General features: G+C 34.7%; 8 protein-coding genes, 1 long non-coding RNA gene and 2 other non-coding genes across 15 annotated transcripts; 6 read left to right on the top strand and 5 right to left on the bottom strand.

Moving 5' to 3' along the window:
• Window positions 1-7,083: 7,083 nt before the first annotated feature.
• TRNAG-CCC (transfer RNA glycine (anticodon CCC)) lies at window positions 7,084-7,154 on the bottom strand. Its single transcript has one exon. It is a non-coding gene; the product is annotated as a tRNA-Gly (tRNA).
• Window positions 7,155-17,525: 10,371 nt separating this feature from the next.
• On the top strand, window positions 17,526-24,966 carry LOC145586792 (beta-amylase 7-like). Of its 3 annotated transcripts, none has more exons than XM_081643716.1 (11): window positions 17,526-17,749; window positions 18,861-19,301; window positions 20,110-20,394; window positions 20,726-20,803; window positions 21,020-21,223; window positions 21,491-21,685; window positions 22,023-22,187; window positions 22,433-22,693; window positions 23,812-24,030; window positions 24,135-24,354; window positions 24,706-24,966. In XM_081643716.1, the coding sequence occupies exons 2-11, from the start codon at window positions 18,861-18,863 to the stop codon at window positions 24,732-24,734; spliced, it is 2,097 nt and encodes a 698-aa protein (XP_081499842.1). In that variant the 5' UTR covers window positions 17,526-17,749; the 3' UTR covers window positions 24,735-24,966. The 3 variants fall into 3 exon arrangements, with proteins under 3 accessions (XP_081499842.1, XP_081499841.1, XP_081499840.1); XM_081643715.1 differs by having other exon boundaries at window positions 18,843-19,301; XM_081643714.1 differs by having other exon boundaries at window positions 18,707-19,301.
• Window positions 24,967-25,248: 282 nt separating this feature from the next.
• On the bottom strand, window positions 25,249-31,015 carry LOC145585716 (uncharacterized). 2 transcript variants are annotated; one of them, XM_081642427.1, is made up of 6 exons: window positions 30,793-31,015; window positions 29,726-30,600; window positions 29,576-29,634; window positions 28,448-28,576; window positions 26,214-26,349; window positions 25,249-25,718 (listed from the first exon to the last, which is right to left on the bottom strand). In XM_081642427.1, the coding sequence occupies exons 2-6, from the start codon at window positions 30,428-30,430 to the stop codon at window positions 25,407-25,409; spliced, it is 1,341 nt and encodes a 446-aa protein (XP_081498553.1). In that variant the 5' UTR covers window positions 30,431-30,600; window positions 30,793-31,015; the 3' UTR covers window positions 25,249-25,406. The 2 variants fall into 2 exon arrangements, with proteins under 2 accessions (XP_081498553.1, XP_081498552.1); XM_081642426.1 differs by having other exon boundaries at window positions 29,726-31,015.
• Window positions 31,016-33,105: 2,090 nt separating this feature from the next.
• On the top strand, window positions 33,106-42,748 carry LOC145585715 (acyl-CoA hydrolase 2-like). The gene is made up of 17 exons (XM_081642425.1): window positions 33,106-33,320; window positions 33,441-33,533; window positions 34,019-34,086; window positions 34,185-34,260; window positions 34,595-34,641; window positions 34,829-34,954; window positions 35,899-35,976; window positions 36,881-36,968; window positions 37,427-37,539; window positions 38,604-38,666; window positions 38,747-38,802; window positions 39,492-39,596; window positions 39,700-39,756; window positions 41,362-41,463; window positions 42,138-42,186; window positions 42,264-42,332; window positions 42,423-42,748. Exons 1-17 carry the CDS (start codon window positions 33,305-33,307, stop codon window positions 42,498-42,500), a joined length of 1,284 nt encoding a protein of 427 aa, XP_081498551.1. The 5' UTR covers window positions 33,106-33,304; the 3' UTR covers window positions 42,501-42,748.
• A 477-nt stretch (window positions 42,749-43,225) lies between these two features.
• On the top strand, window positions 43,226-45,700 carry LOC145585713 (F-box/kelch-repeat protein SKIP4-like). 2 transcript variants are annotated; one of them, XM_081642423.1, is made up of 3 exons: window positions 43,226-43,378; window positions 43,890-44,400; window positions 44,991-45,700. In XM_081642423.1, exons 1-3 carry the CDS (start codon window positions 43,288-43,290, stop codon window positions 45,586-45,588), a joined length of 1,200 nt encoding a protein of 399 aa, XP_081498549.1. In that variant the 5' UTR covers window positions 43,226-43,287; the 3' UTR covers window positions 45,589-45,700. The 2 variants fall into 2 exon arrangements, with proteins under 2 accessions (XP_081498549.1, XP_081498550.1); XM_081642424.1 differs by having other exon boundaries at window positions 43,351-43,378; window positions 43,893-44,400.
• A 521-nt stretch (window positions 45,701-46,221) lies between these two features.
• On the bottom strand, window positions 46,222-49,228 carry LOC145585712 (uncharacterized). The gene is made up of 3 exons (XM_081642422.1): window positions 48,887-49,228; window positions 46,573-47,195; window positions 46,222-46,452 (listed from the first exon to the last, which is right to left on the bottom strand). The coding sequence occupies exons 1-2, from the start codon at window positions 49,143-49,145 to the stop codon at window positions 46,978-46,980; spliced, it is 477 nt and encodes a 158-aa protein (XP_081498548.1). The 5' UTR covers window positions 49,146-49,228; the 3' UTR covers window positions 46,222-46,452; window positions 46,573-46,977.
• Window positions 49,229-49,360: 132 nt separating this feature from the next.
• TRNAV-CAC (transfer RNA valine (anticodon CAC)) lies at window positions 49,361-49,434 on the top strand. Its single transcript has one exon. It is a non-coding gene; the product is annotated as a tRNA-Val (tRNA).
• A 577-nt stretch (window positions 49,435-50,011) lies between these two features.
• Window positions 50,012-52,535, top strand: LOC145586790 (riboflavin biosynthesis protein PYRD, chloroplastic-like). The gene is made up of 3 exons (XM_081643712.1): window positions 50,012-50,512; window positions 50,881-51,179; window positions 51,713-52,535. The coding sequence occupies exons 1-3, from the start codon at window positions 50,087-50,089 to the stop codon at window positions 52,314-52,316; spliced, it is 1,329 nt and encodes a 442-aa protein (XP_081499838.1). The 5' UTR covers window positions 50,012-50,086; the 3' UTR covers window positions 52,317-52,535.
• Window positions 52,536-54,986, bottom strand: LOC145586791 (voltage-dependent chloride channel 1, chloroplastic-like). The gene is made up of 4 exons (XM_081643713.1): window positions 54,123-54,986; window positions 53,622-53,789; window positions 53,228-53,434; window positions 52,536-53,101 (listed from the first exon to the last, which is right to left on the bottom strand). Exons 1-4 carry the CDS (start codon window positions 54,819-54,821, stop codon window positions 52,910-52,912), a joined length of 1,266 nt encoding a protein of 421 aa, XP_081499839.1. The 5' UTR covers window positions 54,822-54,986; the 3' UTR covers window positions 52,536-52,909.
• A 921-nt stretch (window positions 54,987-55,907) lies between these two features.
• LOC145585711 (uncharacterized) lies at window positions 55,908-58,412 on the bottom strand. The gene is made up of 2 exons (XR_014100711.1): window positions 58,082-58,412; window positions 55,908-56,216 (listed from the first exon to the last, which is right to left on the bottom strand). It is a non-coding gene; the product is annotated as an uncharacterized LOC145585711 (long non-coding RNA).
• A 1,729-nt stretch (window positions 58,413-60,141) lies between these two features.
• Window positions 60,142-63,770, top strand: LOC145585710 (uncharacterized). Its single transcript, XM_081642421.1, has 3 exons — window positions 60,142-60,625; window positions 62,523-62,577; window positions 63,074-63,770. The coding sequence occupies exons 1-3, from the start codon at window positions 60,362-60,364 to the stop codon at window positions 63,391-63,393; spliced, it is 639 nt and encodes a 212-aa protein (XP_081498547.1). The 5' UTR covers window positions 60,142-60,361; the 3' UTR covers window positions 63,394-63,770.
• Window positions 63,771-64,926: the final 1,156 nt, after the last annotated feature.

The raw sequence follows: 64,926 nt of genomic DNA, 5'->3' as shown, positions 1-64,926 counted from the left end.
TGAATAAAAAAGTATTTTTAACTAGGATAAAAACTACTCTGCAAGATAGATTTTGTAGGATAATAAAAAAGTTAATTAAAATTTTATTTTCAATAAAATTTTGATAGATTTATAGGATAAAATTGTTGGTTTAGAGTTTTATTTTCGATAAAATACCTATTTTTGGAGCGAAGGATGTGATTCAAAACGTATAATTTTATTTATAATATATCCTAATTGATTGAAATTAAAATACTTTACAAATTATAATGATTTTATTACTTTAGGTAGAATTGTCAATCAGGTCGAGTCACGGGTTATTTCAAATTGAGTCACTTCATGTCACAGGTTAAAAAATCAATAACTTAATACTAAAACAGTCACCGGGAGTGACACGTGTCACATCCTAGTGCTATTTTTTCCCTCCAAAACTTTCCTTTTCTTTTTAGCCTTTATTTTTGTATTTTTTTTTTTTTTTTTTTTTTGTAAATATTTGATACAAGTATAATAATATCATTCCAAATTTTTTATACTTCCTCCGTTATTTTATTATTGCACCACTTGCCTTTTTAAGAAGTTTCACAAATATTGCACCATTTTCTCTTTAGGAAAAAAATTATTTGTCTTCACACTACAAATACCCAACATACCCTTGCTTTTCACACTTACTTTTTAGTTTATTAATATGTTACATGGGCAATTTTATATTTTTACCTTTTTCTCTCTTACTTTTTTCCACTACCAAAATATTTGTACCCAACCCTTATGGTGTAATAATAAAAAAACGGAGGAATTATAATATACTTTCTCCGTTTTTATTTACTTGACCCATAGCCTTTGGCACAATATTTAAGGAGAGGAGAGAGAAATAGTATTTGGTGTACATGGTTCACCTTATTACCCTCAAAAGTTGTCCCCCACATTCACTTTATGAGGGTATTTAGATAATTTGTTTACCAAAAGCTTACCAATTATAGTATGGGTCAAGTAATATGATATTTCCATGTTAGGAATGTTAGTCATGTAAATAGAAACGGAAAAAGTACTTCGTATATGACAAATTTATTCGTTTTTCGTGTTCATAATTCTTCCATATACATTTACCTAAAATATTATTCCGACTCTTTTTTAATTATCTGATAAACGGAGTAGTATTAGATTTTGCTATAAAAAATAGTAATAATAAAATTAATTCATATTATTGATATTGAAGAATTACTTTAAAGATATTTTACAAAAAAAAAAAAAAAAAAAAAAAAAAAAAAATTAGACTTACCGTGCATGACATGGGACCTAAGTTAGTGTTCACACTAGACCAAAGTTTTGGGTTCAAGTCAACTCAACGGGATAATCACAATTTTTTTGTTTACTGTATTTTTTGCTAATTTTTAGAAATTTCTAATATTTCAAACTTAGTTTTTTTTTTTTTTTTTAATAATTTTTTAAATCAAACATTTTCACCAATGTTATTATTAGTCATTTATGCCTATTATGTAATTTAAATCGTCACAAAATAACTAATTTTATATCAATGATATAATTTAAAACTTGGTACATAGATAAAAAATTTATCTTAAAATTTAATAAATAACCCGGATATCGCACGGGGTACCAAACAGTGAGAACTATAAAAAGTAGCGGAGGGAGTACTACACTAGTTGATTTTACCCCAAGTTGTATATCACAATTTTTTGTATTGATCATAAACTATGTAGTAGACATTATACGACTTGATGACGAGCCAAATACATACTATATTAGATGAAGCCCGTGCGATGCACGATTTGTTTGAATTTTTTAAAATATTGTTTTTTTTGTATTTATGCGCTAAAATTTGTTACATATTTAGATAAAATTCCTAATATCAAAATATAATATTTTATATTTAATTAATTTAAACTTAAAAATATAATTCGCCAATTTTGCTTGCGTGACATTTGAATTAATTAATTCTAAAAGAAATTAATAATCTCTCATTTAATTGGCTACAATTAAAATTTATAATCTTACATGGCGCGCTAAGAAAATTAAATCCTACGTGGCACTCTAAAACCTCGGGGAAAAAACTCCACTTTATATATATATACTAGATGAAAGTCCGTGTGATGCACGATTTTTCATATATAAATCTCGAAAGATATTTTTGTATTTGATTTTACTATTTAATAATATCAGACAAAAAAAAAAAAAAAAAAAAGTGTTATTGCCTATCAAAAAAGTAATTTTTTTAATGTAATTTATAATGCGACTTTATTTATTTTTGTTTTGTATTTTATTTGTGGTTGTTAGTTATATGACAATTGAATTTAAAAATATGAATAAATTTTAAATATGATAACTTTCAAATAAACATTGTAAATATGATAATTTATAGGTTAATATTTTTTTATTTTTTACATATTTAAATCCTAAATCAATCGTTGGTTTTAAAAAAAATAGAAATAATGAAAACTGGTATACTATTTATCTTCTATTTCTTCGTAGCAAAAATAAAATTTAAATAAAATTAATCTTTATATTCTATGAATTGATCTAAAAATTGTAATTGTATAAAATCAAATCTACGCATTTTATTGGAATTTCAAAGTACGAGGAGATATTATATCTGTAACTCAAAACCAACCTATTTCAAGCATTAAACATTTAAACTGAGAGACATCCAGGATTTCATTTAATTAATTGGGATTATAATTTGTCCCATAGAAAGGATTCAAGCTAAAAAAAAAAAAAGTATTATGTCTGTGACAAATCACTATACATGTTTGGCACTTCAACAAGTCGTATAATGTTTACTACGTAATTTATGTTCTATTCACAAAATGGAGATATGCAACTTTCTACATAGTAGCCACTTAGACACCTTCAAGTTAAATTTGAAGGGGCAATTAAGATTTGGACTGATTCACCTGTAAAAATATTTGAAACATTACATAAACCAAGATTATATCTCTGGAAATCCCCACATGACGCCCCTCCTTTGTTCCCTTCAATCTAATCCTACATTTTCTTGCAAATTCATTTTCTTTATGTCATTATATAATTACCTTCATCAATCATTAAATGTCTACAAATGTTGTTATATTAGTATCAGTACACATGGGCCAAAAATACGGTACCAGACCAAAATATAAATCTTGAAAAATCAAGAAACATGAGCATATCCATGTTAAAGCACGGAATATATTAATTATTAGTTATTGTTATTAATTTTCTTTTTCAAATTTGACAAGAGGAGATTATTGTATATTTAAGGGAACATATTGTGTTGATGTAGGAAGTTATGATTATAGTTTTTTTTTTCTTTTTTTTTTTAAGAAAATTAAAAACATGGATGTGAATACTCCGTAGGATTTAAGGATTAAGGGTTTGGAGGCTTGTCATCAAAAGTTGTAAAATTGATTGTGCAATTATATAATTGACTAGAGTGTTTCTTATTCTTGCTAACGCATGGAATATATATGTATATCAGTATATGTGAAGCATGTAAATTATTTAAAAAAAAAAAAAATTTGGAAGTTATTATTTGTTCAAGAAAAGAAAAAGAAAAAAAAAAGCTATCATTTGTTAAAAAAAAAAAAGTTATGTAAAAAAAAATTATATAGAATTGTCTCATTTTCAAGGATTGAAATGTTGTGGGGAGAAGTTGGAAAACGACTCTTAAATTACATAAAAGACTCTAATGTGAATATCTTTGAAAAATATTATGTAATATCTAGAAAATTGTAGGATTATGTCTGATGTATATAGGTATAAATCACTTAAGAAAAATCTATCAAAGATTAATCTATAACAACTAACAACTAACAAGCATTACCAAATCAATAACAACTAACAAGTCATTTCATATTTCTCAAAATCATTCCTCTTTATACATACTCTCCAAATATCAAGTAACCCACTGCTACTTCCGCCTAAATAATTTCCAATAGCACCTCATTTACAAGCCCATATATCATATACTCCATCCATAGCGAATTTCTCCACATTATATTATCAAATCGACTATTAAATCCAAATGGGAAGAATACTTGTTTTGATCTTTTTATGAACATTTGCAAAAGACTAAGCGCACAATTTACCAATAATTTCATAAAACTTCAAACAACAACCCAATTGCAATCAAAACCAATATTTGAACTACTTGATTTCATTCTCATCCAAACAGTTCTAACAGAGTAAATACAAATCAAACGCAAAACAATAAATATCATCAAACCATTCATTACCCAATTAGTACCTCCTTTTTGGATTCAATTGTCGTATTACATTATCAAAATTAACAAATTACATCAATATTATTACGAAAACATGTAGTATTAAAGTCAAGAAATTACCTCATGATTAGAAAAATAAATTGTTCTTTATCATGATCAATAACATCAGCAAGAATATCTACAATAAACCCACAATTACTCTCGAATAATTCTCCTCTACCTTCAAGCTTTCTACCTTAACCCATGTCCCAGTTGATGACCCAAAACCCGTTCCAATTCGAATTGACCCATTTTGACCCGAAATTGAACCTTATTCAATAGAAGTTTTACCCCATTGATTCCATACTACAATTACATTAGCCAAGTACGTAATTTGTAAAGTAATGTAATTAAAACTGGAAAAAAATGTAATATAGAGTCAATGATATTCGAGTACATGGATGGGTTTTGTCGGGTTGATTACTATTGTAATTATAGTTTATATGCGAGATTTTGTTTTAATTTGGAATTATGCTTCAATTGTAACATTTATAGAAGACAATAATATTGGATCATCCTTCCATTTCAATTTGATAGTTTCATATGGAATCAATTACATAAAATAAGAAAATGAGAATATTTGGAATCTAGCATTAAAGTAAAAAACAATTCATAAATTGTTTTGCCTTATTTAATTTTTTTTTTAGGAAAGCATTAGCCATAATTGCATAAATCAAGGGAGTAATTTCTTTAATTAGAGTCATGTCATTAATTCACAATCAATTAATCTAACCAATCAGAATTTAATATGTATAAAATAGGAAATAAAAACTATATTAAAAGTGGAATACATTCAATATGGGTAGATCTTTTTGAAACGCCCAAAATAGTATATGGAACTAACAAATTGAAACAGAGAGAGTATTTTTTTAAAGGAAAAATACACTTTAATAATCTCAACTATGAGCGATTTACCTACAATAATCCCAACTATCGATTACTCTACAATAATCCTAACTATTAGGTCTGTTTTCCTCCGGCAGTCCCAAAAACCAGTTACCTGTTGAAATGGTAAACTTTTTTTTTTTAAATGACACATGTCAATACATGAGTGGCCTAATATTACAATAAAAATTTTAAAAAAAAGAAGGAAAAAAAAAAACAACAAAAACAAAAACCATCCCAGCCACCCCTAGCCCACCGAAAACCGCCACCAACCCTTAGCCAACTGGGAATCTGATCGGCCAACCTCCAGACCACCGGAAAATGGTCGGCGAACCCGCAGACCACCGGAAAATAGCCAGCAGGCCCTCCCAATCCCCTAGAGCACCAGCCACGATCCACCCTAACCCCAATTGCTCCTCCCGCACGGCCAGCGACGCCTACACAACCACGAACCCTCCTCACCGCCTGCTCGCTGCCAGCTTGTCGCAACTCAGCCGCACAAACCCAGTCACCAATCGCAACCAAATCCACCGCCTCCAAAACCAACCTCAATAGCCACCTTCTCCAGCCCCAAATGCCACCTCCATCTCTTGCCTCAAACCCTAAAACACCACCTTCTCCAACTGGTGGTTATTTTGGTGCGATTTGGGGCTGCTGGTGGTTTCACGGGCAAGGGTTAGGTGTTTTGGCCGGTTTCGGGGGTGCGACTGGTCGTGAGAGTCGTTTCCGGCTTGGGTGGCTGGAGAAGGTGGTGTTTTAAGGTTGCGGCAGGAGGTGGAGGTGGTAATTAGGGATAGAATGGTGGCTACCAGATTTTTTTTCTTTTTTTGTTTTGTTTTTTTTTTTTTTAATTTTTTTTTGAAACCACTCACACACTGACACGTGTCAAACAACCTACAATAATAGGTTGTTGACTTTTGTTGACCGGTTTGGGACTGATGGTAGGGATGTCAATGGGGCGGGGCGGGGCGGATGTTGGCCTTCCCATCCCCATCCCCACCTAATATTTTCATCCCCATCCCCATCCCCATCCCCGCGGCGGGTCCAATTTTCATCCCCATCCCCGCCCCACCGGGTACAACTCCAAAACCATCCCCGCCCCACCCCCCACTTGGATATCCATCCCTACCTTATCCCCACCAAAGACCCGCCTAATCCCCATCCAAGATCCACCTAATCTCTGTATCTCAAATAAACAATCTTACATAATTAATACGAATTATAAAATAAAACATTCTACACACATTTTTGTGTTATAATATAAGTGTCATACAAAGTATTATAATTAATATTGTATTTCACGTAATTATTTTATAAATAGTATAAAAGTATGTAATTTTGCTTTAAAAGATATATAGATGTGGGTATGAGGTGGGGATGGGGCGGGTATGAAGTGGGGCGGGTGGGGCGGGGCGGGGATGGGGCGGGTACAACTTAAAATCCACCCCCGCCCCATCACCCATGGCGGGTATGGTTTTTATCCCCATCCCCGCCCCACCACCCGCCAAACTGAGACCCATCCCCGCCCTACTGGGGCGGGGATGGGGCGGGTCTCCTACTTGACCCGCCCCACTGACATCCCTAACTGATGGAGGAAAACTGACCTAATAGTTAGGATTACAGTAGAATAATCGATAGTTGGGATTATTGTAGGTAAATTGGCCATAGTTGAGATTATTAAAGTGTATTTTTCCTTTTTTTAAAAAGAGTTTCTTTTTTAAGAATCGTTTCTTCCTTCAAGTTCTTGATATCAATTGATAAGGAAATTAAATTGTCTATTATTTTCTATTAGAAAACTACTATTTATTTCAGCTTAAATAATATAAAATTATAAAAATGTGATATTATGAAAACGTCTATAAAACTATAAAATCGCTGGCTGTGGGGATCGAACCCACGACCACGTGGTTAAAAGCCACGCGCTCTATCACTGAGCTGTTGCTGCCAACAAAATTCAAATAGGCCTTGCGCATCCGGGGAATCGAACCCCGGTCAGTACCGTGGGAGGGTACTATGATACCACTACACTAGATGCGCTTTTCTAGTTGTGTATTCTGGCTTCATTCCTTTCTTTAACTCATTGGTCATATCTTAGTTTATAGTAATTGAAATTGCTAATTAATATTTAATTACTAGGAAGATTTTTTATACATCATAATATCATATCACATGAGTTACGTCTATTTAATTAATGATTTGCTAATTACTATCTTTTAACATTTTCTTTTCAATCATAGGATCCCATTTCATTCATGTTATACATCACATAGTCTAAGAAATACAGTATTTTTTTGAAAGGACATTCATACCAAGCTTCACATAATATGATATTAGAGTTAGTTTTATCTTGTATATCGCTGTATATATTCAATGCAACAATTATCAGATTTATTTTATCTTGAACTTTCTAAATATCCAATGCAACAAATATGTGCAATCTTCCCAAAAGCTCTTGCGTGCTCAGCTGCTCACGTGCTCAGCTCCCATCACTTATATGTTCCAGCTAGTCGTTATTAGCTTTGGGCAATGCCTCAACCTCAAGCTAATAAAATTTTGCCAAAATAAAATATGCTTCACATACATGCATGTCATTCATGCTAGTGAAAATATACAATTAAAACAATTATAATCACAAAACAGAGACAGCTACGGTTTGAATAAACCTAAAATATGAGACAACAGTGTTTCCTTGCTAACGCATGGAATATTTCACCATGGTCTCATTCCCCTCACATAAACTCGAACATACGATAACATAACATACTTCATCAAGGTCACCCCTCCTCTCACCAAAGCTCTAACAATATGATGACATAATTCAACAAGATCATGCTATTACAACATAAGCTTGGATACAAGAGAAACAATAATTAATGTATGTTAACACTTTAGGTATTAAACTGGATTGCTTTTCGTCGCTCCCATTTTACATAGTAATGCTCCCATTTTAAGTTGAATGGACAAATATGCCCTTTATGCAAGTTGTACTATAAAAACGACTTTGTTCTCTACATGGACACATTCTATCAAACGGTCCCCTCAAAATAGTACGACGTGAATATCCCGAGTCCACCACATCGGTCCCCACGACCTTCAAACCAAATCGGTCCCCACGACCACCTTAAATCGTTTTTTTTTTAAAAAAATTAATCATCAAGTTTTTTCGACGGGTCTTGGATCATGGACGACGACTGGAACATTCGTACGCCGGAGAATGCGTCGGAACATTCTGTAAGATTTTTTTATTATTATTTTCTGGAAAATGGACATCCACCTGAAATTTCCGGATATTCCAAGGTGGATCCGCCTAAAATTTCCGGATCTACCTTGGAACATCCGGAAATTTTGAGCGGAAGTAGGGATCCGCCCAAAATTTCCGGATGTTCCAAGGTGGATCCGCATTTCAGGCGGATCCACCTTGGGACATCCGAAAATTTTGGGCGGATGTCCCTTTTCCAGAATTGTTTTTTTTTTAATATTAATTAAATTACTGTTTTTTATTATATTTGATTGTTGTTGTGATTAAGTTTCTGATAATTAATATAATTATTATTGTTTTGTAGTAGTAATATAATTAATTTTTGTAACATTATTATTATTATTATTGTTATTATTATTATCATTATTATTGTTATTATTATTATTATTATTATATTAATTAGTAATTATGTTAGGGTATTATTGCTTTGTAATTGTTGTTGTTATTATTGTTATTGTTTTGTAGTAGTAATATAATTATTTTTCGAAACCTTATTATTATTATTATTATTATTATTATTATTATTATTATATTAATTAGTAATTATGTTAGGGTATTATTTTTTTGTAATTGTTGTTGTTATTATTGTTATTGTTATTAGTAGTAATATTATTATTTTTTGAAACCTTATTATTGTTATTATTAGTGTTTATGATTATTGTTGTTGTAGTTATTATTATTGTTGTTATTAGTATTAGTATTATTTATTAATTTAATAATATTAGTAGTTGTAAAATTGTTTTATAAGTATTATTATTAATATTATTAAAAAGAACAAATTGTCTAAGACCATTGTTTTGTTTAATTTGTATAGGATTTGGAATCTGAAGACGGCGGTGATGGGGTGAATTATAGTGGGAATTTCGTCACGGACACATTATTTTCAACATTTGAGGATGCAGTTAAATGGGCGGATGCTTTTTCTATAAATCTCGGATTTATTTTGGTGAAATGGTCATATAACAAAACCAGAGATGGTCGGCCGTACCGATATTTGAAATGTGATCGGGGAAGAAGGAGCAAGCCGAGAGATTTGGAGAACGCGATACGGAAGGACACAAAAACCAAAGCTAATGGTTGTCCTTTTTACATAAAGATATATTATGAATTCACTACTGACAGTTGGAAGATTCGTGCGAAAAATGATCACACCGGGACACATAACCACCTAATGATTGTGTATCAAGAGGGTCATCGTAAAGTAAGCGGATTGAGCCCAGGTGCAAAACAGGTTGTGCGGGACATGACAAAGTACAAGGTTACGTTACGCCTCGTAACATCATGACAACTATTGCAAAACAATTTCCTGATGATCATCCAAACATCAGGCACATTTACAACATCAGGCAAAACAATGTCTGAAGGAAGAGGAGTTGCTCAACAATTTCTTCATTTGGCGAGAGAGAGTAAGTACATTTATTGGGTCATGGCCGATGAGCTTGACATCCTGCAACATGCATTTATGGTGCACCAGATCACGATCAACATACTCCGCACATACCCACACGCCATAGGGCAACATGCATTTATGGAATGCCTTGCACGAAACCAAGCTGTCAAACCACTCTATCAGGCATGTACGGCTCTATGATGTTACGGTACTGGATGCAGCCAATGAATAAAGTGGAGGGCACTCCTAGTCCAGGATCAACTCCGTACGGTAACCAGTTCACCTCAAGGTCAGTCAGCGCATCAATTCTAGTACGAAAAGATATCAGGCGCTCCAAGTTCTTGCTAGGACATCCTACTTCAACATCCCAAGCAGACGTATGAGGGATATTAAGGTCCCTCGTCAAGGTACCCTGCTGAGGCCGAAAGCACGGAAAGTACTCGTAAATCCACGCTTGCAGAAGCGTGAGACAACCAGCGATCGAATCATCACCTTTTCGTGATGCCGTGCCCAATTGCCTATACAAGTAAGCTAAAGCAGTTGTGCCCCAAGCGTACTCGTTAATAGGGACATCCTTATAACATAGCTCGTGGAGGAAGGAAGGATGCGTACGGTTACCACTCTTGTCTATAAACAGTGAACCTCCAAGCACTAACCACAAGTACATAGTATACTGAGCACTAAACTGCCTCTCAACCTCCAATGTCAACTCAAAAATCTTATCAGTCAACACCCCACTACCCTGCCAAATCGTCTTTGTGCCGCAAATCTCAGACAAATCATCCGGAGTCATATCCATGGTAACTGAGCACGCGTCCCATAAATAGTCCGTGCTAGGTGTAGTGGTGACCATCTTTCCATATACACGTAGCCCAAGAATGTTGTACACATCGTGCAACATGATCGTGATCTCCCCAAATGGCATATGAAATGTGTTTGTATCTGGCTGCCATCTCTCAACAAAAGCAGAAATCAACGGCCAATCAAGTTTTATAAACATAAGCCCGGGTAAGTGAGACAACCAACTGGCATCAATCAATTGGAGGCTCTCCACTGATTGACGACCTCGCCACGTAACCAAGTCAGAACACAGCTTTGACCTACTCAAACACCGCAAAACACTTCACTCCTGCTCGACCCATATATATCGTGCCACGTGACCACCAAAACTAGGGATACCAGTCTCATCCTTGGGACCACCCGGCATCGGCTCCTGCACTAACCATGCCTCTCCAGAGCTGGTTGTAGGCTGACTCGATCCACTACCAACAAATCTCCCTACTGACCCCTTTATACCATATGATAATCCTGAGGGCTCGATTCTTCATCCCGGTCACCAGCATGACTAGCCGAGACTTCGTCCTCCTCGTCAGATGTAGGTACTCCACCTGGCGAATACATGGGGCGACTACTTCCTGACTGTTGGTCTCCCGACCAACCACTAGTAGACCTGTATTGTTGCTCGGCCTGAAACGGTGCTGAACGAGATGAATGTCTCCTAATAGACACATTCTAACGTCATGATATTGCATGTCGAGCACCAGAACCCTCGATCTACATAAAATAAGTACAAAATCCAATTTCAGTAATAATTACAAAAAATACTACTTGTTTGAAGTTGGGCTACAAAAAAATACTATTCAAATAAATTAATTTCATACCAACACACCATTAACAATAATAATAATAATAATAATAATAATAATAATAATAAACATATTATTAATATACTATTAATATAATACATATTAAGAACACTAATCATAACAACAAAAACAACAATAACAATAATCACAACAACAACACCAATAATCATAATAACAAAAATCATATTAATAATAATAATAATAAACCACATATTTTCCAATGTACTATTAATATAATACATATTAAGAACACTAATCATAACAACAAAAACAACAATAACAATAATCACAGCAACAACACTAATAATCATAATAACAAAAATCATAATAATAATAATAATAATAATAATAATAATAATAATAAACTAATAATAATAAAAATAAAAATAACAACAAATATAAACCAATAATAACAACAATAATAATAAAAATAACAAAAATCATACAACAACTACTACTACTACTGCTGCTGCTACTACTACTACTACTAATAATAATAATAATAATAATAAAAATAATATTAACAATAATAACAACAATAATCATAATAACAACAACAACAACAACAACAACAAAAAGTAAAATTAACAACAAGAACAATAACCATAATAACAATAATAACAACACTAATATCAACAATAATAATAATAATAATAATACTAATCAAAATAAAAATAATAATAATAATAATAATAATAATAATAATAATAATAATAATAATAATAATAATAATAATAATAATAATAATAGTACTACTAATAAAAATAACCAAATAACAACAAAAATAACAAAATCCAAAAAAAAATAAAAATAAACAACAACACTCATCAAAATAACAATAATGATAATAACAACACTAATATCAACTAATAATAACAATAACAAAAATAAAAATAAAAATAATACTAAACAGAAATTTTTGACCAAATCATAAATTCAAATAATATTATTCACGAAAAAAAAAATTAAATCGAAATTCCAAGATCCGCCCAGAAATTCCGGAAGGACCTGGGAGGATCCGTCTGGAATTTCCGGATTCTCCTAGGTACTTCCGGAAATTTTAGGCGGAAGTGGGGATCCGCCCAGAATTTCCGGAAGTACCTAGGAGGATCCGGAAATTTCAGGCGGAACCTTCTACGTACATCCAGAAATTCTGGGTGAAAGCCTGGATTCCAATTTTTTTTTTTTCAACAATTACCTGCTCGCCGCCGCCGCCACCGTTGCCTCCACCGCCGGCCAAACCCCTTCCTCCGTATGTGACCCTTATGCGCCTCGAATTAGCATCCTTTTTTGTGTAGGTACTTGTAGATTGTTGTTGATGATTGTTGATTTTTTTTTTAAAACAAAATAAATTTCAGATTTTAATTTTCAAGTTTTTTTGAGAGTTAGAGAGTTAGAGAGATCGTGAATGAGGTTAGAGAGTGAGAATGTGAGTCGTAGAGTGAAAAAACCGTATTTATATGCTAAGGGTAAAAATGGAATTTCATACAAATAATGCGAGCGTTCCCTTGTAAAATGGGAGCGACGTTTAACAACACCCGTATTAAATTATCAAATTTTAGCAAATTGAAGAAATTTACCCCCACTGTATCAATACAAAAATTAAAATTCCTAAATCAAATGTCTTTTTTTTTTTTCATAATCTTTCATAGTTGAAACTAACTACTTATTCAGCTTAAAGCTAAATTAACAATGATAATCTCACATTACAACATCCAAATTTCAAGAATTCACATAATACTCAGAGTTGGTAAATTAATCATAATCGTCAAAGTTGGTAAATTTTGAAAAAAAGTAGTAATTTTGGATAATTCAATATCATCAAGTAATTCTCCCGTAATCCTGAATTTTACAAGAAATATTAATTATACAATTTCAACTCAAAAAAAAAAGCACCCACATTTTCCAAAATTAATAACAGGAATTGAAACCCTAAGAAAATTGACAAAAGTGAGGAAAAAAAGTGACAAAAGAGGGCATACCAGAGAAACGACGGCGTTTTAAGACATCGGTGACCGAAAAGAATAGTAGGAGAGGATAATTCGGGAATTTTCGGGAGAAAATAGGGTGATTCCGGCTAGAATCCCGGCGAGAGGAGAGAGAAAAATAGTTGGAAGAGTTGAAACGTGCGAGCATGTGAAGGAGGTAAGAGTTAACACGCTTGGATGAGAGTAAAGTGTGTTAAGGAGGAATATTGTCACCGTGTCACGGGTTTGGCAATGGCACATGAGTAACATGACTGTACTACTGCCCCCATCCAACGGGATAACGGACCACCCACTACACGTGCCTTCAATTGTATTTTCAAATTGTTCAGGTAAAGTTGTAGAGGTGATGATTAATAAAACTTCGTAAAAGCATCTCCAATGGTAAGCTAAAGCTTGTCATGTCACATATAATTTCGAGCAAAACCACGTTGTAGCTATATTTATGCCCCAATGGTTAGCTACTAGCTTGCTATTTAAATAAGGTTGACGTTCTCAATTAACATTATTAATTTAATAATTTTAATATATTAATCTGCAAAAAATTTTGGAAACTTTTTTTTCAAGCAAATTAGCTTGTTTAAGCTAATTAGCTGGTCAAGTTAATTGTATTATTTAACTCTAATGGTCAACCTAGTAACTAGAGAATTTTGAAATTTACAAGCAACTCCATAGTTATAACTATTGAAGTTGCTCTAAGACTGTAAGAGTACAAATGGGAGACGAATTGAAGTTATCATGTGGTTGTGGTTGTTTTATTGCTGCGATAATTATATACCTTCTTTGAATGACAAGATTAAAGCAATATTCATGGCTAAAATAGTCTTAAATTACTAGACTAAAGAGGTATTTATAGTTTTCCTGATTAACCATACTGGATTGACTTGGATAAGAATGTATCTCAGACTAACCTATTTGAAACATAAAAATGGGACTCCTTGAAATTCAAATAATGGTAAAATATGAATGAATTGGGATAAAGAAGGGACTCAAGATAATAATAATAATAATAATAATAATAATAATAATAATAATAATAATAATAATAATAAATAAATAAATAAATAAATAAATAAATAAATAAATAAATAAATAAATAAATAATAATACTCAGAGTTTTACATCCCTTTGGTCCTTTGCTTTTTGCTTTGATTTTACATCCCCTGGTGTGTAAAATCAGAGAGACTTTTGATGTATGTCTTCAGGCTTGGTATTTGGATGACGGCACTATTATTGGTGACACGTTGGTGGTGGGGAAGGTTTTACAGTTGATTATGGAGGAAGGGCCTCATTCTGGGTTACGTCTTAACGTGGAAAAAACTGAAGTTTTCTGGCCTACAGAAGACCCTCGAAGCAGGCTTGTGGGTGTCTTTCCACCTAATATTGCTCGACCTTTGCATGGTGTTAAGTTTCTTGGTGGTCCCGCTAGTTCTGATTCTTGTTTTAGTGGTGAGCTTGTGATGCAGAGGGTGACCAAGACCGTTGCCCTTATGGATAAGGTCGCTGTGCTGGATGATCCTCAGTGTGAGCTGTTGTTACTAAGGGCATGTACCGGAGTTTCTAAACTCTACCTTTGCATTGCGTACTTGTCCTCCTAGTAGTTTTGAGGCGGCTCAGCGCACTTTCGACGAGGCTATTCGATCTTCCTTGGAGCGTATTGTTACTGCTTCGGGGCCTGGGTTTGGTGACTGGCAGTGGCGGCTTGCCACCTTACCATTTGCGTTTGGAGGGCTTGGTGTTTATTCCGCAGGTGATGTTCGTCACTATGCTTTTCTTGCTTCTCGGTTGCAGTTTGCTGGGGTTGCAGACACAACTTCTACGGCATGCTGGCATTGTTGGTCTTGGACGAGCCTTTGAGGATGCGTTGGGTCTGTTTAATGGAACAGTGGAGTCTGACATTTTGAGTAATCCTAGTGAGGTCGCTGCCCCTAAACTCATGAAGAAATTGGCAGATATATATTTCACAAAGGTTACCGCTTCTGTAGAATCTGCTTATTCTTTAACTCCTCGACAATCAGCATTATGGAAATCACAGCAGGGAGATCACACCTCTGCTTGGCTTCGAGCGGTCCCTATTTCAGGGTTGGGTCAGACGATGAACGCCAAGACTTATCGATGTGTGTTGTGCTACCGGTTGGGTGTTCCATTGTTCTCCATCACGACGCCGTGCTCTGCTTGTTCAAGGATTTTTGCTGGAGATATGTTTGCTATCGGTCATGGATTTCAGCTAGAAAGGAGGTGGATATTGGGTTGTCTTGTGGGAACGACGGAGCTCTCAGACCTGCAGATGTGTTACTTTATTCATGGGATCGTGGTCGCGATGTCTGTGTTGACTTTACAAGGTCTTCTCCATTGACACAGTTTGGGCTTTCTGACTTTGTTCCTGGACGGGTAGTAACTGGTGCGACCAATCAGAAGCGGGTCAAGTACGAATCCAGTTGTCGAGTGATTGGATATGGCTTACTTCCTTTCTCTTTCTCTTCTTTTGGGGAATTATAAAAGGAGGCTGTTGCATTGTTGAAAAGGATCCAGAAGTTCTCGAAGACTCAGGACATTAGGGCGCGTGCTGCAGTTCATATCCTTATTAGGATCGACTTTTCTATAGCTAGAGGAGTGGGGCCCTGATTGTATCTCGACTTCCCACTAATTTTCTATAGGTTGTATAATTTTTTATGTTTTTGAGATATAATAATAATAATAATAATGATAATAATAATAATAATAATAATAATAATAATAATAATAATAATAATAATAATAATAATAAAAGTGTATGTGACAAATCAATCTATCTAATCTAATCTAATACGTAGTATCTAATATATATATATAAAGGGGAGTTTTTTCCTGAGTTTTTAGAGAGCCACGTAGGATTTAATGTTTTCAGCGCGCCACGTAGGATTTTTAGTGGTAGCCAATTAAATACAAGATTATTAATTTCTTTTAGAATTAAATAACTTAACTAACACGTAAGCAAAATTGGCGAATGAAATTATCCAGTTTAAATTAATTAAATATAAAATATTATCTTTTGATATAAGGAATTTTATCTCAATATATAACAAATTTTAGCACATAAATATATATATATATAAATTATTTTAAAAAATTCAAACAAAACGTGCATCGCACGGGCTTCATCTAGTATATAATTAAAAAAAGGCATTTTCCGAGAGCATTCGGCGCGCCACATAAGCAAAGGTATTATTTTGACTAATTAAAAATTAGGTTTCTATTTTCTTTAGAATTAAAAAATTCACTTTCCACCTAAGCAAAAGTGACAAATGAGATTTAAGAATTTTAAGACATAGGTAAAAAACAACGAATAGTGATTTATAAGGATTTAATTTAGTTAAAGAACTAAAAACTATCTTTTGAAAAAAAAAATTATCTTTAGATATAGGATTTATATATCTAAGATAATCTTGATATATGTTTATGATAAGAAATAAAAATTATTCCTTAATAATAATTAAATTAAAATTTTTGATGCCTACCACTATAAATTGACACATCTTACCACACCAATAAAATTTCATATCAATACAAAACCAAATCAAGAGAATTTTGTGTCATAATTTTGTATCAGTTTTAATTTTAGGTCATCAGTGGCTGCGTAATTCTTAGTTTAATTTTTAAAATCCATGTTTAAATGTATATTTGTGATTATGGCTTACAGTGTGTTTACTTGAAATGCTTAATGATTATATGTTTATGTTTTGTTTATTGAATTTTGTTTTTACATGTAGATCTAATTAAAAAAGAGAATTATATTCGAGCAAAAATAATTGGAAAATCAAAGTACGAGGAGATATTATATCTGTATAAATCGTTTACATCTGTAACTCAAAACCAAGTCTAAATATCACTTAGTCTCGTAGTTTTAAGACTATTTTAGGCTTTTAGCTACGAATATCACTTCAATCTTGTCATTCAAAGAAGCTATACGATATTCAAAGAAGCTTTACGATGATCATAGTAATTAAACAACCACAACCACATGATAATTTCAACTCGTCTCCGATTGTACTCTTACGAGTTTCGTTAATCACCACCTCTAGGACTTTACCTCAACTTTTTGAAGAAAAAATTAAAACACGTGTAGCAGTACAGTCATGTGCCAATACCAAACCCGTGACAATATTCCTCCTTAACACGCTTCACTCTCCACCACGCGTGTTAGCTCTTCCTCCTTCACATGCTCGCACGTTTCAACTCTTCCAACTATTTTTCTCTCTCCTCTCGCCGGATTCTTGCCGGAATCACTCTCATTTCTCCCGGAAATTCCCGAATTATCGACTCCGACCGTTCATCTTCCGTCACCGATGTCTTAAAACGCCGTCGTTTCTCCGGTATGCCCTTTTTTGTCACTTTTTTTTCTCTCACTTTTGTCTATTTTCTTAGGGTTTCAATTTCTGTTATTAATTTTGGAAAATGTGGGTGCTTTTTTTTTTGTGAGTTGAAATTGTATAATTATTATTTCTTGTAAAATTCAGGATCACGGGAGAAATACTTGATGATATTGAATCATCCAAAAATACTACCTTTTTTTCAAAGTTAAACTTTGAGTATTATGTGAATTCTTGAAATTTGGATGTTTTAATGTGAGATTATCATTGTTAATTTAGTTTAAGAAGTTGAATAAGTAGTTAGTTTCAACTATGGTATAGCGTAATCCCCTAAAGAGTATGGAAAAAAAAAAAAAAAAAAAAAAAAAAACATATGACTTAGGAATTTTAATTTTTGTATTAATACAGTGGCGGCAAATTTCTTGCTAAAATTTGATAATTTGATACCTAGAGTGTTTAAAATTCATTAATTATTGTTTGTCTTGCATCCAAGCTTATGTTGTAATAGCTTGATTTTGTTGAATTATGTCATTATATTGTTAGAGCTTTTGTGAGAGGAGGGGTGACCTTGATGAAGTATGTTATGTTATCATATGTTCGATTTTATGTGAGGGGAATGATTGAATGAGATCATGGTGAAATATTGTGTCAAAAAAAAATCAATCAATCAATCAATCAAAGCCTTAATCCCAAAAGTGGGGTCGGCTAACATGAACCAAATTTGATTATTCCGTGTAGTCATCAACATAAATCTTTCTCCTCCATCCCTTACGATCCAAAACTTCATCCTCACGTAAATCCATGCACTTCATATCCTTCCTCACTCCTTCCAACCAAGTCATCTTTGGTCTCCCTCTTCCTCGTGAGATCATGGTGAAATATATTATATCATTGTATGTTCAAGCTTTTGTGAGGGGAGAGGGTCTTGATAAAGTATGTCAACGTATGTTTCGTTTGTAGGTTGCCTAGAAAAGAAAAACTTAATTATTCTGGAGCCTAGAGCAGCATAAATTTTCGAGTTTACATTGCAATGCTGCGTGACAGAGTAAAAATATTCATTGATATGGCTAGTTGTCTCATCCAAATGGTTGTCTAGTACCTAATTTTTAATAAGATGAATGAGGCAACGGGTATGCATAAGCTGATTGGAACCAGTGAAGATGATGACGAGGAAGAAATGGACATGGATGCTAAGGAAGAAGATGATGACGAAGAAGGTAAAAACATGGCAGCTTCCATGATAGTCAATATGGATGGAGGAATCACTACAAGCAGCAGTGACAGTCAGTTTCAGTATCACTCCCAGATCCAAGAACAGCAGATCAACCATGGAGGAGTTGCTAAAAGGCCGAGGCCATTAGAGGAGAAAGAGAGAACAAAGCTGCGGGAGCGGCATAGGAGAGCCATTACTGCAAGGATCTTGGCTGGACTTCGACGCCATGGGAATTACAATCTTAGGGTGAGGGCTGATATAAATGATGTAATTGCGGCTTTGGCAAGGGAAGCTGGCTGGGTTGTGCTTCCAGATGGTACCACATTTCCTTCACAGTCTCAGGTACTTCAAAGTCTCCTTATGCATTCAACTTTTTAAGGTTATATTTTGAGTTTGTTGCACATTGATGTTATGTCTAGTTGGCTCTTAGTTTATGGAAATATTGCATATGCTATGTTGCTGGATCTGTTTGTGTATCATAGTAGAGCATGATCATAAGATTTTGAGTTTTAGATATTATCTTAGTATTTGGACATTCTATTAAGGAATTCTTGAATAGATTTATCATATTCAGCTGGAATAATTACAAAAGAGTCTTCCTAAGTAAGCCCTTATTGGCTTACGGGAGTTAACATGTATGAAATATTCTAATAACTACATATTGATTTACACATAATTGAAAATAAATTGATCCTTTCTATACTAATTTGGTAAGATGACATGTTTAGCAATTTTGCCAAAAAAAAAAAGTAGTCTCTCACAGTTGCAGTCTTGATTTGATGAAGTGTCCTTAAATGAGCGGCCAATCTAACTGGATAATGGAATTGTAGTCAGCCAGCTCTTGTCCTGAAGGACATTAAGCTTTTTAGAGCTGAAAAACTGGGAGAATTTAGAGGTGGTGCAACTTCTTGTTTGGTTTCCCTTTTCTTATTCCTTTTTACTTGCCATTCCTTGTCAGTATTTTTCTTCCACAAAGTTGAGTTTTTCTTCTCTGATATGTGTTTTCTTAAACTTTCTTGCTGCTGTAATCTGTTAGATGCTATGTATGTCCCTTCGATTATGCTTAATAGCACATGTGTAAAGTGAAAGTGACTTTTTTTTTTTTTTTAAATGAATATCTAAGAATGAAAAGATTATCTAACTCATCTAGGGCTCAAGACCGTCTGATGATTCTCCAGTGCCAACTGCCATCCCCTCATCACAAGTTTTGCCTCAACAGACTCAGGTTACTTCCGTCAAAGGTGTATGCCCTAGCTATCAAAACTCTGTGGAATATAATACCGGTCAAATGAAAGAGGTTTTTGGGCACACTGCTTCTCCTTATGACGTATCTTCCGGTTCACATGCCCATGCATCCTCCACAGGAGGTAGTAGGGGAGAACGAATAGACAATCATCCTCTTATTAGCTCTGTGGATACCATTTGTAACAAACAGGTTCACTATCTAATCCTTTTTTCTCCTCCACAGCTCCCCCCCCCCCCCCCCAATCCCCCGATTTCCCTCCCCCCCCCCCCCCCCCCCCTCTTTCAACCATAAGGTGCATGATCCCATCCTTTTTTCATCTAGATAATCTCTTTTTAATCCCTGGTTATGATAGTAACTGCTTTCTTAATGGTGACAGAACACATTTTACCTTTATTTTTAAAGAAAAAAGTAAAGGCATGTTAATTGCTGGATGTATTATAATGTGGATGGATCCAGATATTACCTTGATTGCTTTGTGCTGCTTATACTGATAATCCTGATTAACTCTTTAAAATGATAGGTGGTTGATCCCTCCTCAAGGTTGCATGAGCATGACTTTGCAGGCACTCCATATATACCAGTTTATGTGATGCTACCTGTGAGTTTTTAATTTTTTATATTTATTAGTATCTGTGCTAACTATAAATTGAATTACTGTCAATACCTTTGTCAAAAATATTTGTAGATTGTACAATAGTATATATCTCGACTCTTGACAGCTATCTTTAGCAAAAATGAACAGGATCTAGTTTTGTGACTTTAAGTTCTCTTAGATGCTTAAATCCATATGTGATGTCTATGCTAATTGGTGCAGTTGGGAATCATAAATATGAAATGTGAGCTTACTGATCCTAATGGGGTGCTGAAGCAGCTGAGGATTCTGAAATCAATTAATGTTGATGGTGTTGTAGTTGACTGTTGGTGGGGTATAGTGGAAGCTCATGCTGCGCAGGAGTATAATTGGAATGGTTACAAAAGGCTCTTTCAAATAGTAAAAGATCTCAAACTTAAATTACAGGTAAAGCTGATAGCCTTAAGAGTTCTATGTGTCTGTTTCACTGTTTCATCGATTACTTGTTTCGGCATGCTAGGACAGGATCAAACGAATTTTTGTGAACTGTCAAATATTCAACATTTTATTGGAGTCCCAAAAAACTTAATTATAAGTTTATAGTAGGAATGAGTCAAAATGACAGTCCTTGAAATTGTTTTGTACATGCTTGATAGTTAGCTTATAGCCTGTAATACTACCTATTGAGGTTAGAAATCTGTTTGGATAGCGCAGGTTGTGATGTCATTTCATGAATGTGGAGGCAACTTTCGCGATGATGTTTGTATTCCTTTGCCCCTTTGGGTAGCAGAGATTGGTCGTAGTAACCCTGACATATATTTCACTGATAAAGAGGGACGAAGAAATCCTGAGTGTCTTTCATGGGGAATTGATAAAGAGCGACTGCTGAAAGGTCGAACAGCTTTTGAGGTATATTTTCTTGTTTAACAACCTGGTCATATTGTGGATAAATTAACAGTTTGTAATTGAGTCTGGTAGCAAGTTTGGGGAACCCTTTGCTGATAAAGTATTGCCGTTTAATCTTTCTATTTACTGTAACAGCCCCCTCCACCACCCCATTTCTTATTTCCTACTCACAATCCCTCTTCCACATGTCATGTTTTCCAGAAGAGAGAACTCAAAATAGAACTGGGTCTATTAATGCTTCCTCTGCAGAATTCAAACAGCTGTGTTAAATAACATAGCTATAATAATATCATGTAATTTAGATATTCGCTATGTTTCATCCTGTTTTAAATTGATTCAGGTCTACTTTGATTTCATGCGAAGCTTCCGGATAGAGTTTGATGAATACTTTGAAGATGGTATTATTTCCATGATTGAAGTTGGACTTGGTCCATGTGGCGATTTGAGGTACCCCTCTTTCCCAGTAAAGCACGGTTGGAGATACCCTGGCCTCGGAGAATTCCAGGTTATAGTCAATTAACTTTTTCAATCTTGTGGAATGTCTTGTCAAGTTTTGTTCCTATGCGCATATTGGTTCTCTTGTCTTTATTGCTTGAGCAGTACATGTTTAATTACTTTATTTTACTGCAATTGCATTTTTCTTATCAAATTTTGATGTTTTTAATGGTAATATAACACCTAATCTCTGTGTATAGCATCATATGATGTATATGCATGCAATTTCACTGACTTCTTTGTCCTGTTTGGCAGTGTTATGATCAGTATATGTTGAAAAGCTTACGGAAGGCAGCTGAAGCCAGAGGACATTCATTTTGGGCTAAAGGGCCAACTAATGCTGGTTTTTACAATTCACGGCCCCATGAGACTGGATTTTTTTGTGATGGGGGTGAATATGATGGCTATTATGGCAGGTTCTTTCTTAATTGGTACTCTCAAGTCTTAGTTGACCATGGTGACCGGATACTTTCTTTGGCCAAGTTGGCTTTTGAGGGAACCTGCATTGCTGCAAAGGTGGGTTGATCTTGCTACTTAAATCATTTTATGTTACATTCCATTGTGGTTGGACCAAAAATGGGCTGATGAATGTCAACTTTAAAGGTGCATCTGTTGTAAGTTTCTAACATAGTTTTTTTATCGCCAATATTGTATGCAAGAAAACTTATATACTACCTCCGTTAACTTTTAGTTGCAACTTTGGGACATTATTTGGAAGATATAAAATATTCCAAAGTTGCAAATAAAAGTTAACAGAGGTAGTACATTTCTTGAAGAACTTTTCAAGTGATATATCTTCAGTTTTACCCTTTGGTTTGACCCCCTACGAGGCCACGACCCCACCTCCCAATTGTTTAAAAAGGCTATGGAATTCTTGGACTTCATTACTTCACAGCCCATCTTTGTATCCACTGAATGATAGGGAGCTTTCGAGTTCGCCCCTGCATTCCAGCCATTCTGCATTTCTGCTTAAGCTCATTGTTGTTAGTTAACCTTAACCCATAGATAATCTGCGCTAAGGGCATACTTCCACAATTACATCACCACTAAGGTTATGTGTAGGAAATTAATACCCATATCACTGCCTTTCTAAGCCTGTGGCCTCCCAGTTGGGTTTCTTTTCAAAGCCTGCCACTAGATATCCACACAAACCACATTGTTCTTTATATTTTCTTTGCTATGCTGCAGAGTGCAGGTTCTTTGAACAGGCCTGAAATGGATGGAATAGATGCGTGACTTGATAAGATTTTCTCCCCTACCCTGATAACGAAGCCCCTTTCCAACCATTGAGTAATCTCTTCTATCGCAGAATCCTGAAAAAGAGAGAGACCTTGAATAACTGCTGTCTCTACCAGTTCATCTCATACCTTGCAAAGACTAGATTTTCATCAATAATAATGATATTTACTTATTCCAAGTTATTTAATTTGTCTCCTCTCTCCCACATCACTATTTCTTGTCCTAGTTGGAGCTGGTTTCAGCTGTTGATGCTGGATATAAAGTTACTGAAAAGGGGGGAATAAGAAAAGTTTGCACATTCAGAAATTATGTGCTTGATTCTGATTTTTATCTCAGTGTTCCCCCACTTCAGAATTTGTTAACATGCTGATGTTTTAACTCTAATTTCTGAGCAGCTATCAGGGATACATTGGTGGTACAAGACTACAAGTCATGCAGCTGAATTAACCGCTGGATTCTACAACCCATGTAATCGTGATGGTTATGCTGCAGTAATGTCCATGTTAAAAAAACATGGAGCTGCTGTGACCTTCACAACTGCAGAAGTGGGCTTGTTGGATCAGCTTGAGGATTCTTCTGAAGCACTAGCAGATCCTGAAGGGCTGGCTTGGCAAGTAAGCATAAGATTACATCATTATTTGCGGTTTTTTTCCTCCAACAAAGTCAAATCAGTTAGGGCTTCAGATTTTACTGATCAAGTTTTACTTTTTAATTGCAGGTTCTGAATGCTGCATGGGATGTTAACATTCCAGTTGCCAGTGAAAACTCTGTTCCTTGTCATAGTAGAGAAGTATATAACAAAATACTTGAAAATGCGAAGCCCTTCAATGATCCTGATGGTCGTCACTTGTTATCATTTACATACCACAGACTTAGCCTCCAACTCATGGAAAGGCACAATCTTATGGAATTTGAAAGATTTGTCAAGAAAATGCATGGTGAGACACCTGTTTTAGCATATCTTCCCCTTTTCTTTCCTGCCATTAATGCCTCAACTAGGTCAGGTTCTAATCGTAATTTGTTCATAAAGTCTTTACTATATTCATGGCCAAATTCACGAGAAATTGTCATTTGGCACACTTTCAAATTTACTCTCTTTTACAGACAAAATTTAACTGTACTGGGATTTAATCTTTATGGGAAGTCGCTTAGTTCATTCAAGTGTTTTTAAAAAAATTAGCAAAATATGAGGATTTTTTAAATGAAGCCCAAAATATACAAGTGTTCCGCAATGTTTCATTTTTAATCAATGCCAATATATAATATGGGGTAGTATGTATTTATTCCAGGAGAAGCAGTTCTTGACCCCCAGGTATAATTGAAGACTAATAGTACGATTCTTCTGCAGCGGCTGGCAAAGCCATGCAGTTTTGGTGTAGTTACAAATTGGATAGGTGATTTCCTTGGTGTAAATGTCAGGCAAGCTTCATGTACATGATTTGATTAGTAGAAAACCTGGTTGTAAAGTTAGCTTTGAGAGCCTTTTGCTTTGCACCTTGACAGTTTTAAGTTATACTAATATATTGTTTTCAAGGTGCATTTATTTTTTATTGCAAATTTGCAATCCAAAAATGCTCTCTGTATTTCGAACATCTGTAAGCCTGCTCCATTCTATGGAGTACATTATTAAGTTGATTCTCCAAAGTGAGACAATAACATTGATGGCAGTCATGGAACAGCACTAGTATCGTTTGTTTGATGTATGATCTTAGACATCACAGTCTCGATTTGCAGCGTGACAGTTTTAAATCCCAGGCAGCAAAGAGCCGCACTGAGATGTTGGCTAAATGAAAGTGAATGCCAAAAATGAGATGAAGAGTGACCACAGTAACTTTTAAACAGATAAAAGAATGATCCTTTTTACTAATATTGAAGGAAATGTTCTGATGTACAATGTAATGAGCTATGAATAATAAAAGAATGTGACAGACTGATAGCCAAGCAATATTCAATTGTGGTTTCTGCAATTTGCATTGTATAACATACTGTACTATTTAAGTACCATATGGCCTGACTCATCTTTGTCAAAAAGTCGCCCAATGAAATCACCCCAGCTCTCTCTCCTCTTCTTGGATGATGACGATGATCCTTCTACACTTGATTTATCCGATCCTTCCCCCGACTCAGGATGATTATTGAAGGTTCCGTAAGGCGAAGGTGGGAAGGAGTGAGGAACATCCAAGGCGACAGCCCTTTCAAGGGCTTGTCTATACTCCAGTATATGTTCTCTTGCGAGTTTCTCTTGTCGTTCCATCCTTTGGTTCGGTGGAATTTCCATGACATGATCATTTTCCATCATCAACTGAAGTTGAAGAAACGAGAGTTTATTTGATATTGGAAATTGTAAAGTTATAGATGCAAGAGATTAAAATAATAATAAAGTAACTGTATGAAATAAGATTCAACAAGATATGATCGTGAAAGCTGAGACAATTTCTTACATATAAACACACCGTCTACAAAAATTTGTATTAAAATTAACTTATACATATGCACTTCATTCAAAATTATAATCTCAACGCTGAAGCAAAAGGCTTTTCCATTAGAGTAACATCAAAATTGACAAGTTTCCCATAATCAGCGGCAAAAATATCAATTAGCAGCAGAAATATTAAACAAATTATACTGCCTCAAATTTCCAGGGGAAAATTCATTCCACCCAAAAAAGAAACTAACATTTTACAAAATTTCATGGTATCACTGCATGTAATATCTTTGACAAGAAAGCTAGCAATTGAGGTGGTCTGTTTCATCAGCTAACTGTAAGAGTGCCACTACTATGAATTAAAAGACTTACATCAAGAGCAATTTGGGATTCTCTTTCAATCCAAATGATTCCATGGTCTGAAATAGCATTACAGGATAAAATGATGTGCTCAAATCTTCCATCAACAGGAACTGCTGTTCTCACTACTGGAGGAAATCTTTGAAATCTATAACCCAAAAACAATATGATTTAGAAAAAAAGGCATTCATCTATTATCTTTTCTTTCTTTAATCGGAGAGGGGTTGGGGGGTTGTGTGTGTGTGTGTGTGGGAGGGTGGGGGTGGGGAGTAGAAGATATGTGCAGCACATGCAGCTGGTTCAACAATCTCATTCCATGGACAGGTAAAGAAGTATTTTTTACTGAACAGCCAATCAAGCAATCAAAGACAAGTCCATTACTTCCTTCACAGAAAGAAAGGCCTTAAAAATTCAGTTTATATGTTTTGAAGGTCATTAATGTAATTCCAGAGAGAACACAGCATATGCCCTATAGCATAATTTGTTGCCTTATGCTTTAAGGAACTAAAGATCTCCCCGTACACTCTCTTTAAACTGTGACAAGACCAAGTGCTCTTAAATGTTACACCAAGTAACTTGTCCCTTACAGGCTTACAGCCCCCAGAAGATGTTCATGTAATGCACGCTCTTATTACCTAGTTAATACTTAATAGTTAGGTCTGGCATTGAGCAGTTGCTCTACACAAGGTGAGTTCTCACTTTCTTTCAGCCACAAGAATTTAATCATGTAATATGTTTTCTTATCACCAATTTTAGTTAGTTAACTTTTGTCTTGAACTCTTCAGGATCCCTATTTTATTCTCGCTAAACATGTAATTCACGGTTTACATATGCCGTGTCTGTTCTGTTTTGCTGGTTTATAAAAAGCTAACTAGTCACAAAGGTTTTACTCTTATTTTTTCAAAACAATGTTTTTAGAATTATGAAATATAGATGGGCAGAAACATATGCATGTCATGAATGTTATGCACTGAAATTATCCCATAACTGTGATTGTTCTTAAAAATATTCAATGCAAGATAAAATGAACACTAGGACATGAGATGCCTATGAATCTGCAAAATTCTTCACCAGACAAACTTACTACCTATATAATCGCTAGACAGATGAGCTGGTAACTTGGCTCTAGCCTCCATGAGCATACAAATACTAGGGATTAAGCTTTAACTGTCCACACTCCACAGTCCCTCCTTCCAGCTAGACTGCAAATGAACCAATACACTTACTAATGAACGGGGTCAAAACTCAGGCAAAGCTATTTGCTAAGAAAACAATTAAATACCAGCAATATTTATCCTTGAAGTCTGTTCTCCAGGAAATTAAGTGGTCAAATTTTACGTATTTGATAAATCAAACAATAATTTGAAAATTTTAAAACTTACGTTAATCCCTTGTATTTGCCAATTGCCATTATTTATCAAAAGCTACCACTAACAGAACATGTTTAGGAGTTGGATTAAATTCGTGAAAAGTTCAGTTCATTCAGTTACAACTTTTAACTACACAGATTACAAACAGGAACACTACTAAATGCTTAGCTGCTTCAAGTGGCTACATGAGGACATAAGAGAACTCCAACTCTTGGCTAGATTTCACTTTGCAACCCTACTAGTTGTATTCCAACCCATTGTATATTAAGAAATAAAGGAAGTTTGTAATGAACTGATTTTCACAGACCAGACTCACAGAAAAGATCGATTAACTAAATAATCTGACTTTATTTTTTTTATTATATTGATTTAATAAGAAGAACTAACAAAATGAAAGCTTTAAAATTAATTGACAGTAGAAAAAAAAAAACAAAAGTTCGGTTTAATAGCTTGAGGCTAGTACTCTTTTGATAGTGAGTTTAGCTCACAACTCTCTAACAATGGCTTTAGGCCATAACTCTCTAAGATTTCCCTCAATACAGATTTCTGCCTACCTTCTCCTTTCTCCCCTCTCTATATTTATACTAAAGCTGACTCTAACCTAATAATACTAGACTACCAATATTGCCCTTCCTTAGGTTAGTCTATTACAAAGCTAAAAGAACAACTATGCTAATGCTTCTGTCAGCTTCTTAGCTCATTAAATTTACCAGAACCTCAGATTTTAATACAAATTCAGATACAAAGGCACTTTAGAAGTTTCAGACAATAGCTCAATATAGTTTGTAAGATTTAAAACAACATAACTCAGAAAGGGCCTGGTACATCTATACAAAATGAGTAGGTTGAGTGAGAAAGAATTTTCACTAGGCATACCTAAAGGGCTTTCTCTCCACGATATGATATACGCGACCTGGTGCATACAGTCTCCTTGGATCTGTTATCATCTTCTCCTCCATCATGCATGTGTCTTTTAAACACATAACACACAATAAGCACGGCAAACTGTTTAAGGTCAGAGGCAGTTTGATTAAAAAGTATGCATGTGCTGAAGGCTATATATTTAGAGTTAGACCAAAAAAAAAAAAAAAAAAAAAACATTTACCAGCAGGAAACCAAAATCTAGATACAAGAGCTCACATTCCACAAATAGATCAAGCAAGCTATCATACATTCATATGACAAAGTGATTTCAGTTTGTGACGCGCAATTAATAAATGAAAGCAAACTAGCATGTGGCTATGCAGACAAGAGCATTCCATAGAAGAAACCTAGACTACCTGTGGTTTTCCAGTACTCAAAAGAATCCTTAAAAGAAACATTCTGGTAACAATTCAAGACCATCTAAGATCCCAAATAAAAATTCACCATCAAGGGTCCAAATATAACAAAGCACCTTACCTTATTATCAGCATTTATTAAAAGCATATACATCAAGTCAGTTGCAAAGCACCTAAATGCTTAAAGTTGTATCTGCTCAGCATACTTTCTTCACCGTGAAAAATTTCTTTATCGTAGAGCATGTAGAGAAAATTTGATTTTAAAGTTGCTGAACAAGAACCACACTTGGATATAAACTGGGTTTTTTTAAGCATCATGCTCAAGGAATTAATTGATATTTTTGTTATTCAAACTCTTCCTCTAACCACATATACCAGTGTCGAATCCCCAAACTGACCTTTGACGCTTTATTTTAAACAAAAGCATGGTAACATTCCATCAAATACCTTAGTGCATCAGCACAGCAGTTAAACAAACACCTGTGTCTGACACAAATACCCAACGAATACCATATATATCTATTGGTAGCAATTACTGGGAAATGTTACAACCTTTATGAATGCAATGCACATATATAAAACCAATAGCACAGATTTCAAATTGAATATTCAAACATGCTATTGCAACAAGCATACAAAGGCTAGATTACCTTATATCTACTGTGAACAACAATACTAAATTTCACCTACTAAAGGAGCTGATAACATATAATAAGATCATTACCAGATTAGTGATTTGAAAACATCGTCTAAATCAGCAGTTGTCCGGGGTAAGAAATCGTCCTGTTTACAAGAAAATTCTTTCATGATAAGCGGTTTAGTTCTTAATATTCTATTCAAGTGAGTAAATCTGGAAAGACAACTATGGTTGTACCTGAAGCACGACAGAATTGACAACATCTGCATACCGGACAGCCAAATTCAAGGACATGCATCTTGGAGGAGCCATTGCATAACATCTAATCCTCTTCCTCTCAATGTTCCCCAACATATCCAGATTTTGGACAGCCACAAGTGCCAACAAAGAGACTACTCCAGCACCCAATGAATGACCAGCAAACGTCAACGTATATGTAGGATTCTTCTCAAGCAAATCCCTCAACACCTCATGCTCCTCATCAAAAACCCATTGAGCAGCCTTTAAAAGGCCATTATGAACATACCCGCCGTCAAACGGTGCCCTCCCTAGTTTATTATCGAATAGAATGGCACGATCACTCTCCCTCCCCATAGTTAGCCCCCTAACAACCAGCACTACATCGGCATTCTCATGATCAAGATATACTATGTAGGGAGTCACCCGACCCCCGGTATCATCATAATCTTTTCTCAGGACAACCAAATCAGGGTCCATTCTATATCCACCTGGGGGTGCCCAGACGGGATTTCGAAGATCATCTTCATATACAGCTAAAATATATCGACAAAGCCGAGATACAGGCTGAAATTCCTCAGCAGTAGCAAGGCCCCAATCCTCACTCTCATGGCCTGCGGCATATATACACCGCTTCCAGACCCATCTAGCACAAGCTAAACAGTATACACATTCAATTATAGGCAGACAACATGCAAGTGACATTTGCTCAATGTTGAAAGTACATCTTCATCGACTGATCAACTAGTTTTTGAAACCAAGGCAACTGACATTGACTCAATGTCGGAAACTCATCTTCAATCGATAATTACACTGATCAATTACACAACGGAACTGAACATATATGGTGTTACAACAATTGGGTATTCAAATTTCTGCAAAATTCAACTACTTTATATAAAGTTAATTGCAAAGAGGTCTGAATTTCAACTGGGGTTTAGAATTTGAACAAAAGATAAAAAATGGTTATATAAGATTGCTCAATCAAAAGGCAAGAAAGCAGCAAATTGAGGATGTGTTATACATATAACCTATCTAATATATAAACAAAAATTTGAAGGATTTACCTGGAAATTTCCTTTTGAAATAAACAAAGGAAAAGACAATATTTTTAGAAAAAATCAAACTTCAAAACTGCTGCAGATGAGCTATGAAACAAACCCTTGAATTGGGCTATAAATTGAAGATTGGACTTTAATTTTTGAAGTTGAACAATCATTCAAAGTAGCAGAGAAGGGAAGGTAAGAAGTTTGAAGGTGGACAAATCAAATCTAGGATTGGGTATTGGTCTTATTAGTAGTTTAATAAGTTTGGTTTTTTCTGGAACCCTCAAAATTGAACAGTGTTGATTGTTAGCTGGAGATTATGGCCTACAATTACAAATTAATGACACCAAAAAAAAGCAAATAAGAACATGATTTAAGTACAAAATGTTAAGGGAAAAGACGAGGGAAAAAAACAAATTACTTTTTCCAAAGGAAAATACAAGTAGAATTTTTTATTTGTTTTTTTTAAAGTTCATTGGTTTTAATTTTGACATAATTATTAGTGAGTTTAATTTACGAGTAAGATGATATGTAATATTAGTGAGTTTAATTTACAAGTAAGATGATATGTATGCCTTATATAATGATGAAAAATTGAAAGGAAAACAAATCAAAATAAATAATGCATTCATTATTTACTACTCACATGATTTGCATACCAAATTAAGTGGGTTGAAGTTCATATTTATTGTATCAAATGATTGGGAGAGAATCTTGATATCAAATGATTTTCCTATCTTAAAATAATTTTAAGGAAGAGAGTGGGTAGTTAGTTTTATTTAAGAGTATTTCATAACTTTTAACCATAATTCTTTTAAGAGTCAAATACTCAAATTTTACATATTCCATCTTTATTAAAATATAAAAAATAATAATTAAAATTAAATTAAATTAAAAACAATGAAACTTCTATATTATACAACTATCCTTCAACGACCAACTTCACAAGTTAATAGTAATGTTAAATACATTCAATGTGAATTGACTAAACAATTATTACACAATATTATTGTTTAAGAAATAAAGTACCGGTATTTTTTTTTTCCCTATAAATCATACACTAACATCATTTCCATTCAAATTAAACCTGTTCTCATTAGATTATTTTCAGTTCAGTTCAATTCAGTTCAGCACTAATAAGTTTATGTTTAATAATATAGCTAATGATTTAAAGCCAAATTTCATACTTTTAAGCTTATATTACAACAACGACAATAATAATAATAATAATAATAATAATAATAATAATAATAATAATAATAATATATGTTTTTAAAATGTTTTGGGGTTCCATGTTTTTTAATGTATTTTTCATAAATATTTTAATATGTATATTTGTATATACACATATATATAATAATAAATAATCAAAGATCATTAATCCGTAGTTAAAAATAACTAATCAATAAGTTCAATTCAACTCATTTCATACAATGAGAACAGGCCCTTAGTTTAGTATTATAGAACATAGAAGTACATGCCAACATATGAGTAGCATTCAAGACATTATACCAATTGAAAAAGGATTAATAGAAAGAAAAAAACACACACACAAAAATAAGTCAAACTAAAATTCATAAGAACTTTCAGGATAAATATACATTAAACACTTTGTATTATACAAGATATTATATTACCAAGTGTATACAAAGTCAAACTATAATTCATAAGAGATTTCAATACAACTATAAAAAAAGTTGTAAAATGATCGAATATTAACACATTAACATAATACATAAGGTAGCAACCCACATCATCAGGCCACATAATAGTTGTATAACTTATATACGAAGTACAAAAGTCACGATTTGTGGCATTAAGTCTCACAATAATTGTATGCCTTATTGACTTGTATTGGTTGTATACATTTAATTTTAAAAATATGATAGTTGTTTACTTATTACTTGTATAGGTAATACTTGTATTAGCTGTATAATCAATTTTAGGTAGACCTAAGTCAATCACGGTAAGAATTATATGATTTGTATCTTATAACTGTGAGTTTGTGGGATTAACCCCCTCACTAAGGATCATTTGTAAGGTGTAGATTTCCTTTCCCTTCTATTTTACTTTCAAAAGGTCTAGTCCGTTAGCTTAGTTTGGAATGACTTGTGAGATATTCCGATCTAACCGAATGAAAAGTTGGACTTTGGGCCTGATTGGGCTAGGCTTTTGAATTAGAATGGGGCTGGATAGGAGGAGAAGTGGTCCATATTAAATTAGACAGAGTATCAACATTTTGTCCCCTTTCCAAATCCCAATTGATATTACTAAAAAAGTTCAGACAACCATATGTCCATATGTGTTCAATTTAATTATTATACAACCGTACAAAATAATTTTAATTATATTATATAATAAAGACCCCATGATTTTCACACGCTAAAGATTTCATTTTGCAATTCTTGCTTTCTGTTTAATCTTATTCAATTTCCCATCATATAAAGCTTCGTCAATGTTGTATTATTGTTGATTTCTTTTTGATACAAAAATTAAAATTTCCAGAAATATTCATTAGTAGCAGAGCTTGAAGATGAACACTGAATCAGGTAAACAGATTGTTATGTCATTGATTGAATTGGGTTTATTGTTTTTTTATTAGTGAGTGTGATTATTTGTTTTATTTGATTTTTATTTTGGTGGGTGTTTGCATTATTTGGGATTTACAGTTACAGAGTTTCTGGGGGGAGTTCCACTGCTTCAGCGGCTACCCAGTTCATCTCTCAAGAAAATTGCTGAGGTCGTTAAAGTCAAGCATTTTGGTATCATTTCCCTTCAATTCAATCCCTTGTTTTCAATTTTGATTTAATTGTTGGGTTTCAGAGTTTTGTGGGTTTAATCACAGTATAATTGTTACACTGATGACAATTGTGAAATTAAGTTTCACCAAATAGGCCTTGTATACAACGAGTGTATCATAAACGATAGGTGTAATCACTCCGTATTGGGGTGACCATGCTTGTTGTATTAAGGTAATCACATAAAGCTATGATAGTCAATCACATTCAAAATCAAGTTTGGTGTGATTTGGGGTGACTAAGCTTGTCAATGTTGTTTATAGGGAGTACCATGTAATCATACATCTGTATGGCCAGTGACATAATTTGCATGTGGTGATGATTAGTGATCGTGTTCATGCTTTATTATGCACTAAGATTAAGCTGTACAAATCTCTTGCATTTTCTTTTGTAGTATTCATATACATTGATGGTAATTGTGTTGACAAGTATTTATTCAAATCTTGTAGACAGTGGAGAGTATGTTATTCGTAGGGGAGAAAGTGGAGACAATGTGTATTTTGTTTGGGAAGGGGAGGTAAGTTTTTTTTAAGGTTCTTTCTGCAATTTATTACTTTTTGGTGATCTTGGGGCTTTGTTAATCATGTATTCATGTGATTTCATTACTCACTATAGGCTGAAGTTTGTGGACACACTGAGGAAGAAATTCGTCCAGAGTTCTTGTTAAAACGTTATGACTATTTTGGCAATGGTTGGTCTTGTCACTCCTTGATTTTTTGTAGTAATATAGCTTTATACAAACAAAGAAGAAGAAAGAAAAGCTGATGATGGCATTGATGAATGAGCCTTCTTGCTGGGAACTTGGCTACATTGTGATGTGATAGTAGTGGAAGCCAGTTCTCAATTCATATTTGGTTTGAGATGGCTTAAAATTAGCTGGCTACTTGGCTAGTAAATATTGTTTCCATTTGTGAAGCTCTGTTTGCGCTGATGGCTTTCTTTCTTCAATGTTTAATCATAATTGTGAGCTGTGCTATGTTGGTGCATTATAACAGTATAATGTGCTCCTTTTTGTTGTTTTCTAGGTGCCCCAACATCTGAGAAACAGGCAGATGTGATTGCATCATCCAAGGTATATATTTTTTTTGGTCTAGAAGAACTCATCAAAAACAATTCTTGGTTAAGGGGATGAAAACAGTGTCTAAATTTTGGGTATATTTAGTATTTAATTCTTACAGAGTTCAAGAGTGTATTTCAATTTTACTTGTGGATATAAAATCAATTATTGAGTTGTGACCATTTTTCATTTTTCACGACAGTTGACCTGCTTGGTGCTTCCCTCTGACCATTGTGCTTTGCTGCGGCCAAAGTCAATCTGGAATGCTAATGCTGGAAAAGAGACCTGTGCACCTGTAGAGAGCATATTACATTTGGATCCTATTGAAGTATGTCTTCTTGGGCCTATCATAAGCTTTGTACTCCATACTTGAAGTTGGTTTTTTTATTTATTTATTTTGGTGGGTTAGTGTGCATTGTAATGCAATTTTCCTACTAGATGCATAAAAACCTCATTACTGAGTACTAGATTACATGATATGTCACCTCTGGACTTTAAAGATATATGGAGTAGTTTCTTTCTGTTATAAGTCCTGTTTGCAATTCAAGAAAATATTGACTGCATATGTTATAGGTTACAGGAGAATTTACTAGGCCTTTCTTTCATGTAGTCCATCAGTTCTTGAAGCTGTTTAAGATACTTTCCTTATACAAATGTTGTCCTAGACAATTTGTAGTTTTCACTTGTCCTGAGCTGAATATACTGCTAATAGGCTTAATAAGGACCAAGGATAATTCACATGACTTAATGAGGTGACTTGAAGTATTGAAGTTAATTCAATTTATAGTACCTCATGCTAAGTAATGCCTTCTCACCCAAAAGTTCCGTACCTAACTGATTCTTATTTTGAATTTTCAGATGTTAGTAATCCCCATAATTATAAGTTTATTATTTTGGTCCCTTTCAATATCCTTTGTATTTTCTCTGATCTTGAAAACACTGTTCCCATATTTACATTTCGGACGTGATTTTCTCAGTCACAAGACCCCCTCCAGAATAGTATACACATTTGCACATGGTATTTTTTTTCATATGGGATCTAAATTATGACTATGCTAAAATCACATTGTATAGATCTGATAAATAGAGGAGCTGGGAAAATTTTCACCGATGGTCTCATCTTGTGTACACACTGTAATTCTTGTTGTTTCTAGACGTGTGTTGGTCATTTGAAATGAATCACTTTATGTGCTGTACTATGAATTATTCTTTGTCAACTTTGCTGAGTTCTGAGCAAAGTGAAGTTTGTTTTACACTAATTACTTTGTGTAGGTAAACCTATTTCAAGGGATTACCTTGCCTGAAGCTCCAAAATTTGGAAAAGTTTTTGGAGGACAGTTTATCGGCCAGGTATGATTTTTCATTGGTTTTTCTCTTTGTACATTATGCCCGATTAAATTTATTTCTGTGTAATTTTGTGATTGTACCCCATAAAGAGGTACAGGTACATTTACTTCAGGTGCATGAGTTGTTTTCTATAAATGTGTTGCATGCCATGTAGACAATGCAGTTGATAAGTCTAAAATTTAACTTGTAGATCTTAGCCCTCCTTGGTCTTTATTTTTACCATTTTCTTATTTCTCTCATTATGTCTTAAGCTTCCGATGTGAGTGGGAAGAACTTTGTTACCTCTCCTTGATTGCTTTCTTGCACGAGCATTGGCTATTAGGATCTTGTTTTCTGTTTTTTTTTTGGGAATGTCTCGAGTGAGTATTTCTTTGTTCCAGTAAACTTACTAGGTCTTTTTATAGATGAGAAATTGCGGGTTTGTTCTCCTTTGCCAAAATATGTTATTATTTCTAAATAACTTGCTGACTGTTTTCCAACGCAAGACTGAAGAGAAAAGTTCTTCCATTTCAAGTTTTTAAAATTGTTATTGCTGAAACCCTAAAGTATGGTTTGGTATGTATTTTTGGTGTCAAGACATGGTGTTTCTTGAAGGTAGTGCTTGATCCTATATGATTAAAAATGCAATTTTGGTACATGTTTTCTTATAAGAGCGTGGCCTCAGTGTGCCAGAAGTAAATGTGGTGCCCTGACTAAAGTTTGTTCTTATGGTAGTTTTGTAACCACTGATTTCTTCTTATGAGTTCTTATTCAGATAGATATTTCACCAAATTATAGAAAATGTACTTGCTTGCTTTATTTCAAGATCTGAATACTGTACCCTTTTTTTTCAAAAAAAAAAAAAAAACTTTTCTCCTGTATAATATTCCAACACCTACAATCTGACATTCCGCTTGTTAAATTACAGGCTGTGGCTGCAGCATCAAAGACTGTTGATTGTTTAAAAATTGTCCATCATTTGCAGGCTTATTTCCTTCTTGTTGGAGACTATGATAGTAAGTACTTGAAACCTTTTGGTGAACTTAAGTGCAATCTTATTATACCTAAGAGAATGAAGAATAACCTCTATAATTTCAATCTCTAATCAATATAGAAATTTAGATGTATGAAATATATTATTCAGTTTGGTTTTACTAGTACATAAGAATTCTCCAGAGACTTAGTAAATGGCTTTCCATTACATTATTTCAGGAGTTCTCATCCTTATTTATTCTGTTTTTTGTTTGTTTATTATGTCCATAGAAATCGTGTTATCATAATTGTAGAATTTTAGTTCTGCGGCAGTAAATTGCTTCTCATTCTTAATTGCCTGATGATAAAGCTGAGTGGACCTTGGAAAATCTATTTTTGTGGATTATGTCTAGTTTTGTTTAATTTCAGTCACTTAGTTGTCTCAGTTTGAAGTCTCATGTAATTTGGTGCTATTATTGATTAACTGTTCATTTATATGCAGTTCCAATCATATATGAAGTTCACCGCCTCCGTGATGGGAAAAGCTTTTCCAGCAGAAGAGTGGATGCTATACAAAAAGGAACTATTGTGTTCACCTTGCTTGCGTCATTTCAAGTAATTTACTTGTGTCTACCACTTCATCTTGATATCAGTGTAACATAGAGATTAATTTATTAGCAAGAAATTGCTGCTATCATTACCCCTAAGATTGATCACTTCATACAATATAAGATGGATGTCATTGTTGTCACTTCCATGAGTTGCATGTATGTTGCATACTGCATAGTCAAATTTTTGACAGGAGCTTTTATACACACGCATCAACATTTATCACTTTGATTGCATTGGTAGTGTGGCTCTCTTGTTGTAATCTTTAATGCAGTTATTACTTCAGATTTTGGAAAATGTTTAGCTCTAGGTAGGTGTCTCATCCTTTCTTGCTATCCTTTTTAATCGATGACATACCTTAGCTAGACATTTGGTTCTTTTAATGAATATTCCTAATGTCAACATGTTAGTGTTTATGTCCGGTCTTTTGGTTAGTGGATCGAGTTTTTTTTGTGCAAACTTGTAGAAGCTGTATGTTTACATGGAAAAGCACTGGATTTTCACAGCTTCCAGCAATAATGAGATGCGACTGGAATCATAGACTTAAATGTAATATGTGCTTATAATACACCCTTAATGCGCACAAATAAGAATCCTTTCACATTGGACTGGGGTGTGACAAATTAAAAAGTATATTTAGGAGAGTTTTTTCCATCTAGATCTAGGCTTCGTAGCCATATGAAAAGTCTCTCTGCAGGGTGGGCCCAGGGTAGGAAATTTCCTGTGACTCTCAGTAGTCCCCCCCCCCCCCCCCCCCACCTCTCCTCTTCTTTTTCCCTTTTTTAGCCTGGAATAGGACTATGGAAGAGAAAAAAGGTTCGTTTCATTAAAGTCAGCAATCATCTTCTTACAACGTATTGTATCCCAGATGACCTAGTGATTGCCATTGACGGTGTCTATCATACCTAAGTTGCTTTTTGGTCATGTGATATTGAGGATTTACTAGCTGCCCTAATTGTCTGAGTCTCTGAGATAAAAGTTGACTGATTGGCCTGATAAGATAAGTGACAACTGTTAGATGACAATTGACATGTTCCTGAGCTTCATGCTTAGTTTTTTTAATTCCACAGAAAGAAGAATTAGGGTTTGAGCACCAGGATGCAGTTATGCCCTTGGTACCGGCTCCTGATACGGTATTATATAAGCTTTACTTTGGCATAGCAAAATTTTGGGGTTTTACTTTACTGATTCTATATGTTCCCCTGCATTTCAGCTATTATCATTGGAAGAGCTACGTGAAAAGCGTATTATTGATCCTCGACTCCCCAGGTTTGTACGTTATTGATTAAATTACTGAGTTCATTATATCGATATATGTGTGTTTGTAGATATCCACTCACTCTCTTTGCGCTCTGCAACTCATTGTTAGCTGTCATACGTTTTTTTTTTCTCGGGGGTTGGAGGAGTAGAGGGGGGTGGGGGACTGGATGAGCTTGGTTGGAACTCGGATGATGCTTTGAAGAGTAAACATTTCTCTCATCCAGTTATCCTGACAAGATCATGGTTAATCTGGCGCATTAGCTTGGATGATTAGTTGAAAGATGAAATCCTAAAAGAGAATGTTGCCTGGGATACATCAGCTTTGACAAAAAATATATTTCCAGCTGAAAATATTTTTAGCAGAAATTATTATTCTGGGGATCACACAATTGCTAATTTGTTTTCCTTTGTTTGGTTCCTTGCAAATTGAATATGGGAAGGGAATGATGGATGGGAGGAGAAAAAGAGGAAGGTAAGGAATGGGGAGGAAAGTGTGGCTTCCCTCTTAAAAAAGTAACTGTTTTTCACTCTTAGGAGAATGGTTTAGAAAAGTATTTTTTCCTACTCCTAAACAACTGTTTTCCTCCCAAACAAATGCGTTCTTGCTCTTGAAGCAATGCTGCATCATATTTGTACTTTTGTAGTCATTTTGTACATAGCATTCTTGCTTATGATATATCTGGTTGATGATGTGACAGGACCTACCGCAACAAAGTGGCCATGTCAGAGATTACTCCTTGGCCCATAGAGATTCGATTTTGTGATCCAAATACTTTTACGAATCAGACGAAATCCCCTGCAAAGTTAATATCCTTTTCTTTATAAAATTGTTATTTAATTGAATGCAGGTGCTGTATCCAAATATACCTAACTTGTATAGGGTTCTTGTTATATTTTTGTATGCAGATTGAGGTATTGGTTCAGGGCCAAAGGAATTTTGTCAGATGACCAGGCTTTGCATAGGTAAGATGTGCTAAGGCTGGGATTAAATTTAGTCTGGGGCTTCTGATGTGTCTGCTGAAAAACAAGAAGGAACGCTATCTGTGTTTGCACTTTTTAATTTTTAAGAGGTCTTTGAATGCATTTGCTTTTGTGCCTATTCCCTCTCGTTTATGCTATTAAACTTTTAACTTTAATGCATATAAGGTCTGGACTGTTTGGCAATGTCCATGATGATTGGATGGGTGATGGAGGATACGGTTTGTGAAGCAATGCTACGGAAGCTAGTGAAAAGGAGCTAATGTTAATGTGTTGCAAGCTGATTTTGATGGTAGCTTTTAAAGAGTATTTGGTGATTAGTTTTGGACTAATTTTATGGTTTCCCTGAAACACTTGACTTAGAACTACTCGTATTAGTCAAGGCTGCATAAAATTAAGCTAGATGATTTAGAAATTAGGGGTACCAACAGGGCAACAGAGACAATGAAGGGGCAAGTTGGTGTAAGCCTTTTGCAGTTCTAGTTCCAACCTGACTTGTTGAAATCTGAGTGACTTCTTAATTTGGAGATTAGAATTCTGTTCTGTGGTGCATGATATTCAACTTTTCAAATAATGCTTGATTATTGCTTCAGCTATTTTTCATGCTTCAGAGTTCTGACTTGCTTGAGTTTTATGTGTTATCTCATTATCTGATGCTATGGCATTGCTGATGTCCATTGTCCATATCTGCTTTCATAACTAAAACCATCAGCATCGAGATTCACCGTCCCTATAACTTCCCATATACAAAGTAATTTTAAAGCAAAGCTTCAGCAATCTCTCATGCTCCAAATTGGCTTGAAAATTGAAAACCATGATGTTAATTACTGCTGCAACATTGCTATCTGACCGATGTTCTTCCCTCATTTGTTGGACTGGTGAAGACACCAAACTTTTTGTATAATGGAATAGATGTTGCAGAGTTTGGAAGATATCTTGAGAAAAGGTTTTCACACAGGTGTATCCTATATGTACTCTAGTTTATTCGAAGTATCCCAATGGTGTAAGGCCGCCGACTTATTTGGAAAAAGGAAGAAAATCACTTTGATCTCTTGTTTCGGAGAAATAAGTGGCTCACGAGGAATGGAAAAGAAGCATAAGTTCTTAAGTTGCTCTCTACTTACTGGTCCCTGTACTTCTTAATGTCATCCAGTGTGGTGAAAGTAGATCATGAAAATCGTAAAGGCCTCTGCGTTTATTGTGAAAACCTGTAGATTCACTCATTCACATGATGACTGTCGTATTGAATTTTCAATGAAAAATTTACAGTTAATTGGTTAACAGTATGCTGCTGATGAGGCAAATCATTTTTTGTCCAAAAAAAAAAAAAAAAAAGATGAAGCAAATCATTTAGTATATTAGGCTCAGTTGCACAGTGGAAAAACTATGCAGTTATAGACTTAATATTGCTTGTTAGTTGTGAATGCTATCCGCTTGGATTTTTTTTGCCTCTCTTGACCATTACTAGAATGCTTATTTTTTACATTTTGTTACTTCTTTTTTTCTCCAAGGAACATGTCCACTAATATGTAGAAGTGTACAATTGCTTCTTATGCCGATGTTATCTTATATTGTTCAATTATTCTGCAGATGTGTGGTGGCTTATGCTTCGGATCTGTTGTTTATTGAAGTCAGCTCAAATCCTCATCGTGACAGGGGTCTGAAGATCAGTGTTCTAAGCTTGAATCATACGTGAGTAACTGCCTCTTAGTAGATGAACCTTTGGCTTTATATTTGTTTCCCCGTGGTATATAACTTAGATTAACCTGTCGATCCCAGCCTACATTTGCACCTTCGACTGTGCTTTTGCTATCATTAATTCATTACAGTAGTTTTAGTCGCAATTTTAATGTTATTTATTTCCTGAACTGTGCTCTTAGTAGTTCCACTATAGATATGTTGCTTTCATTAGATCTCGTAAAGTGGACATGTTATCTTCAATGCCATGTGAAGCTTTAGGTGAGTGAAGAAGTGGTTATGAATTTTTCTTCAGACTAGGAGATTATCAGTACTAGAATGTATCCGTGCTAATTAAAGGAATCTATCCTTGGTTAAGAAAGACAATTAGATCGTTATAGTATCTATTGGGGAATTGTCTTTGATGTTTTTATTTTATTTTATTTGTTCTAAGATGGGCTGATGGAGTGTAGAATTTGAATACTGAAATTTTGGAGTATTGTGGTAAAAAGCTCTTTTATCATACTTCGTATAAGATAGGATGATATCATACGCTTCCCTGTGTCCAAATATGTAGATTAGTAGGGTTATATACATGCAAGTCTGTGTTAGTTCGTCATGTCTGAGTTTGTGTTTGCCTCTAGTGTTGACTAGTTTCTCAACACATTTGCTTGATTTCTCTTTGTCAGGATGTGGTTTCATATGCCCGTAAAAGCTGATGATTGGCTGTTATTTGTGGTAAGCCCAACAGACACTTCTGTCGTTTGAATTTGTCTTAGGTTTTCCATTATATAATAACTTACCTTCTATCATAGATGGAGAGTCCATCTGCTCATTCTGCACGAGGATTAGTTGCAGGTCGAATGTTCAATAGGAAGGGAGAGGTAAATCTCAACTCGTTATCTGACCATCTGTCCTAACGTTCTTTCTTCTTGTTCACGACTAATTTGTATCTTGCATCTGTTTCCTGTCAGCTTGTTGTATCTCTGGCTCAAGAAGGTCTACTTAGAGTGGCCAGAACTCCAGGCAGAGCACTCAGAGCCAGATATTGAAGTTCACAGACAAAATCTTGCTATAATTCCTTGCCTGTAAATGATATATACTCAGCATGTTGTCATAAGAAGCGTTATTCAACTAGGCAATTGTTATAACACGCAAATGATTATTGCTTGTATCATAATTTTTTTAGTGCAACAATACTTTAGTCTTGCACTTAACTAATCCATTGGTTTGTATCATGGTAAGATGTACCCAAATATTTTTTTTGTACAATATATCATATCATCAAGCTTGCTTAAGATTTGAATTGCTTGCCCATGACTATAAATGTGGCCAACTCTCCCTCGTCCAAAGTGTTAAAATGTGTATGCGACTATGCAAATTAATGGGTTGGAAAGTATAATACGCAATATATTATTTTTGTAGACTTGGAAACTAATGTAGAAAATGTTCATATTACCACCATAGGTAATAACTAATAAGTAAATAAAATTTTTTATTTTAAGCATTTGAAAGCTACTGTATTTTCAATTTCCTTTCAATTTTCATATCTAAGTTCGCTTTACCAACATTATAAATCACTTACTGTAAGATAAAATTATATTATATAGTAATTACGACTTACATATTTTAATAATTTTTATCAAATCAAAATACGATATAATCCACATTAATACTCTATATTTTTTATTTTCGAAAGAATTCATATTTTTTAATTTTTTCGAAAGAAGCTCCATAATTCTTTTGACTGTCGTAGAGTATGATTTCCCTCTTAGACAGAGTATCGTTATTTTATCGTACTGTATAAACTAAGGTGGGTATTTCATCTGCTCAAACGTCATGCCATTTTCAAGGTTCTGCTGGATCCATTTCTCCCTCTTTCAATCAAATTCCAAGTGTTCTTGGATCCAATTACGAATGTTTCCTAGCGGTTAGTATATCAGAATTTATCATCATTTAATTGCTATTAATTTTTCTATTTTGTCTTTGATTTCTTCTCTTACAATAATTTTTAAAATCTTAGGTTTTTTTCAAGAAAATTTAATCTTGTATGATTTCAGTTTCAGTATTTTATTTATTTATTTATTTTTTTTTTTCTTTCTGTTTCATTCACCGGTGATCTGGCTGGAATAGGGTAATGTTGTATGTTTTTTTGACTCCTGATTTCAATTTTAATTATTTCCAAATTAGGGTTATTGTTTTGATCCTCATTTTTCTTCATTCAGCTGTGAAAAGTAGAATTGATCACAAAAATAGCCATTTTACTTGATTAATTTGATTGATTACGAATTATATCTGAATTTGTTGACATGATTTGATAGATCAGTGGGTTTTAATTATTGTTGGAGTGCTTAAATTAAAAATCTTTGTCGTATTATTGATGAGTTATTGATTGTTGGGAAAGTAATTAATGTCAAATTATCAATTTGGTTTTTGTGTAGAAGGATTACATGTTACCATGATCACGGACCCATCAGCAAGTAGTTTTAGCTCATACAGCGAAACCGAATCGCATCATTTGCCTCTGATAAGTGGACTTCCGGATGACATTGCTTTGTTTTGCTTGGCAAGGGTTCCTAGGAAGTACCATACAGTTCTTAAGTGTGTTTCAAAGAGGTGGAGAGACTTGGTGTGCAGTGAAGAGTGTTGGGATTATCGCCAAAAAAATAACTTAGGCGAATCTTGGATATATGCATTGTGCAGAGATAAGAGTACTGATCAAGTGAGCTGCTATGTGTTAGACCCTAGCTCTTCTAGACAGGCATGTTGGAAGTCCATTTCTGGTATACCCCCTCGATGTTTAAAGAGAAAAGGAATGGCTTTTGAAACAATTGGCAAGAAGTTATACCTTTTAGGGGGTTGTGGTTGGTCTGAAGATGCTACTGATGAAGTTTATTGCTATGATGTGGCCATGAATACTTGGAGTGAAGCACCTTCCATGTCAACTGCAAGGTACATGCGCACCCTTTTGGCTTTTGGTGATGCATTTTATTAGTTAAACATATACCAGTATGTGATTGTGGATTATATGTTTCCATGTCCATATTATAACCTTGAACCAACATATGTGTTACAAATCCTTATGATGTCAGACATCGAATCCATACCCAAGATTTTTAATGTTATACTTCGTTTATCCATATAATGTGCTATGTTCTTCTGGTGTTGCTGATCAAAAGTTATGGTTTTGCTTTTATATGCTATGAGTGGATGGTAACTTGTTGAATATGAAAGCGACTGTCCTATAGTTCAATGGAAGAGAATTGAATAGAGTTGCTTTATTTCCTTGAGAGTGGTTGGATCTTCTAGGAGTTTCTTTGGACTCAATGAACCACTTATAATGGCCTTGTTAATTTGCTATCTCAGGCCTGATAAGAATTAGAGCTTGTTGAAAAGATCATGTTTGTATTTAGCATTTGGATTGCTTCCTGCCTTAGCTGTTGAGTTGAATATCTGTGCTTTATATACACAATTTCCGACTTAGTGACATATACAGAAAAGGAATGTTGGAAATTGAACTTATATTCTAGTTATTCTTTCAGGTGCTATTTTGGCTGTGTTAATATGGACGGGAAGATTTATTCCATAGGTGGATATGGTTTAGAGACGAGTGATCCACATTCTTGGGACACTTACGATCCTAGAACAAACTCTTGGGAATCACATTCAGACCCAAACATCATTCTTGACATAGAGGATTCTGTAGTGATGGGCGGAAAAATCTACATAAGATCTCGCACTTCAACCATACCACCTCATGTTTATATAGCTGTCTACGATCCATCGAGTGGCAAATGGCAACAAACAGATGCTGATATGGCATCAGGTTGGCTGGGCCCTACTGTAGTTTTGGATGATACAATCTATGTACTGGACCAGAGTTTGGGAAGCAAGTTGATGATGTGGCAGAAAAACACGAGGGAATGGATTCCCTTGTGTAGGCTCTCGCCTCTCCTTCCAAGACCACCATGTCAGATGGTTGCTATTGGAAGAAAAATCTTCATAATTGGCAAAGGGCTCAGCGCAGTTGTTTTGGACATCGGCAACGTTGGTAATGCGGATAGAGTGATAGCAAGCTCATCTATACCAAATTTTTCCTGTGATGATGATGTAATTTGCTGTAAATGTGTGTCAATCTGAATTCTTTTCATGTAATTCTACTCTGATGTTTGTATTTTACCATGGGACTTTTGGAGTCCTTGTAATCAACCAATTTCATATTCGTAATGGTAAATAATACAAAGTATTTGATGTTTGGGTTATTTAATTCAATGTTGGATCCTATATCCTCATTCAGTAAGGAAATTTGCTGCCTCTGAATTATGTTACTCGAAAAAGCAAGAAAATGGTGAATCATAATGTCTTCTCACCTGTGAACTTCCTTTCTTGCTTGGTAGTTACATCATACAAAATCGCAACTGAACCAAAGCTGTCAAATGATACTCCAGCGGTCCAGCCCTCTCAATATTATCTAAACTACTTTAATATTATCTTAACCACTTCGAGTTGGGATTGGCATGGAGAATAAGAGTATTTTATAAAATATGAAATAAAAACTAAAGATATAAGACATGAAATATATAAAGGGTTAGGAAAAGTGCGAAGCTTAATTTGGGACACGTCACACGAGTACATTGAGATAAGATAAAGGAAAGGGGAAAGAGTTATTCAATGACTAATGCAGCTTACCAACATCTAAACATTGCTATGGGGCTTGTAAAAAAAAAAAAAAAAAAAAAAAAAAAAAAAACATTGCTACAGGTAATGACATGCATACCAAAGTTTTGGTCATATATACAGGATGTTTTCAAAATCACCTTGATGTTGTTTTAACTACGTATATTACAAGTCAAATGGAGAAATAAGCAGACTCTTATATAGGATTAAACAGCATCGTTAGCTCAACAAATCAAATGATACCACGCCGATACAAGCCCTATTGCACGACGATCAGATAAAATGTCATGTGGAAGATCTAAGAATATCAAAATCAAAGCCATAAACCTGCAAAAGATATATCATACTTAGCTACCAAGAAAATTGAAGAAAATAATTAATAACCACCAAAAAACAACCTTGACAGTGGTATTGTGAAGAAATTGCAGGAAGGATCAAAGAAAGTACCTAAATTGGAAGAACTCCCTGAAAGCATCGTACAGCTCTCTCCTGCGGGGCATACAGGATTCAACAGTACGCCAGTACCAGGTGTTTCAAGGTATTTGGCAATGAACACACTGGTAATAGCTAAATGGTGAAGTGGAAACAACACAACAAAAAGAATGGGCTTCAAGCCTTCAAATAGATATAAGATTTTCCTCCACATGCTCAATTTCCAGAAAAAAAATATGAATTAACTAAATTGGACTAGCTTGTGACTCAATTACATAATGGAGATACATTTTTTTGTTATACAGCTCCCTGTCAGTGAAACCCTATTGCCTAGTGTCATAATATCATTGTACAATATGAAATTTGCTACCCACAACAATCCCTTACTAACTAGAAGATAAAGTAGGACAACAAAGTATATCAATTCTTTTTCCTTTTGAATACAGGATGAATGGTTTCATTGGAAGAAACAAGTTTGTCAATTCTAGAAATGCACTCATTCATCCTTTTTAAAACCTTGGGAATTGCAGAGATGTTACTAGAAATCTTATCTTTAAGCAATTGAACTTCATCAGGGGTTTTTTCACTGTCATCAACTTCTAACTGTGTACTGGAGTTACCATGGCTAGATCCTGCACCTGTAAACAGAAAAAGACGGTCGACACTCAATAGGGTGAACACAAAAGCTGGCCACAAAGGTAACTAAATGATAACAGACTTTGAAGCATGAGTGAATTAAAGAGGGGGGAAAAAAAAAAAAAAAGGAGAGAAACAAATATAGGACTATTTTTTTACAGTCTCTTATTTTTTCTTCTCGTATGTACAGAAATGGTGAAGCAAATATATGTGGATCACCACAATCAAAGGATTGCTATTAAAATAACAGCAGGCAAGCAACATAAACTGGAACCACACCCCCATACTAAACATTATTAGTACCTTCTCAACCTAATCTCATTACATGCAAATGGTTTGCTTTGAATTGTTTCATTGAGAAGTCATATAGCAAAGGCTACAAAATGCATCAGACATAACTTTCATAAGGCTAAAAAACCTGTTGATGAAAAATCCAATTTATTACTCATATATTCACTTTGTCAATATCTAGGATTTGGTAGCTACTAGGAAAAACTTTACTGCAATAGACAAGTGTAATATTGAGATATCATCTACCAAGGTTGCAAATGCAAAATGCATCAGGATTCAGGACAACTTAAAGAAGGCTAAAGATATTTTCCAGTAATATAGTTAATTACATAATCTCCTACTGTCAGAAACTCAGAGAGTACAGATTCGGGATAAATTAAGGGAGTTTTTTTTACGAGCGAAGATATCGAAATCAAAGAACACAAAAGGCATTTGATTTTGTCAACTCACTTTCATCACCACTCATGGCCAAATGTAAAAGAATAGTATAGTCTACTCGCCTGTCTGACACTCCGAACAGGGATAACAAAACCTTGAACCTAGCATTGACACTGTCTCAGGTTCTAGGCCAACTAAAGATTCATAGGGTGAAAGGCTAAGAACCAACAAATTGAATGGAGAGAAGTGCATATCTATTAACCAAGAAACTTAAACTTGGAGCAATATGCCCAAAGACTTAGTAGAGTGTGAAAATCCAGAAACACACTACCATGTGGTTTCACAGGATTGTACATGAACAGGAACAATACGCACCAATAACAGCTTATATAGGTCGAAAGCCATTTGTGAGGATTCTAGACTACCTACTTTGAGGCATAGTTCTTAGTCCACAATTAGGTGCATAATTACACAATGCTTAGAAAACATAAAATAAACAATAGGCTCAATCGAAACAACTCCAAACACTTTAATTATTCAATTATCCCTAATTCATTCAACTTTACACACATTCCCCTTGTCAAATTTCTTTGCTCTCTTCTCCTGCATCAAACAATGCCACGATGGCAACACAAAATACCTCAAATATCACAAAAGAGAGCTCAATAACTACATCCCCAACCCTACTACCGCACAAATTACTCACTCTTACCAAATATTCAGCAAAATGCAACCCTTTAATCGCCTACTAACCCTAAAAATCTTCACTTTCACAATTAAATTAACATTAAAGTTGAATTCAACTCCAAAAAGAACCTTCCCCCTAAAATTCAAACTCACTTTAAATTCAAGATCAAATTATCAACAAAAAACAATACTCCGTAAAAAATTTCAAACAAAAACCTACATTGTTCAACTGCAAGATCAAAATCAAAATCAAAATTCACAACAATTCCAGCACCACATTACACAAACCACAACTTCCAAAATTCAAACAAGTTAAACCAAAGCAAATAACAGTGACCTGAGTGGGGCCCGCAGGAAGGAGCGGGTTGAGAGACATCATCAAAGAGAGAGAAAGCAGGACGCTGAGAAGAAAGAACAGAAGCAAGAGACGATTTCAAGTGATCAGGCAAAGTAGATCTGTATTCTTCAACTTTCTTCGCCATTTCTTTAACTTCTTCTGCAAGCTTCACTGTTTCTTCTTCTTCAACTTCTTCTTCATCTTCTTGTTCTTCTTCTTCTTGGCGAGTTAACTCACCGATTCTGAGCTGGTTGTCCATTCCGGTGAATCACTCTCTATCTCTCTCCTCTTTCTCTCTCTTGTATCTACTTGGGTGACGTTAGGGCTTTCAATTTTCGCGAATTTTAGATTTTGATTTCAAAATTTTTGGTAAGCGCTCCTTCCTTCAGTTTTTTTTTCATCTTTCATTTCTAAAACTCAAATTAAATGTTAATGTTGATCTATTATGTTATTCCATTTCAAATATACAAACTTGTCTGGGTGGTGTAGTCGGTTATCACGCTAGTCTCACACACTAGAGGTCCCCGGTTCGAACCCGGGCTCAGACATTTTTTTTCCAAAAAAACCAAATTTTATGAGAATTATTTTGTCACCTTGTTTGGTTGACATTAAAAGATAAATCGAGGAAATTACAATTTTATCCTCAAAAAAAAAAAAAAAAAAAAAAAATTACAATTTTATGAGAACTTCAATGTCCCACAAAATTTACCATATAACAACTAAACGCTTTTGTGTAATTTATTTCCTACTTAACCAAATGAGACATTACTTTGAATAAATATAGAGATACTAATTAGTGCGTATGTAATTTTGCATTTAATCCATATGAGTTGTGAACTTGTGAGACCAATTTTCTAATTTCTAATTTCTAATTCCTAATTCAGTAAAAAAAAAAAAATTAAAAATTAAAAATAAAATAAATAAATAAATAAAAAAGAATTTGCAATTCCTACCTGACAGCTATACGAATACGACGTCGTTCCTAAGCCTCCTTTAACTACTGCTTCCCTCGGCATGCTTCTTGCTGTTTGCAGGTACTCTTGTAAAATAGCAATGCATTTCTCTCTCTTATATACTTTTGCTCTAATTTAGTGATAATGGCTGATCAATTCAACTTAATTTAACCAATTCTCATTCACTTAATTATCACTTAATCCTTCTCTAAATTAGCTAATCACTGTACTAATTATCAACACAAACATGAATTTTCTCACTATTTCAAACCCAAAACCCATCTTGAATCCACCTGTTCACTCTCCTCACCTCCCCAAATCATCAATTTCAGCTTTCAAATCTGTTTCTGGGTTTTGTAGTGTGCCCAAATGGGTGCTCAATTCACAAAGAAATACGGGTTATTTTACTAAACCCGAATTTGATTCAAAATTCAATAATGGGTATTTGAATATGGGCAAATGGGTATCTGGGGCATGTTTTAGTTATACAAATGGTGGTGATTTTGAGAGTGAAAATGAAGAAGAGGCATTTTATATGAGGAAGGGTGTGGAGCTGGCTAAACAGGCAATTGGGTGTACTAGTCCTAATCCTATGGTTGGTTGTGTTATTGTTAAAGATGGTCAGATTGTTGGTCAAGGATTTCATCCTAAAGCAGGACAGCCTCATGCTGAGGTAATTAATGAGTACTAATTGATCACTTATTTCGTCTTTAAAAGTTCTTCTTGTTTGTATGTTGATTGTCTCACTAAAAAAATGCTTAATCTTGATTATTTTCATGTATGCTTTATTGTGATGTAAAAGATAATTTTGATTATCCTATATAGTATTTTTTGTAAATGGAATGTGGTGTACTGCTAATTGTGTTCATAATAGTAATCCTGAAATGCTTGTTTTGATGGTCAAATCTTGGTTGGAGATTTGTTATGGTGCTTGTTGGATGTTATAGTTGTGTATGTGGAGAGTATACTTGTCTTATATTCGTCGTGACAGTTTTAGGTTCTGTTTGTAGTTTTTAATGATGTTTGGGTGATATTTTGAAGGTATTTGCATTGAGGGATGCTGGGGAACAAGCTGAGAATGCAACTGCTTATGTGACCTTGGAACCTTGTAATCATTTTGGAAAAACGCCTCCTTGTTCTGAGGCTTTGATCAAAGCCAAAGTGAAGAAAGTTGTGGTTGGAATGGTGGATCCAAACCCCATTGTTTCTTCAAGGGGGGTTAATAGACTTCAAGAAGCAGGCATTGAAGTCATTGTTGGAGTAGAGGAAGATTTGTGTAAGAAGCTCAATGAAGCATTCATCCACAAAATGATTTCTGGGAAGCCGTTTGTGACTCTCAGGTACATCTTATTATATCTTTTAGTGATGTGTAATGGTTTATGATTTGCACTGAGCAACATATGTACATGAATCCATGAGCTTACAATGAAGCATTCATCCACAAAATGATTTCTGGGAAGCCGTTTGTGACTCTCAAGTACATCTTATTATATCTTTTAGTGATGTGTAATGGTTTATGATTTGCACTGAGCAACATATGTACATGAATCCATGAGCTTATTGTTCTTACATTTTTATTTTTATTTTTGAATGGAGCTTATTGTTCTTACGTAGTTACATACAAGTATATAAATTTATAGGAAATATCAAGTTATGCATTATGTGTTTCCCTTTGGTGGTGAAATGGTTTTTTTCAGTCATGGTAATTTTTTTTTTACTAGCTAAAACATGGATGAGTGCGCTTTTAATATTACTTCATTTGTATAATTGTATTTCTAAATAAATGGTACATTAAAATTTTACTAGGTTTCTTTGGTTTGTCTTCACGATTACTTGCATTATTGGCTAATGGTTACTACTGACTGACTTGCAGATATACCATCTCCACAAATGCAGTGCTTTTAGATCAGCTGGGGGAAAAAGTCACCGAGTGTGGAGGATATTACTCTCAATTACTTCAAGAATATGATGCGGTAATACATGCAAACCCCCTGATGATCCAAGAGCAGTCATGTTTTGCATCACAAGAACCAAATGCCCGCCAACCTCAACACATTTTTATAGCCAAGAAATCTGATTTTCTAAACTGGAATCTCGATCTGCCTGTTGAAGCAGACTGTAAAGCAATTATATTTTCTGACAAAGAAGAAACTCTAGCCTCAGAGTTGTCTCAGAAGGGTATCGAAACAGTGGTTATGGATGACATAAGTTTGGATGCTATTCTGGAGTATTGTAGTAGGCAAGGAATGTGCAATGTATTGATAGATTTGAGAGGGAAGCTTGATGGGCTGGAAGAGATTTTGGAGGAAGGATTTCTAACAAATTCAATTCAGAAGGTGGTAGTGGAGGTTCTGCCTCTTTGGGCAGGGAATGAAACTTCTTGCTCGACAATGATGAGTGTTGCCCAAAGTAAAAGGTTGACGAACTTATCAACTAGGATTGTACGTGACAGTGTATTGCTCGAGGGATATTTTTGATGTTTATTCATTCTTCGATGATAATATTATGAAAATACACTTTACTCAGTTGCTGCATGCTCCTTACCCTCCTTAGCATCTGGCTGTGTAGAGAGCCAGAGAGATCAGAGATTGATGAGCTCAAGCTATTGCTTCAGAGTATACTTTTGTACTGCTGACAAAAAATTTCAATTTCTCATACAACAGAATTGTTTTAATATTGTGGGAATAATGAGTGTATTTACGCAGAACTCAACTTAATATATTTATTCCAAGAGTCAAATATTTTACAAAAAGAAGCACATGTGCTTTAACTACATATATACTGATATACAAATGACTACAGATCATTACTTTCTGTACATGTATGTCTACAAGCAAGACTCCTTGTTGGCTGTTAAAACCATCAAATGGCAGAAATATCCCCGTTCTATTATGTGATCGTCCCTTTGAGCTTTTATAACACTCTCAAATGATATTTTAGGAATAAAAATTCAGTTTACATTGCATCATCTGGGTGCTTGGAAGTTGCATAATAGTTTCAGTCGAAGGACTCTCATTGGGTATACTGAAGAGTGCTAGCATGCATAAGTTGGGAAAGCAGGCAAGTTCCATCAAATCTTATCACCCCTTGAGGCTGGCCAACCATTTGTGGAATGGTTGTTGTAATGGATCTTCCTTTTAGCGGCAACCTGCACTTGAATTGTCTTCTGGACTGCAATAGCTTCCTGAATGTTGGTACAAAGCACCTTGCACAATTCATCTAGTGGAAGCATAGGGAAGGGCTCTTCTATAAGTACACCAACCTACACAGATTTTGAATCAGACGTCACTATCATAAGCAACATCCCTATGCAGAACAAGGGGTGTATTCTATACTGAAGGATATGCACTATCACATATCAGTTTCAAAACAAGGGGATAGGGAATACCTCTTCTATGCAGAACAAAGATGTTGCACTAATAAACGTGGCAGGAATTACAATCCAGTGGCAATCATCCCATAGTATGACGGGTAATGTTAAATGCCAAAGAACGAGGAACCTTGAGGTCAGCCGGGTGTATGACAGAGGAATGGGTGTGCCCACTATTTGTTCACAAATACCAATTCCATCATGGAAACGAGATAACTTGGAATCCTGCATTTTTGCAAGTGCTTAATTAAGAACATGAATTTTTGAAAATATTACCATCACAGTTGTGTGGATCAAGGAATCCACCACAACATCCAAATCCTACAGCATACCTGTTACTTTGTTGAGACCACTTAACCTATTTCATCATAGTTCAGGAATATAGATGCATGATTCAGGGAGGGAAATTTACCAATGCGTTCCTCTTATGCTCCTCTAAGTTCAACAACTTGAGGCTCTGAGACATGAACTGAATGATGCAATGTGGCCGGTGCTTTGAACTGAGAACTACTGCTAGATCATCTGCTTCAAGGACACTTTGAAGATCTCGCCTAACATCGGAGTCAGAAAGCAAGTGGCACTGCAAAAACCCACATGTTCTTATTAACCACAGAAATCATACAGCACAAAGTAACTATCACCAAATGAAATACTCTATTTCTGGAGTTTCATGGTTCAGTACAAACATTGAGTTGCATTGGGTTATAAAAGCAGAAACAGGTTAATCTCCTTAACACAACCATCAATTCATCACTTAAATTCTCACTCAACCTACAAACATCAGAAGCAAGCAGAAGGGCCAAGGCCGGCGCCATAAGCTGATAAGGTCATACAGTTGTAATTACAATTTCAAATTAAGCTGAAAGATAAGAACATGAAAAATTAATACATAAGAAAGCAATAGATGATCAACCTTAAGGGCAATAGGAAAAGCCATGATGTACTGCAAAAGACTCCTCTTCATAACCCCATCATTCAAATCATCTGCATAAGCAACTACCTCCCTAGCAAGTTCACTAGCCCCAGTAATGACCTTAGTCCAAGCATGCCTCCCTTCCTCGTACCTCGAATACGAGGCCTCGGTTCGAAACACCAGCAGAAGGGCCAAAGCCGGCGCCGTAAGCTGATAAGGCAAGGTAGAGGCCCTCAACACAGGGAAAAATCCAGGCAACAAATTCATAGTCACAGCTGAATTGTACACAGAAACAATAACAGCCACAGAAGTGAAGAAAAGCACAGGTGGGACGAGAGAAACAATGACCCTTGAAGAAAGTGAAGACATTAGATGTCTTACATGCCTAAGAGAGCTTCTATGTTCAGCCCAATTTTGATGATTATACAAATTCCTCTTCTTTCTCATACCCTTTTCTTGAACTTCATCAGCCCAATCAGGTAAAGATCTCAAAATTGAGATTACGTTTAGAGGATTTTGGTGTTTTGGGGGGTTTTGGGGATCTGGGGAGTGTAAAGATTGGATTTTTAAGGAGAATTTGAAAGTGGGTTTTGAAGGAAGAGGTAAAGGGGAAATTTTGAGGGTGAATTTTGGGGTAAATTTGGAAGAAAAAGGTGGTTTTGAAGGAGGGTTTTTGGTTGGATGTGCAGAATTTGACATTGGAGGAATTTTTTTGGGTTTGAATGATAATCAGAGAGAATTAGGGCAGAGAAACTTGGAGCTCAAAGCTGGGGTTTACAGTGAGGAGAGGAGAGGAGAGGAAGGGGAAGATGAAATGGGTAGTTAGAAACCGTTGATTGTGTAATTGTGTTAGATTTTTTAACACGTTTACCCTACTACTCCAGTATATTCTTATTTTTGGTATGGGGTTCAAATGGAATTAAATTAAACAAAATTGGACACTTTATAGATTTTTTTTGTCCCTTCTACTCACCCCTGTCCAAAATGCCAAATTGCCAATATCTACATTTCTTTAGCTACTCGTAATTCCGTACATTATATATACATCCGGATGTATATATAATGTATATAAATTTTAACACTGTCTTCCCTTATTCCCTTTAATGCTGATCATAGATACTAAATTTAAGTGAACTTGTAAAATTAGCAAAATAACTTAAACTTATTTTTTTGGAAACACATTGTGAATGTGTGATTAAGTTGGTAAGGTTTACTTTCAAAAATAGTTTGTTAAGTTGGTAAGGTTTACTTTCAAAAATAAGTTGGTTAAAGTTGGAGAAAATATTGAATAAGTTATTAATTCTTAGAAAGGCTTCAATTTGGTAAAGAACATCATTAGCGGGTGGCTAGATATTTCTTATTTGATATAATTTTACAAACTCCGAGACTCCAATACATAATTTAGGCATACACATGTTTTGATCTTAAACTTCGATGCCCAACTTCTCCCAATTGATATCAAGCTAAGATTGCCTCATTTGATTAAGTTCTTACCTCAAATGTTAGAAAGTGTTTGGGTGTGACTTGTGTGAGAATCCCCTTACCTTTCACCCTACTCTCAAGTGTTTGAACTGTAAATGCTAGACCAAAAACTTGTGAGAGTTGACGTCTATTCATGATCGTTCTCCTTAAAATAAAAATTCTCAATTGACAGCCAATTTCATATTGACAAAGACTATACTAGTAAATACGTCAAACTGATGTAGAAGAATTCTGTATCACATTCTGACTTTGTGGGGAAGGAATAAAACACCAAAACTGATACAGCGTATGGTAAATACTATGTGAAAAGAACAATAAAATGACTGATATAACTAGTCAAAAGCAAACATAAAAAACACTTGTAATTAGTCTAATTACCAAGCCTCTATATCAGTTAATGACAGGAGTTCCTATACTGTAAATCTGTAATGCACCATAAGCTAAAACAGAAAACAAAAGCGGGATCCTGACACATTACATATATACAGACTATAGATTTCACTTGGCATTGCTCGACTCTGTCTTCCCAGCATCATTTTCCTCCTGTTTCTTCTTTGATCCAAATATGAACTCCTTTGCTGAACGTTCTGCTGATTGTATCTTATTCTTGATCTGCCATCAGTAAAAGTACCCAATACTATAAAATAAAATTATTCTTAACAAAAACAATGAGCCTAATAAACATAAGAGTAGAGAGAAAAAGGTTTATAGACACTCAAAAGAAGTGAGTAGAACTCTAAGCACAACAGCATGCAATTAGGAACACAAATCAGACTCTAGTCTAGGGATGGTTATGCATTGCATCACTCATGTCATAAGGTAGCATAGATAAACTTTACTACAAAAAGCAGTCATAAAATTTTGTTCTTTTATTTTTATGTTGTAAAGTTCATATCTCACAGAACCAGTGAACCACAACAGTTCTCCCAAATATTATATACAGGCCTTTACCTCTCTAGATGTTTAACATTTTATGTTTTCGTCTCAAGAGAGATTCTTACAAAGTTCCATAGGGCATAAAAAGAAATTTAATGTAAGATGGAAAGCTCTATAATAGTCCTAGAAACCAATTATTGCATTAACACAGGAGTTGCAATACAGATATATTATGGGATCTGCAGATTTGTCCTCCTGTACAGAAAACTACCTATTTCTTGTTTGACTAAACACAACTTGTAGTACATCTCAATCAAAAACCAACAAAATTGACTTTGAGGTGGTTAAAATGAACATCAAACGAGAACAAAAGCATCACAAAAGGCTCAAATTCATCGAGCACCATTGGCCTATTGTGGAGGTTTTGAATATGTAAGTTCCCCTTTGATTAGGGGATTGGATTGGAGAGTATCAAGCATTCATTCTAAGCAGCTGTCTACAAAAGATAAAGTGGCTCAATGCACAAATCATGATGAAGTGGAACCAATCAACAAGAGCAAGAGAAACAGGACAATAATGTTGTTATAACAGGAATAAACCTAAAAATTGACACTGCCAATGAATAATTTTTTTTACTTTCTAAAACATTGGCCAGTTTGTCACAGCATCATCAGCTATATGCCTATAGGGCTATAGCATGCAGCGAGGAGACTGTAACCTTCGTGTTACTCCCTTCGAAAAAACTGAAAGCATTCTTCTTCCCAGAAAATAGCAATTCAAAAGGATGCATATATATTCTGAGAACTAGGGCTAACTGCTTGAAACTGGCGCGATATTCAGGATTTAAGTAAAGCTGGAGCATGTTAAATGGAACCACTACACTCTAAAGAAATTCTCATGCCAAAATTAGGCAACTATCCAATTTCATAGTTACATAAATTATCCTGCTAAATGCAAGAAAGATAGCCCTTGACAATCTAATACTCTAACAAACCATACTATGCTCCTAAAATGCAAGATATATAACAAATTACTCCATACATCACTCAATCATGACTCATGAGCACCCACTTGGAAACCACAAGTAGAGCATTATCACCAATTTGACACTTCGGATTAAACCAAAAGACTTCCATAACTAGCCGAGTTCGGCCATCGAATTGAATCCACAACTGTAACCAATCCTTAACCTCAAGGCCACATAATAAGAGCACAAGCGGATATTACATAAAACCAAAGGAGTGACCCAATTCAAATATTCAATTCCAATCACAAAGTTCAAAATGAAGCTAAATTGACAGTCATTTTCAAGCAAAACATGCATTACAAAATTCAGATTCATTGTAACATATAAACCCATTTCGTTAACAAAACCCCAAAAGATCAAAGCTTTATCAATTTTCCCCGTAAACCAAAAAAAAATTAAAAATAGAATCTCAAATCATGGAAGTAATCAATTATTAATCACAGCATATAACAACTAATTTATCTACAAAGATCAAAAAATTACATCTGGGTATCATATAAATTGCAATTTCATGACCCATTTATCTATAATCAACAGAAAATTACAAGAAAATGGGAAAGAAGAGGGAGCTTACAGGGTCAAGAACATTAGGTTGAGGACCATAATCAGCGGTTAACAGTAAGTAAGCAGCAACACAAGTCCCAACCATGGTTGTGCGTCGTATAAGCTTGTCTGTGTTGGGATTCATCTTCTCTCATCCGATTTTCTTCTTCTTGCTCGGCAAACATGCTAGAATAATGTGGAAGGCCAACTCCATATAAAAGGTGGACCAAGTTTAGTTTATTTTAAAATTACACTAAATTAAAGTAAGATAATTATTTCACACAAAAAAAAATGATGATTAAGCAATATCACATATTATTAACATGGAGTCATTATTTTTGTTCGTCTTAGAGAAATTTTTTTTAGAAAAATTAACTAGAACATATCTGTGTCAAATGGCAATGCACAAATGTATTAAAATAATATTGTAATACGGAGTACAAAAATAAAATCTTTATTGAAATCACTATAAAATGTTTTGTTGCTTGATTGTTATTGATTGAAGATAATTTTTCCCTTTATTCTTGTTTAATTAACTTTTTTTTTTGGCCTTTTATGTGGTATAGCTTGCGTGGCAATGATAGCACGCCAAAAAAGTGCATTTTGGATTTTGCTCTCCTTTCATCCAAGTAGCTTTCTAACTTTGTTATCAATTTTTACTATGAATGTTTGTAAACATAAATTGTGCTTCTTTTTTCATATCAAGTTGAATAATGAATTTGGATACTAGTGAATAGTTACATAAAATTTGGATACTAGTGAGCAGTAACATAAAGATTGAAGCTTTCATTAATTACGTAGGTAAGATTCTTCTTTATTGATGCGTATCAGTACATTAAATATTATTACCATAAACAATCATCTTGTCGATAAATTTAGGTAACATTTGTATTGATTTGAATCTTTTTACTTTTTCCTTCTATGCAATTACGTGAGCATGCTAATAACTTTCAAAATGTTCAATCATTGAATCCTTGTGTATTACTCCCTTCGCCCCAAAATATCTGGGAGTTGAGATGGGCACATAATTTTAGGAAATTTTGAATGAGATCGTACCCTTTAATACATTTGTTTGATGTAAAAAGATTCTTTTTTTTTCTTTTTTTTTAATGTGGTTGAAATTGTTTTCCAAAAATCAGTGGGCCAGGGAAGAGTAGTGGAATATAGTTTATAATTATATAATGGTCACATGCTATATTTAATAGCGTGTCAGTTATTCTGAGACAGACGAAAATGAGAATTGTATCAGTTATCTTGGGACATATGGAGTATTGTTTCGAGGGAATTGATGAAGTGAGGAAATATGCATATTTGATACCATCAATGTTATCAAATTTAACTAAAGGGGTCGTGAATCAAAACTATATGTTGAAGTTTTGCATGAACTCACATACACCAAGCTTGTTTGTTATATCGAAAATGATATCCAAATTTAGCTTGATCAAATCAGACTTTATAATGATCAACTATACACCTATACCTCTCTTTCACTTCTTTCAGATGAAATTTTGATTTTTAGTCCACGAAATTTGAAAGACCAAGCTCAAAGGCCTGGATCAAAACTGATAACTACAATAGTTGACACAAGCGTTTTCAACTCCTAATAAGAGTGATACGTTTTCTTTAGGATATTGATATAAACTTTTTTAGAAGATTTCTTCCCTCAGACCAAATTGTCATCTACAACCATAATACTCAATTATGCGAAGTATCACTATCTTAAGGAACTAACAAGTGATTGATTTTGCTGATCATTTAGATTTAGCTAGCTCAAGTCAATGCTATTTGCAGTCATATAGCTATCTTATTTCACGTGTTCATTCAAAAGGATGCTTTCAAATTTCAATAGATCGAGTTGATTATGGACCAAACAACTAATTTTATACTGACAAAAATTTACCCTAATGTCAAGTTTTAACAACCAATATTTAACTTAACCTAATTTAATAAAGCGGACGAATAACGATAAACCATCGTAAGATTAGAGTCTCCGATCTAAAATTTGGTCGTCTTACAACCTCGACGACGACAACAACAATGACAACGACAACTACAACAATAAAAGAAAATCCCGGCCAGAAACTAAAATAAGGGAATTCAAAGATCTGGAAGAGTAGGAGACTAGGAGTTGTGAGTCTGAGAATTCAAAGAGACCAAATTAAATACAAAAACCCCATTAAAAAAAAAAAAAGTCCCAAAAACACTGAAATTCGTTTTGAAGAAAACTCAAGAAATAGAAAGAGAAAATTTACCGATTTCAAAGGAGAAAAGAGAAGTGAAGAAAAGAGAAAAAGAGGGGAGGGAAAATTCAATGGCGTCTTCAACTGTACAATCCATAGTAACCCCTTCAACAACTACTACTACTACTCCATTAACAACAACTACAAATCAAAATCAAAATCAAAATCAAAATCAAATTCCAGTAGTTCCAAATCTCCCGCCACAATCTCTACCACCTCTTTCAAATAATTTCAATCCGAAGAAGAGACCTCTTGACCATGCTTATCTTCTTCAGAGTTCTCCTTACTTTAAGATGCGTGCTTTTATCAGAGACCTTCGTCCCCTTTTTCTTCAGGTTTACTCTTCTTTACAATTTTTAATTTTATTTTATTTTCTGGGTATCGTTTAATTTCTGGAAATTTGAATCTTTTTTTTTCTTTGAAGTTGCTTGCTTTTCTGTTTACTTTTACTTTCCAATTGTTAATTTTTGTGGGTTGCTTGTTTTGTTGATTTGTGTAAAGTTTGAATCTCTAGGTTTTTGTTTTAACTGTTCCTCCGACTGGGTGTTGCTTGGATTTCTGTTTTCTGCCAAAATTTGAAGTTTAATTTGTTTTTAATCAAATTAAATTTTGTGGGGCGAATTTTGTTTGAGATTTTTATGGGTTTAATCTGCAAAAAAAAAAAAAAAAAAAAAAAAAAAAAAAAAAAAAAAGTTGATTGCGTCAAAGAAATGTTTATCTTCCCTAATTGCGTAAAGGTGCATGAGCGAGGGTGTAGTTCTTGATAGTGTGAATGGAATTGGATTATTTCGCAATTTTAGGTTTGTTTGATTTTTGGTCATGTTAATTATTGAAATTGATTATTGGAGTTTTAATAAGATCATATGAATTCAATGTGGATTCAATGAGCTAATTTAATGCTTTGTATCTGCTGAGAATTGATAATCAAATGTTCGTGTTTGTTTATTAGTATAAAGTCTATTTAAGTATTTACAAGCCATAAATTCAATGGTCCGAGTAACTTAGCTTGCATTTTTATTCGGAAAAATTCTGAATTGAAACTCTAGGTACAAGATGCAATGCATATCTTTCCGAGGAAGTGTTTTTTTTCTACTATATTAGTCTAATTGCAAATCCGGATTTCTGAGGGTTTGATGTGGGTACAATCCATGATTCCATGCCATTGAGGATTATTTATGATGCCTATTCGTGAATAATTTGTTTTTGCAAGCTTGCGGCTACCCCTTGATTTGAGCCGTTCTTTTTGTGATAATCCATACTTCTGGTTTGCACGAGTATTAGATATTTTACTGTCAACCAACACTAACCTCCACTTTTACAGTCTATTTATTTTCGTGTAATTGACATAATTAGGAAATAATTAAAGCGTATCCTGTTTATGATTTCCTTTCCTGAGCTGTTTAATTGAATTAGTGGTCATGACTGATGAAGTTACCAAAGCTAGGAAAGGTGTAGCAGAATTGGAAAGAGAATTAGATTTTATGATGTATGTGTAGATATTACTTAATATGAAATGGTCGTGGCCCCATGGGTGTACTTGTAACTGAACCTTCCATTGATGTCCATTAGTACTCGTTGGTCAATTTTATAGCTCATGCTCGTTTTTGGATTTTCTGATCCAGAAACTGTTATGAGCAATTTTTTCATGTTAACAAATTTCTGTCCAACTTCTTTAATGTTAGTCAAAACGAATATTAGATCAACCACTGCGGATAAGAGTCTCTCTTCTTTTCTTTGTTGAATGAATTTCTTTCGAGGATGCTACGGATTTTTTGTATGGATGTGTGCTGGCTGCCTTGACAGAATGTTTTTCTTTTTGTTTTGTAGTTAATCATCATAAGTCCTGTAGAATATGATGTACTCTGTTAGGTTTATCACACCCTAATCCTCAGTGATTCTCTTGGTGAGAGCAATGCACCTCTCTAACCTTGTTCTTCAATATACTCCCTAAAGAGTTATTGAACTGGTTGTAAGTTGATTTGTAGTTTGTTTTTCAATATGATATTTGAACTTGAACTCTTTGACACTTGAACTAGACTTCTGATAAAGAATACATGATATACAAGGCCCTTGAGATGAGGTCTTACCATTATACCTGTTGCCTCAGATTTAATTAGTACTGTGATACCAGTTTGCCTCAAAAGTTTTTATCATAGATCCTTTTTTTTAGTGTGCTGATAACTATGTATGATCATAATAAGACACTGATGCCTTTTCTTTTCTATGTTGAAGGTTCTCCGTGCCCCTGACTTTCAAAACTGTGAAGCTGCCCGCAAGATCCAAGAAAGTATGATAAGCTCTTCATCTTTAGCTCAGATGTTAAAAGTTTAGCCTGTGCAGTAACTATTTATGTGCTGTATGCAAAGTATTCAATCTTGTTTGCCTTTTGTATCACTTGCTTTGTTCTATCAAATGCTACTGCAGACTGCCTTTTTCTCCCTCTCCCCCTTTCTTGAGGTGACTTTGGTGGTGAAGAAGTTTGGAGAGGACCCTAAAGATAGGTCCTACTTTGGTAGCTTAAACCTTATAATACCATTAACGTTGGTCTCCAACTCTTTACACCTTAAATAAAATGAGTGTTCACACCTTTGCCTTTCTTCTGGGTGATGAGTGTTCTAGACAAATTTTGTAGACTCACACTTTTGCCTTACTTTTGATTAATGAGTGATCAAGACTTTTATTTTCCGTTTTAACAAGTTTGTAACTTGTTTCTTTCTTTGCTGACCACTTGCTACCTTTGGTAAATCTTATGAAGACTTATTAAATCAACTATAAACTTGCAGAAATGACGCTTATGGTAGAGTTATGTAGACACCAGACAGCGGAGAAGGTACTGTTAGCTAAGTGCAACAGCGGAGCAGGAAATTTAGATTTCACTAGCGAGAAACAGGGAGGGCCTGTGCAGAAGCCTGCTGATCAGCCATCACAAGAAAAGCGCTTCCCAGTAGGAAATAATCTTGAAAAGCCAACGCATGGCAGTACCCGGATCACGGGAACTTACATTGTTGGTGGTTCCGCATTTGGCTGGAATTTCATCACATTCCATGGAACTAAACCTGAGTATTATGGCAGAACCAAGGAGTCATTTCGGGCTGGTAAATGAGTTATTTTCTCGACTGTTGGAAGGTTATGGTGTCTTATCTAGGGCTACTAATATTGATCAAGCCAGCATCTGTACTCTAGTTCTTCCATCTTTTTTTGGTGGGTCGAATTTTTGAAGGCTTGCTCCCTTTTTTTTGTCTTCTTCTTTGGATCTAGAAACTAGCTCTCATTGCTAATCTTTTGTATATTAGGCTATCAACTTGTGGAGTGTGAGTTTCTATTTAGTTGCTGTAGGAGTTAAATTTGGCGACTTGGTTTGTTTTAGAGTGATCTGGTTTGAATATCCTCATCAATTTGGTAAATGGAGTAATTGCAATTTATAATTTGTAACCTTTTTCCTACCAAAACATTTTCTTATTTATTTTATTTTATTTTTAATTTCCCTTCTTTTAAATCACAATAATCTTAGATATCTCCATATAAGTACTTGGTAGCGATTATGGCAAGTTAAGACTTTTTATTCTCTTCTCATTCCTTCTATGTTAGGGGCATGCTTGGATTGGGGGTAATATATTAAGGGGTTGTAAAAGTCAAACAAAGAAAATTAAATGTAAATGAAGATACTGTTAAAGAGGATGAGATGGTGATGAAGGAAAGATAGTACATGCTAGTGGTGGCATGAGAAAGAATGGGCGATTGGAAGATTATTACCCTCATAATGGGGATAAAAGTTACCCACCACCACACTAGGATAACAATTGGGGGGGTGTTAAATATCGCCAACAAAAATTATCAAAACCGCCAACTTTTTAAGCGAAATGTCATTATTGCCCTTACTAAAATAAACCCAAACCCATCTTTCTCCTCTTTCTTTTTTCTCTCTCATCAACAACCCCTCAAGATCCCCAAGTACCACCACCGCCGCCGCCACCACCACCACCACAGAGACAACCGGCATACCAGTCAACGGCGTTCAAGAGGTGGCGGTGCGTACATGGCTGACGATGGGGACATGGCCGGAAACCGAGGAAGGAGGTAAGTTTGCTGATTAGCTTTTTGTTTTGAATTTAAGTTTTTTTTTTTTAAATTCCGGTGGCTGGTAACCAGGGCTCAAAACCGGTTGACCGCCACCGGTAACCGGTTTTAAGCGTCGTTAGCCAGCAACTTTTTTTTAAAAAAAAACTTTTTTTTTTTTGATTCAAAACTTATTCTAATTAATTGTTATTATTATTACAAAATAATTATAATTAATTTTATTACTATTGTTGTAGATAATTATATTGATTAACTGTTATTATTCTTGGCAATCTGGTGTAGATGGTGGTGGTTGACGCGGTAGTTGTGGGTTGTAGTGGTCGACATGGTGGCGTGGGTGGTACCGGTGGTGTGATTGGTGGTGGTTGATGTGGTTGCTTTAGAAGTGGTGGATGGAAATCATGGAATGAAGTTAAGAGAAAGAATATGGGGAAGATTTAGTAAGGGCAATGTTGTCCCTTTACTTGAAATGTTGGCGGTTTGATAAATTTTGTTGGCGGTATTTAGCAATTTACTAACAGTTACCCCCGAAATGAGGATAATCCTCTCTCCCTCATTG

Source organism: Chenopodium album, chromosome 16 (assembly GCF_948465745.1).
Source record: "Chenopodium album chromosome 16, dcCheAlbu1.1, whole genome shotgun sequence".
Classification (NCBI taxonomy): Eukaryota; Viridiplantae; Streptophyta; class Magnoliopsida; order Caryophyllales; family Amaranthaceae; genus Chenopodium; species Chenopodium album.
The sequence above is the reverse complement of the archived record's forward strand: the minus strand, read 5'-3'. Positions and strand labels throughout refer to the sequence as shown.

Bases quoted from the DNA above. Each gene is read 5' to 3' on its own strand.
- LOC145586792 (XM_081643716.1), top strand. From the start codon at position 18,861: ATGAATGAGGCAACGGGTATGCATAAGCTGATTGGAACCAGTGAAGAT. The intron at 21,224-21,490 runs GTAAAGCTGATA...TGGATAGCGCAG, and splicing joins ATCTCAAACTTAAATTACAG to GTTGTGATGTCATTTCATGA. The intron at 21,686-22,022 runs GTATATTTTCTT...AAATTGATTCAG, and splicing joins AAGGTCGAACAGCTTTTGAG to GTCTACTTTGATTTCATGCG.
- LOC145585716 (XM_081642426.1), bottom strand. From the start codon at position 30,430: ATGTCACTTGCATGTTGTCTGCCTATAATTGAATGTGTATACTGTTTA. The intron at 26,350-28,447 runs GTATGCCTAGTG...TTTGGGTTATAG, and splicing joins GTGGAGAGAAAGCCCTTTAG to ATTTCAAAGATTTCCTCCAG. The intron at 25,719-26,213 runs GTAAGTCTTTTA...CTTCAACTTCAG, and splicing joins AATCCCAAATTGCTCTTGAT to TTGATGATGGAAAATGATCA.
- LOC145585715 (XM_081642425.1), top strand. The intron at 42,187-42,263 runs GTAAGCCCAACA...CTTCTATCATAG, and splicing joins ATGATTGGCTGTTATTTGTG to ATGGAGAGTCCATCTGCTCA. The intron at 42,333-42,422 runs GTAAATCTCAAC...GTTTCCTGTCAG, and splicing joins TGTTCAATAGGAAGGGAGAG to CTTGTTGTATCTCTGGCTCA.
- LOC145585713 (XM_081642423.1), top strand. From the start codon at position 43,288: ATGCCATTTTCAAGGTTCTGCTGGATCCATTTCTCCCTCTTTCAATCA. The intron at 43,379-43,889 runs GTTAGTATATCA...GTTTTTGTGTAG, and splicing joins ATTACGAATGTTTCCTAGCG to AAGGATTACATGTTACCATG. The intron at 44,401-44,990 runs GTACATGCGCAC...TTATTCTTTCAG, and splicing joins CCTTCCATGTCAACTGCAAG to GTGCTATTTTGGCTGTGTTA.
- LOC145585712 (XM_081642422.1), bottom strand. From the start codon at position 49,145: ATGGACAACCAGCTCAGAATCGGTGAGTTAACTCGCCAAGAAGAAGAA. The intron at 47,196-48,886 runs GTCACTGTTATT...TTCTGTTTACAG, and splicing joins TTCCTGCGGGCCCCACTCAG to GTGCAGGATCTAGCCATGGT.
- LOC145586790 (XM_081643712.1), top strand. From the start codon at position 50,087: ATGAATTTTCTCACTATTTCAAACCCAAAACCCATCTTGAATCCACCT. The intron at 50,513-50,880 runs GTAATTAATGAG...GATATTTTGAAG, and splicing joins CAGGACAGCCTCATGCTGAG to GTATTTGCATTGAGGGATGC. The intron at 51,180-51,712 runs GTACATCTTATT...ACTGACTTGCAG, and splicing joins AAGCCGTTTGTGACTCTCAG to ATATACCATCTCCACAAATG.
- LOC145586791 (XM_081643713.1), bottom strand. From the start codon at position 54,821: ATGTCAAATTCTGCACATCCAACCAAAAACCCTCCTTCAAAACCACCT. The intron at 53,435-53,621 runs GTAAATTTCCCT...GCAAAAATGCAG, and splicing joins AGCATAAGAGGAACGCATTG to GATTCCAAGTTATCTCGTTT. The intron at 53,102-53,227 runs GTATTCCCTATC...AAATCTGTGTAG, and splicing joins CTTTGTTCTGCATAGAAGAG to GTTGGTGTACTTATAGAAGA.
- LOC145585710 (XM_081642421.1), top strand. From the start codon at position 60,362: ATGGCGTCTTCAACTGTACAATCCATAGTAACCCCTTCAACAACTACT. The intron at 60,626-62,522 runs GTTTACTCTTCT...TCTATGTTGAAG, and splicing joins TTCGTCCCCTTTTTCTTCAG to GTTCTCCGTGCCCCTGACTT. The intron at 62,578-63,073 runs GTATGATAAGCT...ATAAACTTGCAG, and splicing joins TGCCCGCAAGATCCAAGAAA to AAATGACGCTTATGGTAGAG.